Below are 72,089 nucleotides of genomic sequence, written 5' to 3' on the forward strand. Positions count from 1 at the left end.
CTACAAGCTCTTATTCTCGTCAATGTAGAAAGAAAATATATCAGCCCCCCCCCCCATCTGCTCCTCATCTTATTTCATCTCCATGGCTAGGCCTACAAGTTCTTATTTTAATCAATGCAGACAAAAAATGATCAGACCACCCCCCCCCCTCCATCTCATTCTCATCTTATTTCATCTCCATGACTAGGCCTACAAGTTCTTATCTTAATCAATGCAGACAAAAAATGATCAGACCACCCCCCCCCCCTCCATCTCATTCTCATCTTATTTCATTTCCATGGCTATGCCTACACGTTCTTATTTTAATCAATGCAGAGAAAAAATGATCAGACCACCCCCGCCCCTCCATCTCATTCTCATCTTCTTTCATCTCCATGGCTAGGCCTACAAGTTCTTATTTAATCAATGCAGGGAAAAAAATGATCAGACCCCCTGCCCCATCTCCATATCTTCTTTCATATATATGACTGGAACTACAAGCTCTTTCTCGTCAGTGCGAACAAATGATCAGACCCCCCATCTCATTATCTTATTTTTTTAAATGCAGAAAAAAATGAACACCAGAACCCCCCCCCCCCCCGATCTACATCCTACCATGTTTCTTACTATTTCTTTATAAAAGTGGGAGTGTATGGATTAATTGTTTTCCCCTAAAGTGGGATTAGGCCTCCTAGCAATTTTGACAATTTCACTTGAGCCGTTAATGTTTTCAAGTACTGAAAGAGAAGCCACATTTTTGGAGAGTGAAACAAATAGTATGAGTAATGCCTGGCGCTTGGCTTGTTTTGATACTAAAAATCATATATTTTCAACATTTGTGCTCATGGTGATATTGCTCAATTGTATGGAATTTCTTGGTAATGTTATTGAATTGAATGGTATGTTTTTAATTTGTAAGTCTGTTAGTCTGTTTTTGTTTATTTTTCATAAGTCTGTAACCAAAATATGTTGGTTAACTTTTGTTCATTTATTATTTTTATTTATTCAGAATGACTTTCCTGCATTTAACTCCTTTTTCTATCTAATGAAGGAATAAAGAATATAATTGGAATTTTTTGATTGGCAGAAAAATTATGTTGCTTAATTCATTTAATTTTGCAGACATATTTTCTAATTATAAGTCCTAGAGATATTACTGTTACTAATGGGCCTTATGGTGGATGGAAAAAATTGTCAAATAATCATATTTTAAAGAAAAAAAACAAGATTGCCTCCAAAGTTTTGTAGCTCCATTAATCAAATCAAGAGCTAATTGAGGTATTTTGAATGGAGGCATTTTGTCTGGGGTTTGGTGGCGGCACAGTCTGGTTCAAAAGGACAAGGCTTACGGATACACATGTTTCTAATCTGTAGCGGGTATGGGAGGGCTTCCACGTACCGGTAGTATTCATTTGTTGTGTAAACCAGAGTGGATGCGTCACAAATTACCAATAATTATGCATTTAGTTCAATAAATGAAATATGATAGGCAGAAGTAGTGTGTGGGTTTTTTAAGGGGCGGAGCAGGGGTAATGAGGGTATTGGTGCGTAAAGGGGAGGCCTATATTGTGAAATTGACAATATAGGAGGGGTATAGCAGAGAATTGGGTCAAATATGCCGTCCACAGAAGGTGAAAATGCTCCAGGAGATAAGTCAGGATTAGATGCTCTTATTAGTATGTGACGGGTGGTGGTGGTGGAGGGAGGGGAGAAACGGGGGAGGGGTAATGATACAGTAGGCAATGATGGGTAATTATGTGAAAAGTCACCATGTTGCAATGTCAGGATTCAATGGGGAGGGGTATTGGTATGTAAACTACAATTTGGTAGATTAATGATATAGGTTTTGGGCAACTGGGGCAAATGCATTACTCAGATGATGGGGAACTATGCACTAGCTGTAGCAAGTTGAATGAAAGAAAATCTGGATTGTGAGTAAGTACTTAAAAATGTTATGGTTGTAGGGGGTTACTGGAATAGGGGAGTGAATGGGATGGGTGGTGGGTGGATGATAAACTGTTGATAGGATTGGGGGTTGTTAACTCAATCAATGAAATAGTAGATGTTGGTCAATTGTGCTGAATGCTTTGCATCGATACAGGGGTAGATGATCATAGTCTAGTTCCCTTGCCCAGGGGATTTTTCTCTTTTTTTCTCAGTCTGTGCTCCTTTAAAGGTCAAGTCCACCTCAGAAAAATGTTGATTTTAATAAATAGAGAAAAATCAAACTAGAATAATGCTGAAAACTTCATCAAAATCGGATGTAAAATAAGGAAGTTATGACATTTTAAAATTTCGCTTATTTTTCACAAAACAATTATATGCACAACTCAATGACATGCAAATGAGAGAGTTGATGATGTCCCTTACTCACTTTTTCTTTTGTTTTTTATTGTTTGAAATATAGAATATTTCAATTTTTACAGATTTGACAATAAGGACCAACTTGACTGAACCATAAAATGTTAAGGCGATGGTAATTCCACATATCAGGGAGGAATGAAACTTTGTTTCAAGGACAATGAGGAGAAAATGGGAATAAACCATTTTTCAGATAATGAAATACAAAAGAAATAGTGAGTGAGTGATGTCATCAGTCCCCTCATTTGCATACCGACCAGGATGTGCATAGAACTGTTTTGTGAAATTAAGCAAAACTTTAAATGTCATATCTTTCTTATTTTACATCTGATTTTGATGAAATTTTCAGTGTTATGCTCGTTGGATTTTTCTCTTTTTATTCAAATCAACTTTTTGTTGGGGATGGACTTGTCCTTTAAAGATCACCTATCAATGATTCTCCTAAAACTCCACTCTGAAGAGAGTGTTGAAATTTAGCTTTTTATGGTATTAGTTAGAAGTCAGTTTAGGAGTGGCATTGTTTTCGCTACCAAAAACTGATAGAACTTTAAAAATGAAATCAAAAGAGAAATTACTTAATTTAATAAAAAATGAAAAATATATGTCCACGTAGCCATAGAAAATAAATGTATGGCTGAATAGTTTAAAGAAAAAAGGCAGAATTTATGAGTTATTGAAGGTCAAGTAGACGTTGGATGTGAATGAATCTTTTAAAGCCCAACGATTCCTTTCTTCTTTTACAAAAAAAAATATTCAATTTCTTTCAAATCTGGCATCAAAACGAAGAAGAGAACTCGAAACCCTGTTCTCTGTGTCTCTACAGACTTGGGGTGTCCTTGGATTGGGTTTAATTTTATTGGATGAGATAATTAAAGGTGGAGACACTCATCTTCGAGTCACATCCTGACCGACCCACTTGTCCACCGGCTAACCCTGCCCCCAAAGAACCCAGAACTGACAGCTACGTCAAACTACGCTCACGCTAATTTGTCCGATAGCATAAACAGGTTCACTATGAGATGCGCCTGCCAAATGGGGAGGAATGAAAAAAGATGGAGAGAGAGAGAGAAAAAAACAAATAAGATGAATTTCATTACAAGGATTTGATGATTGTATTTTTATGAAAAGACAGTTAGGTATAAAAATAACAGAGAAATGTTTTTTGTGTATGTCTTTAGTGAATTGGATGTGGTGAAGAAGAACCATGAATCGGTCCTGTGCTCCATCATGGATTTCTTATCTAGGACTGGCTTGCTATTTTTGATCACAGGTGCACCTATAATATTTGCAAAGAAAAACAATCTTTAAGAGGGGAAAATAAGATGATATGAAATCATAGACAGAAAATTCTTTGAAGTAGGGATAGATATTTTAAAAAAAATTAATCAATCTTTTGGAGTTTTTTAAGGAAGGGGTTGTTGTATACTTATTATGAGAATTGCTTTTTATGGACAGGTTTTTTTTTTTTCATTTTACTAAGAATGCACTTTCTAAAACAGCAATAACCAGATAATCTAGAATTAAGTTCACCTTTATTCAATATTTCTTAAAAATATATTCTATAAAGACTGAAAATGATAATCCATCAACATAACCCTTTTTTTAGGAAGGGGTTGTAGTATACTTTTCAACTGTTCAATAATAAGGTTTTATTCAATCTTTTTTCAAGATATATTTTTTTCAGAAACTAAAAAAAGAAAGATACTTCATCATCATAGGCCCTATATTAAGTCGTCAAACAAGGTTTCGGCCAGGGGTCTTTGTTTTTCCATATTTGATACCCATATACATGACAAGTCCATCTTATGGGCAATATAAGAAATTTTCATCATGCCACAGTTTTTTTAAATACAAAGATCTAAGAGATTAAAATTAGATGTCAAATGCATATAGGCCAACATAATTTTATCTATGTATACGGTAAATGCATACTTTTTATACCCCTATAGGTCTGTTTTCTGAAGTCGGGTTTAACCTAGACCACAGTCTAACTCTGTGCTGAAATTGTAGGGAGCCAAAAATTCAAAAAACCTGTTTATATTGTATATTTCTTGTGTTTACTATTTTGTTTCCTTTTGCTTTCATAATGAAGAAAAATACTTCAAATCACTTCTGTTATCATTCCCAAACAATTATGAACAATTTGAGTATCAAAAGAGTTAATAAATTGGGTGTGTACTGTTAGGGATTTGTACCCCAATTGGCTCAGCATAGTTAAACCACAACTTTAAACCAGGGTTTAATTTAAACCCGATTTCAGAGTACGGGCCTAAAATGAGCTAAACTTAGATCTTTACTTTTTGAATGAATGTGCTAACAATGACAGAGAAACAAACATTACTTGATCATGGGTTTAAAACTAGATATTCTGATTTGGAAACGTGGCTAAAAGAAACACATCCCTCCCATCAGATACAATGTTGTTTTGCATTCACATCTTAAATCTCCTTGAGAAAGGAGCCTGGCATCCTGAACCTTGGTAATGTTTAGAAGGGTCATCTTAGGTCATGTAGGGTCATTTGAGGTCATGTCAAGGGGTCACTGAGATAGTGCCTTTCTCTGCAAGAAAATGGGTGCTCTGATTATTTTTCGAAGGCAATGCTGAAAATATTTGGAGAATCCCCTTTGGGTATAAACATTTGACTCTCTTTCTCTCTCTCTCTCTATTACCCTCCCACAGCTTTCTCTTGCTCTTATCCTCTCTCTCTCTCTCTCTCTGTATCTCCATCTAAGTATCTTCCCATTTCTGCCCCCCCCCTCTCTCTCTCTCTCTCTCTCTCTGTCTTTTCATCTCTGTATCTTCCCCTTTCTGCTCATCTCTTATCTCTTGTGCTATAATGTGTGAATCCAGGATTTCATAATGAGGGGGGGGGGGGAGGGGGTAGCAGCCCAGAAAATTGATCAATTGTTTGTTTGGCAACAATCTTTTTAGAAGGAGAGAGGGATAAGAAACATAAAAAACATATTCGACCTAGTGGATAAGATTATTTAGTTATTTAATTCTTACCCCTTCTATAAAGTGTAATGTAGGCCTATTTCTGATATCTTGAATGGAACTTAAAAGCCTACTGCGATTTTTTTTTCAATCCCATTCTGTAAAATTAACTTTTGTTACATACTTCTAACTACTCTATATATTGATTCTGCCAGAAAGAGAAGAGTTGCTATTTTTTTTCCACAAAGGAGGGTGTAATCATAATTGCTAGAGGTCAGTTGAGGTCATCTCAGATGGAGAATTAAGCTCCAGTGAGGAATGTTTCTGTTGAACTTCAACTTGTCTTACTCCCATTTTGCAGGGTGTGCCCATTCTGCCCCAGTCCAAGGGCATCTGGATTATGTTTGGTTGGAAATGAAATTTGAGAGTTGTTTACATAGAGACCCAATATTACTTGAGAGTAGAGCAGAAAAAAAAGGATAACTCTTGGTCCATTAAATATGGAATATTTCCAATACCAACCATATCAAGAAATTGAGCATGTATTCTCTTGTTGTTTCACTCAGTTCTTCTCTCATGTCTCTGTATTTTACTTGTATCTAACTTCCCTTTGGGCCTTTTCTCTCTCAGTCTCTATCTACTTGTCTGTCTATCTATCTGTCTGTCTGTCTGTCTGTCTGTCCGTCCGTCCGTCCATCCAACTATCTATCTATCAATATATATGTCTGTCTGCCTGTCTATCTAACTGTCCATCCATCCATCCATCTGTATTTCTATCTACCTCTCTATCTCACATGCCTTTTTTTTCTTGCCTTTTCTCCTTTTTTTTCTCCACTCACTCTACATGTTCTTTCCTCTTTCTCTTATTCACAAATACACTCTTCATTATTGGATTTCATCCAAAAAAGTCTGCCTTTCTCCTTTTCAAATCAGACTATAGTGACAAATATTGACCTCCAGATGGCGCTCAATAACAAATTGGGCTCTTTGGAACAAGTGAATGGCTCCCTAACAAATTGGGCTCTTTGGAACAAGTGAATGTCTCAAAGGATTTCATTTGATCCCTGATCTGCTTTTTGAAGCAAGGAGTGTAAAATGATTTTCTACAGCTAAATTTGATCTATCAATTGTATAATTGTAAGAGAAATTTGCTATTGATTGCAAATGTTTTCTTACCACACCCCCTTAGACAATTGCTCAAGATAATCTGAATGAAAGAAAAAGAATTGTGATATCAACACATGGTCTAGTTGTTCTGACACTCTCCTTCCAAACAGAGGGTCGTGGATTCAAATCCTAGCCATGGCATGTTTTCCTTCAGTAAGAAATTTATCCACACTGTGCTGCACTCGACCCAGGTGAGGTGAATGGGTACCCGGCAGGATTAATTCCTTGAATGCACGAGCGCTGAAAGGCCGGGGTAATAATGATAACAACGCGCCTCGGAATAGATGTTTCTAGATAGATGGCGCTATACAAATGCCTATTATTATTAAATTCATTTTGCATCTTGAAAACTCATTGTTTAAATTTATGATGATATTTTGTTGTTGTCCAGTTCCAGGGATGTCAGGTGGCATGGCATACAGTCCTGACGGTCAGCCTATGGGTGGATTCATGATGGACGGTCAACCAGGACCCCCCATGCACCATCACCTTCGACCTCCGGGGTCAAACGATTGTGACCCCAGACAGCATCTTTACTGAGTAGATGTAGATAGAGATAGATGATGCACACGCCTCATAGCTATGGTAAGTTACTCAATTCAATTAAAAGGGAAGGTCACCCTGACGAAAAGTTTGTTGTAAAAATAGCAGGAAAAAAGTGATAGAAAATACGACATTTCATTGATTTTTTACCATATGATATGTAGCAATGCTGCTTGCATATGATGTCACAAATCAAATGATCAAAACTCTAATAACTTTTTTATTCTTTGATGGATTTTTCTCAAACTTTCGCCAATATTTTTTATTATTGTTTCTGCTATTTTTACCATAAACCTTTTTGTCAGGGATAACTTCCCCTTTAATTGATATTCAATTCAAATTCAGCTGTATTTAGTCACACGCAAAATATAAAGATGGTAAATTAATAATGCTGACCTATGACAAAAGGAAGCAACTCTATAGAATGAGTTTCTTAGTAAATGAGGAACCTGTGTCACAATTTTATGTAGAAATAACCCAGGGGAGGGGGGGGGCACTTACATTGACGAGTGGATACCATGCGCGACCAAAAAAAACACGTAAAGAGGATGTCTTTTTCAAGATGGGCACGTTACGTACTTAACATAATAAGGGTGTCAAAAACACAAAAATAATGAAAAATGGTATCTATTTTTGCTAGGAAGGCTACGTGTTTAGGGTCAAATTTGCGAGGGTTTAAAAAATTAAGACTAAATGTTTTATAAAGGATGTACTCTTTGCCCCAAGAGTCAACACTACGTGTTAAAAGTACGATTTGCGCGAGGTGTGGCTGTACTAAATCTAATGATGTAGGTATCGGTAAAACCGACGACCGACGACCGTGACATAACAATTGAAATATTGTTGTACTTGTTTAGGGGTTTGATTCATGGAATACTTGCCAATAGTATCGTTTTGTTTCTAATAATTGTTAAGGGTGGGGTTCACACGCCAATACTTGTTAAGAGGTGCATTTTCAGAATATGGAAAATATGTGTTTAGGGTGCTTTTCGAGACCCCATGGTCGCGCTCATCAATGGAAGTGGCCCCTTCGGGAAAAATATATAACATTTATTTGGTTTTTTATCACATTATATAAGAAATCAAAATATCAACATATTGAGCGATTGTATTGGAAATCGTCAAAGAACATCAAATTCCATGCATTATGATTGATTGTTTTATACACAAAACAAGATATTGTACTCTATAAAACTTGAAAGGAAATACATATAATCCAAGACTGGAAGCTATTCCACAGTGCTGTTTGTCATATTGGCTTGATGGGGAAGCCCACGTTCCATTCATTCACCTGTCAACCCAATGTCAAGGTTACCCCCAGTCCCACATACTGGCATTTCCTGTTGGATCAGTTGCTTAGCTGCTGTACCAGGGGGGGCTAACCTGTAGTCCCACACATTACCGTTTCCTGTACCATGTTATATCTTACTTAGCGTGTCTGCGGTTGCCGGTTGTTGCCTCGCGGAGTTCCGTTTGTTTACATGAAGTGAGGCTATAGCTGTTGGGTCCCATCATGCTTCTGTTACATGGCAAATAAGATAAACTGTTTTTGTGTCGTTTGTGATAGAGATTGCCCTCAACTGCCCATTTCCTGCCCATCGAGGTTACTAATAGTGGTTTGACCCCGACCTCTATGTCATTGTCAGAAATATGAATCTGGTATGACTCTGCAATATTGAAAGAACTAGTGTGAAAGTTTGGAATGGTTATCTTTATACTAGCATTTAACATCAGATCCCTCATTTTTGTCTCACCTGCATAGCAGAGTGGAGCCTCTTGTCGAGGCCCTGGCGGCTGCTTCCCGAGCGAAGCGAGCGATATAGCGAAGTGCAGCGAGCCAGGGCCTCTTGACATCTGAGCCGAATTTCACCGACTTCCATTTGTTTTTACCAATATTCCGACCAAAAACTGGTCGGTGAAAATCATTCAATGAGAACGCGGGATGCTATGACGTCATATTGAATATTCATGAGCTCATCTTGAATGGCGACCCGTTCTTGGCGAAGAGTGATGACGAAATATCAAAGAGCATTGAATATGCCTCTAAAACGCTGAATATATTGACCGATTTAAGGATTTGCAAGTCGATGAAATTAAATCTGCACTGAAAGGACAAGATTTTTTTGTAAATCTACCCACAGGAAATGGAAAAAATGTAATCTGTCATGCGATTCCACTATGCGTCGATAATCGATCTCTGCGGTGCAGTGAGGGAATGCTGGAGTCGAGTTGTTCGGCCTTGGTGCTTCCCCTTGACTCGAGTCTGACCAGGCCGATCTCCCGGGAAGTTTTGGGGTGGTGATGGGTCTGTTACGGCTAGTAGTAGTAGTAGTAATACCACTACTTGTAGCATTTTGCTGGTTATATCCCCTTTAGTGTCCCGCAATTAAATGAATCCCCTGCAGAATAGTGGACTACTAGTATTCCGAACCCCGGACGAAACAACTTCAAGTTTGACATTTCATTAATTTACTAGGTGACCGGTAATATAGTCATGACTCATGTATATTCATTAGGAAGACGCTTCTCATGAATATATAATTCGGCTCAGATGTCAAGAGGCCCTGGCTCGCTGTGCTCGCTAGGCCTAATTCGCTTTGCGAATTAGGACATCCCTCGCTTCGCTCGGGAAGCAGCCGCCAGGGCCTCGACAAGAGGCTAAGCAGAGTGAGACTATAGGCGCCGCTTTTCCGACGGCGGCGGCTGCTGCGTCAACACCAAATTTTAACCGAAGGTTAAGTTTTTGAAATGACAGCATAATCTAGAAAGTAAATGGACCTAGTTCATGAAACTTGGCCATAAGGTTATAATCAAGTATTACTGAACATCCTGCCTGAGTTTTAGGTCACATGACCAAGGTCAAAGGTTATTCAGGGTCAATGAACTTAGACCATGTTGGGGGAATCAACATCAAAATCTTAACCTAAGGTTAAGTTTTTGAAATGTCATCATAACTGTACATCCTGCCTGAGTTTCAAGTCACATGACCAAGGTCAAAGGTCATTTAGGGTCAATGAACTTTGGCCAAATTTGGGTATCTGCTGAATTACCATCATAACTTTGAAAGTTTATGGATCTGATTCATGAAACTTGGACATAAGAGTAATCAAGTATCACTGAACATCCTGTGTGAGTTTCAGGTCACATGACCAAGGTCAAAGGTCATTTAAGGTCAATGAACAGTGACCATGTTGGGGGTATGTGTTGAATTACCATCATACATGTATCTCTGTAGGTGTGTGTATTGGTCTAGTTCATAAAACGTGGACATAAGAATAACCAAGTATCACTGAACATCTTGTGCGAGTTTCAGGTCACATGACCAAGGTCAAAGGTCAATGGACTTTGGCCATGTTGGGGGTATTTGTTGAATTACCATCATAACTCTGTAAGTATATTGGTCTAGTTCATAAAACTTGGACATAAAACTAAGAGTCATCAAGTATCACTGAACATCTCATGTGAGTTTCAGGTTGCAAGGTCATTTAAGGTATTGAACTTTGGCCATTTTAGAGGTAATTATTAGATTGCTGTCATAACTTTCAAAGTTTATAGATATAGTGTATAAAATGTGGATATAGGGTTAATCAAGTTTTAGGTCACATGATCAAGGTCAAATGTCAATGAACGTAGTATTGTATCATTATATGAAAGGTGTGTTTTGTGAATAATTATTTTAAAGTAGTTTTCAAAGTCAGCACTGCTGCTATATTGAATCCTGTGGTGCAGGTGAGACAGCCAGAGGCATTCCACTTGTTTTTCATTCTATTCCAATGTGCTTCTGAATTCAAGGTTATGTTCATGCCATTAAGATTTGGCATGCAGAACATGGTTTTAAGTTTGCAAAGGAGAAAACAGGAAAGTGCTTATTAATATCAAAATTCATTATCATTCCTGGAGTTTATATGGCTATGAAGCTTCTCTAGAACAAGATTGTAAATTTTACTTCATATTCATGCTTTTCCTTAACATTTTCCTCGTTCTCTCTTTCCCTTTCTCATGCAGAATATAAAACAAGCAGCTCTCTATGATTGGACGCAGAGGGCCGTCATGTGATTTGGATGGCCTTCACTGATTGGCTGAGCTGCACTTCATTTCAACTCTACCTCTCTACTGCATATCTCCCCCATCCCCTCTACATACACTGTGATAGTCTAACGCACTGTCATATTCTTGGTCGCTACTGGCAGTGGTAATCACCCTCAGCACCCTTTCTTCGTTGTCAATAAAAGGAGATAGACTTCCTCTTGATGATATCTTCAAAGACTCCTAGAATTCCAGATGATACCTATTCCTAGATGCAACTGCAATCATGACCTGATGACCTCAAAGTCACAATAGGTGTCAGGAAAATGGCCATCATTGAAGATGAAACTGACCCTCTTTGGTGCTCGGAATTGGACTCACAGAGCAAGAGCCATGAGCAAAAGATGTCAGCTGCGGTTATTGCAGATGTTCCGGCATCAGGAGACCAGCCATCGACATGTGTTTTGTTAGAGTTTTAACAAGGACACTCTGGAAGTGGTCTTTGGTCAGGGTATCAGTCTCATGTTAATGATGTCAACCAGAAGATGCAGAAACAACAGTTTCAGAAAACATATCATCCTTTGGACGTTCTTGCAGTGGTCTTTTGGTCAAGGTATCTTTCTGATGTTGATGACAAACAGAGAAGGCAGAGACTGCAGCTTCTTTCACAAAATAGATCATGTGGACGTTCTGACAGCAGCCTCATGGTCAGGGTATCTCTCAGACCTGGATACCAACCAGAAGAGGCAGAGACAGCAGTTTATTTCAGAAAATGATCTCTCCCATGGTACAAAGAAATGTCTGAGATTCACTCAGACTCCTCACTGGTTGTAATGGTCCTTCTTCTCTCCAGAAACCTCTCTTGAAGACATTGGCATATCTATTATGGCCATGCCAAATCTGTCTGTTTCCAGCAACATAAATCACTAATTGACCGTTATGGATGTGTACCAGTATTTGTGTTACAGTGTAGCATGTTACAGAAGCAAATCATTCAAAGAAAAATTCCAACATCCCAAAAGAGGTTTCCAAGAAAACAGAGCTTGATCTATCCCCCTAATCCACCAGTTGTATTGTACATATGTAAATCAGACTGGATTGAATTTGAACTTTAAAAAAATCCTTAATTACATTGATAGCCGATTAAGTATGAAAAGGAGGTTTTAAAATGAAATCACTGTGCCAAATACTTGTGGAATGCAAAAGAAAATACCAAAATTATATATTTGTGAAATCTGTGGAGTAGTATGAAAATCTCATTACAGAGATAAACAGGAAAAGCATAGGTCTAACTGCCACTAGTTATATATTATACATAGAATTGTATAGTGCAAACGTGGGCACACCGATTTCAAGTTAGACTGAATCCTTGGTAGATTTAATAGAAAAATGGTCAACATTTTGTCATAGTTTGTCTCAAAGTGTCTTGAAATTATGATCAACACTGAATTTTGTTTATTCCTTCTGGTTTTTAAGTATTACTTTGAATTTTCAAAACACTGTTGATTCTTCATAATGTGCTGCATTCTCTAGCTACTTTCAATGTGATGTTCCATTGCCAGTGAGTGCTTCAGATATTGATTTTAAAATGAGTGCTTAAGTAATTGATTTAAAATCATAAAAATAGGCAAAGAACCTTTGTTTTATAGATAGAAACAATATAGCTGACATACAGCAATGATACAAAGCCTGAAATTAATTCCAGGGTCCAGTACTGGCACAAAGGTTTGCCATGGATTGCAAAATATGAAAGAGGAATTCTGATTGGTTCCTGGTCACTGTCATGATATAAATGTGTTCCCAACAGTGATCCTGATTGGCTATTGTTGTTAGACTATTCATTGCATACCTTTATGTTATTACATGGAGCCCAGATACTTTTGTCCAGTGATGTTGTGTTCTTTGTTAACTGTAGTCAGGTTCTTTGTGGGGATAGGGATGGAGACTTGGGGAGTGTTTCAAGAAGCAAATAGTCACTGACTACCGTTATAAGCTACTGAAATCCTTGCATCTGATTGGCTGAGTGCAAATTAGTCAGTGGAAATCACTGGCGAAATCTCTTCATGAAATACTCCCTTGGGGAGTATTCCTTGAAGCATCTTTTCATTAATTTTTCACTAACTTGCTCTGAGCCAATCAGATGCAAGGATATCAGTAGCTTATAACAAAAAATCAGTGAATATCACTGACTATATGTTTAATGAAAATGCTCTCCAAATTAAAGGTCACTGGTATCCATTTTTGTGTGTGTGTGCTTCTTTTTTTATGAGATATTGGTAAAGCCACTCTTGGCTATATGCGATGTTGTAATGCAACAATACGTTATTTAAGTGACAGGTTTTTATAATTAAAGGTTTGTTGAAAATGTAATCAATTATCTTGGGATTAAGGATGATTTGGTCTTGAGTTTCTAATAGTCCCCCACCTCCACACTTTTATTAAAAATTTTCTTTTAGTGGCCAGTGATATTATCAGGCAGGTCTTATTCTCTCTCATTTATATTCAATTTTTTTTCTTCAAATTTTACTGCTCTGTTTCCATTCAGTTTTATTTTTCATAGGGCATGAAAATGTATTTCCCAATCTTTATATTACATTTTATGAGTGTCCTAGTTGTTTTGCGGTATAGCTATCTTTCCCATCCCTATTTATGTATTTTGTTTGAAAAATACAAAGGCTGAAACCGTAATACTCAGAGAAAAGATTGAGGAATTCACTGTCACACTTCTATTTATTAATTTTCTCATCATTGTGTACCTAGCACGTGAAAATGTTTATATTTTAGTCTTTGATATTTAAGTTAAGTTGGGTTTTTCCAAGTTCTTTGAGTATTTCATTAATTTTCCAATTTATAAGCAATCATTTCTTTCTCTCTATATCATGTCTCATCTCTTACGTACACCAAGCACAATTGGGCCTCTTTCATGAAATGTGTTGTAAAATTCTAAAAAAAAGTCCTAAAATTTGTCTCAAAAAATATTTTTCTGGTACCTGTGTTAAGTTGTATAATCAATCTAATGTGGCCTTGCAAGAAAGCTGTGATAAATTACAAATCTTTTTGGGGTTCTAAGTAATTTTGTATGTTTTGCGATTAATTAAACAGTTGCAATCGATTGTTGCAACAAGGAATGTAAATTAATTTTATTCCAACAATAACTGATCTGTCACTTTTAAAATTGTAGTAAAAATTTATTAATAAATATTTCATTTCAACATCCTTTTTGTTGGCTTGGCTTTGGTTCAATGGTTTGACATAAGATGGGTGCTTATGGGTACCTAACGTGTCAAATCTACCAATACACTCAAATTAGGAGTACTTGTCACTTATAACACATATCGTGAAACAGGCTTCACGCATGTTAATGCCCTGTGCTTCTTTCTTGCCACATTTTCAAATTTTTAAATTTTTTGAATTAATTTTTAAAAATTTAATCCTTGAACCTTTTTCTCTTTTAAAAAGAGCTAGTGTATGTTTTTATGAAAAATTTATCTAGATTTCAAATCTGCTTTCTTTCTGTAACTTCATCTCTATAAGAACTGATTGTGCTTAATACTAATTGTGGAAGGTGACTCTTTAAAGTATTTATATGTTGGCAGCTTAATTTGGTATTTTATGATGAACTTATCAAATAAAACATGCATGCAAGGGCAAGAAAAAGTAGGTACTTATACGATGGAGTTAATAAATGTCCTTTGGTCCTCATTCAGCCTTATTGCACTCACATACATAGCAATGCTGGTAATTCTACCAAAGTTGATTTTGCATGAAGTTGGACTATTCTGCTTGATTCAGAGTTGTAATACCTCATATGAGATGATTTGTTCTTGATTGTAAGCTGTTTCTTTATTCCATACTGATTCAAACATAGTCTTCGTTTGACAGTTTCTTGGAATCAGAGTTGCTTAATATTTCCTTCACGCAGAAAAAACAGCAGCTCGTGCTAAATCTTGGGGATAATAATACTTGCACTTTACATCCCCCGGAAAAAAGTGGTAAATGAATCCACTTAATATTATTTTAGGATAAATTACAAAACGCTCTGTTCTTTTCAAGATTTGTGTTTCGTATTTTGAATTTTCTTTCTTTCCGTTTTTTGAAGGATAGTGTATGGAGGCTTGGGTTTGTTTTTATATTAAGGAAATGAAGTTGGTGAAAAAAGGAGATGCCATTCCACTGGAAAACTGTGAAACTAGTATCGCGATGCTGGTTGACCACCTTCCACCCTTCAAAAAGATTTCTTGCCAAATGACTTTCATTTTGCTTCATTCTTTGTTGTATTTCATCACTGTCATCTTAGTTTTAACTTTCTTTCTAAATTGCATTCTGTTTGTAAAACAGATCCGTGCTTGTACAAAATTTGACATTTCTATTTATTCCAACAATCACATTTTTTAATACTACTATCTAAAATAGATCAATGTATTAGATTGTTGAAAATGTATTACCTCCTGATGGATAGATGTAGACTAGATAAGCTGTTTTTATTTGAATAGAACAAGTCTTGTCCGTCACCTGTTATGAGTGTAATACAGTCATTTATTGAAATGAGCTCTGGCTTTAGAAATAAAAGAAAGTCATTTCTTTTTTCTATTGCATGTGTGTATTTTGTGTCTCTAAAATTCTAAAAAAAATATTACTTATGCATCCGTCTATCTTGTCTGTCCATGTGTATGTATGTAAAATATAAATGTCTTTTAAATTTTTTCTTTGCCTTTATTTGTGTGTGAGTGTTACAATAACAGCACAGAAGATGGGAAGAATTGAATGCTTAAAGTCCTATTGAAAATTGCAGAAATGGTGATTATAAAAGAATCTATTTCACTTTAAACAACGGATATAGTAAAACAATGTACCGTCCACTGATTTAAGAAGTCCACTTATGTCTAGAAAATTAATTTTTATCTTAGAAAAGATAAGTTTTTAATTGAGAAGAAATTTCCTACTCGGGTGGGGGTGTATGATAATCTCTTTTTTTGTAATCACATATGAATATATTAAGAATTTGTGTTGTGTGAGTTAGTTTCATGTATTTATGTTGTGTAACTATTTTGCCAAAGTTTCACATAGCCCAGGGGCAACACATGTGCTATGTGCAAAAGAATTATTTTTGAGAAAAATAATATGTTTAGAATGGGCGATGAAATCATGTTATTGATATGTCATTTCAAATAAAATAATTGGTCTTATGAATTTGAATATTCCAACAAAAGTGAAAGGATTTTAGAATCGAGATAATTTAAATCGATGAATAACACTGTGAATATGTCTATTAACACCGTCTGTGTATTAACTATTATTATTATTATATTTCAAATGACTGTTATTTTGTTGAAGATATATTATGCTTCATGACAGAGAGAAATTGTCCAGTTCATAATGAATTTTTAACATTTTGATTGCTATCTCTCTCACAAGAAGAACTCTTAATTTTTGTAAACTATGTGATAAATAATGTAATAGATGCACAGACCACAAAGAAATATTTTAATGGACACATTATCTGAAGTAACCCTCCTTTTAATGATAATTATTACGTGAGGACTGTTCAATTTTTTTAGTCACATAATTGAGAGGGGAGACATTTGTGTGGGAAATTCTTATATATTTGGCTAACTCTACATTCTTTATGCCTGTATTTTTATTTATTTCATATCTGAACAATGAAACAATGTTTGCTGAGCACAAACGGTAAGCTTTAAGAGTCCCAGCGATCAGAAGGCTTAGCATTAACATCTGTTTGAATTTTCAATCACTTATGGGTCTACATGTGCCCTTTTTGCAGCAAATAGACAATTTTCTTAGTCCTTTTTTTCAGATTTTGTGAAATTACATTGGATGTACATGTAGAAAATATAAGCTTTCATTTTCAATTTGAGACTTTTGATTGTCTCATTTTGTCTTTCTTTTTCATGAGATTGTAAGATTTAACCTCCGAAATTGCTTTTGCTTTTGTGTCGGTAGGACTGTTTTTTTTTTATAATGGCAATCTTTTTGTTCTGTGTTTTATCATTATATTATGATTTTCTCTTATTCTATTACAAGAGATATATGTACAGAGATGAATGTGAGTAATTGTGAATAATCACAGATTAAAAAAGATGAGCAGTGTTGTTAATGATTGTACAGATTTTTTTGTCAAAATAATGAAGGTATGAAAAAATACAAAATCAAACTTTCTGTTCACAAAGTTAAGTGTAAAGATGTTATGAATGATGGAGAAATTGATAATTTTAAAAGTGCTAAGTAAAGATGAAACTTATAAGCTGTAATCTTTGTTTAATTATTTTTGTTTCTTTGAGTTTGTGTTTTTTTCTTCAAAATCTCAAATGGGACTGGGTCCTTTCTATGTGTTAATCTGCATGTGAAGCATGTGGAGAATAGTTTTGTGTCAAGAAGTAATGGAATAAATTATTCCAAACTAAAAAAACACCAATCACATATGCTATTGGATTTGAGTTTTACTTGTCTCTAAGTTTGATAACTGAATGCTCAGCTGGTCAGCAGTGGACACTGAGAGATCGAATGATGTTATTTTGATTCATTGGACAAAGATAATGTGAATGCCATCATGAGGAGAAAAAATATGCACTGTTGTAAAATTAGATCCAAGTAGTGTCACAGAGGAGACTGAGATATTATTGAAAGTAAGAATTGAACAGAAATTAAAGTGCCCCCATAAAAGAAAATGGTCGAAATACCTAAAAGAAAGTTTGAATTTTAATTTCTTGAGTATTGTGATAATACAATTGATTATTATTATTGTACTTGTTTAGTAAAAGATTGTACGATTCAATCCTTGGCTACAAATGAATTTTCAATAAACCATTACCATTATCATTACCAGGGAAGGGGGAGGGGGGTCATTAATGAACCTCATTACCTTTGTGGATTTGGTTTTAAAGAGGATAAGTTTGAACAATTTCAAATAATCCACATTTAATGAAAATGCCCTTTTGAATAATAATGAGGAGAAGGAGTAGGGTGAGGAGGAAGTGAAGGAAAGGTATGGTGATTGTGATGGTGGTGATCATGATGATAACATATTATACTATTATTAGGTTTCCTAATGAAAGGGAATGATTATTTCTTGCATGTGTATTCAAATCAATTATGCACACTGAAGGAAAAAGGAAATCAGAATTACAGATTTTGACATTTTTACTTCATTGACTAAAAAGAAATTCAAGATGAGAGCCGGGAATGGGTGGTTGTATTGCTTACCTGCAATATGGTTGTATTGCTCACCTGCAATATGGTTGTATTGCTCACCTGCAATATGGTTGTATTGCTTACCTGCAATATGGTTGTATTGCTCACCTGCAATATGGTTGTATTGCTTACCTACAATATGGTTGTATTGCTTACCTGCAATATGGTTGTATTGCTTACCTACAATATGGTTGTATTGCTTACCTGCAATATGGTTGTATTGCTTACCTTTAATATGGTTGCATTGCTTACCTGCAATATGGCTGCATTGCTTACCTGTAATATGGTTGTATTGCTTACCTGCAATATATACCTGGCTTTTTTTTAACGAATAGTCTCAAGATTACTCTTATTTATGTTGCTTTCATCCTTTTGAAAAGCTGTGCACTCTGAAGATGTATAAATCTGAATGCAGTAGATAAGTTTGGTCTTTTTTTTGGGCTCATTCTGTATGCTTGTGGGGACATTCCTCTCTCTCTTCTCTGATAAAAACATCAATCAATTAATTTTACATTATCCTCCCCTGTCTCTTTCACTACCTTCCTTTCAACCCCCCCCCCCCCATCTCCTCTTTTCTGTCTCTATAGCCTCTTTCTCTCTATTACCCTCATTGATTTTTGTTTACTTTCCCTTCTCTCCTCCACCTCTCTTCAATATTTATCTGTCTTCTAACTGTTCATTTCACCTATCTTTATTTTCAAATGAAATTTTAGCTCTTAGAAACCACAAACCCAACCTCCCATCTTCCTTCTCCCCTCCATCTCCCAGATCTCCCCCATTCATCCAGATATCAGTCAATTACTTTCCATCTAATACAGCCCATCTATTTGTCCCCCGCCCCCTAATGAAATTCTTAGATGATGCTGGGAGTCTTCCAGAGGTCATTCTCCCTGCTTCCGTGCATCCCTTCACCTCTCAAGAAATTAGCCTGGTCCTGCCGACTGGAGACTCCCTAATCACCGCCAAATGAAACCCCCTAACGATAATGATGAATGTCATATTAAGGGCCCATAACTGTCCGAGAATATTTTGAAATCTTTAATAAGAATTCCCCCAAAAGTTACAGATGCCTGATTATGGGGACGGGTAGTATTAAAATGCATGGCGTATAGCTAGTTTACTGTATAAACCGCAAGAAGATGATTAACTCAAATTTTGTGGTGCATACTTTTAGTTTCATCACGCTAAGAGTGTTTCCCAAGAGAATAGAGATATAGATACAGATATACAGTATAAGCCATATTCAGTAGGTTATTATTTGGAAAACAAACGGTATATGATATAGAACATTTCATTAAAAAAGAAAATTAGTGGCAGATTTCGATGAGGTTCTATTATTCTTTTTGCTTGCTTAAATTCTGAATTTCAAGGATTTGAAATAAACCTAGATGGATGGGAACAGGGTTCAGCTGAATATTGGATTTAGTTTTTAATCTTAAGGATTAACTTTTAAATGTCAAGAGATTTTAATTCAAATCTTTAAGATCTATATTTGAATCCAAAAGGTTTAAATCTAAATCTAATGTGCGACTGGTCCCTATTCAAACACAGTCTAGATTTACTTTGAGTGTAGTATTCTCTTTTTTACCACTCTTGAATCTCTTTCAAACAGTACGTCTACCATTACAACAACATTCCTCCATTCGTTCGTTCGTTCGTTCGTTCGTTCGTTCGTTCGTTCGTTCGTTCATTCATTCATTCATTCGTTCGTTCGTTCATTCATTCATGATTGTAAACAGTTTAGTTATGTGGAGGAAGACAGCTATACTCCACCCCCTATTCTTCCCCCCCCCCTCTTTCTCTCTCTCTCTGAGTCCTCCAATATAAGCATGGTTGACAGTTTCAAAACACTACTGATTTAGGACTTTATACATGCCAAGTACAATTCTTTACATTTTGGAAATTCAGAGTTTACAACTGATTTTTTTTCAGGACCAGTTTGGTCACGGTGAATGAAAATCAATCACAAAAGCTGTGGACATAAAGAGACAGAAGATTAAATTTATTTCAAGTTGAACCTGGTACACAAAAAACTACCTTCAGAAGTTAACATAGTATATGGTTGTTGATTTTTGAATAACGAAAGGGTCCAATTTTATTTCAATCTTTGCTTATGAACGTAGGTCTGTATTTATTATGGATAAACTTTGGTCAAAATGGCAATAGCATGTGAACAAAATCGAGACTGATCAAGGTAAAGTAATCTTAATAGATTGATAGGGGTAAACAAACCTGAACAGTTGGTATATAAAATCCTTTATACCCAAGCACTGACATCTCAATCACAATCAACGCTGCTTGCCAATCCAAAATAGGTCAATTGATTTAAATTTGGGACTAGATTTGGTTGACCCACTTTCATTAGGGAAAATAGGAGGGAGCGGGACAATATTGACACATCAAAGGCTGTGATCGCATCAGAGAGAGTGATTTAGAGGACATTTGCTGCTTCGATAAAGACAGAGTGGAAGGATTTAACGTGTCACAAAAACTTGATGAATTTATTCTTTATGGAAGTAGACGGTCTCTTTACCTCAGGAATAAAGACTGGTATTGTTTGCCTTTTTTATATTTCAAGCTTTTAAAAAGTGATTTTTGTTTTTTCTTCTAAACTCCCTTATTAACCTAAACCAAACAAGAGCCAATGTGTAAATCTTTCCAATTTTTCAAAAAATTTAAATGGAGATGAAATTTCAAATCTACTCAATGCCATGCACCTGAATGACACAATGTGAATATGGTAAAAACTTGTTGTAGGAAGGATTTTAAGAAAATATGGGGGAAACAGCTAAGAAATGGAGAAAAAAATGACTGACCAAATGTGTATTCATTAACATCTTTTAAATGAGATAAGTTTCAAGAAAAATATGAAGAAAACAAGTTAGAAAAGCAATGTACTTTTTTTTTCTTTTGTTACATTTGAAGCTTCTTTATATAGTTTGGAAGAAAAACTGTCAAGATTATTATTTCCATTTGATCCATCGTGAGACAACTGATTATTTTTTCTACTCGTATTCCCATATAATTTTTTTTATACTGATTTTCTTTAAAAGATCAATCCATTAATGACTTATATTGCTTTTTATTACTTTGTATTATATTTGAATGGAAATGAAATAAAGAATTGAATTGAAGTTTTGAAAGTATTGTTTTCCTTTAATACACAGGTCATCACCCTTTTGTGATGTTTCAGATTCTGACAGGTGATATTGCAAGCTTTGGTTTTATTAAATTAAGCAATCGTGAATAGACTTCTGGGAGAACAACATTTCCACGTATAATAGAATGCCCATACAAACAACATTCACAAATCATGACTTCATATTGAGTTGGTTGATGTGACACTCTGACAAAGGTTGAAAAATGTTTCCACCATGTGTGCTAATGTATGTTTAAAGATACATTGTAAGTTGAATGTTGTGATCATCAGTTACGTTCATGTATCAGTGCAAAACTGGTAACAACGTTTGAAAACAATCAGTTAAGCATAGAATATATATTTCTCTGAAATAAAACAAGCAACAATCATTGTAATTACTACACAATGAAAATATAAATAATCAATCAGTCCATTAATCAGTAAAGAATTAAAAATAAATCAATAGTATTTAGTCACTAATTAACAGAAAACTAAACCAAGACAACAAAATAATTTAGAGTTGAAGGACAAATGAAAACTAAATTAATATATTTAATATTATCAATAAATGTCAAATACCAAGCTTCAAACTTGATGCTGTTGATTAATGAATGGTTATTTTCACTTAGTAAGCATTAACATGATTTTTCTTCATGAATAACGGCCCTAATAGCATTGGTCATTAAATTCAAGTTTCACTCTTCCATTTTAGGACAGCCATTTAATAAAAAGAATAAAGGATCTTTTCTGTAAAAAAGTACATCATGAATTATAAGTAAAATCATAAAATCAGATGATTATGAAGCTATATAATTCCTTTCATAACTCCAAAATTGTATCTGCATGAAAATTCACTGAATATCCCTTTGAATTTAAATAATAACGAAAAAATAGTTCAACATCAAGGAACAAAATGCATTTTATTGCCTGAAAACACACTTTAATATACAAGTATACTAGTATATGAAAACACAGGCATTACAACCAGAATATTTGGCACTGAATGTTAGTTCTCTGAGCATCTTTTTAAATGAAAATATGTAGTTCTGTCATAGAAATTACAGATAAAGACAGTGTACCTTTTATATCTTTTAGATATTTATCTTTCTTCTAAATATTCATTTCTTTGTGTTACTACATATTTGCGTATCAGGACACCCCCTGGACATGTACCCCCGAACATGTACCCCCCGGACATCTACCCCAGGGTAGAAGTCCAGGGGGTAAATGTCCAGGGGTAGATGTCCATAGGGTAGATGTCCGGGGGTAGATGTATAGGGAGTACTTGTCCTAGGGGGTACTTGTCCAAGGGGGCGGATGTCCTAGAGGTTGGATGTCTGGGGGGGGGGTGGATGTCCAGGGGGGTAGGTGTCCTAGAATCCATATTTGTCATAATGGAAACAAAGTAATATTGTAGAGCTGTAGTGTGAACAGGGATTTTAAGAATAGTTAATGTTATTTATAGATGTCTTCTTCATTATTCTTGATCATCCTCTCTTCTCTTGTTAGTCATCAAAATTCCATCTTTTCTTCCATCACCTTCTTTACATTCTTTTCAACATGCCAGATTCACTCTTCCATACCTCTCTTTTGTTCATGCTCACATTCACACATACTTGACTCTTGCTAAGTTCTTATTCTCTGATTGGTTCTCTCCCTCTGACTTAAGTTCATTAATATTCAATAGCAGCTTTTCATATGCCATGTATATTCATGTATTTCTTTTATTTTCTATCTTTGCTATTTGAATATTCATTATTTATCTTTGTTGTATATAAATCAAGCATGTAAATATCTTATGCCAAATAAACCCCTGAGGTTCAAAGTTGTTCAGCTCAGGGCAATGCATCACAGGCAATCATCGAGTAAGGTTGTCCACTTCATGTCTCTGTAAGTTAGAACCACGCCCTTTGCCTACTGCTCTGGCCACTCTTCAATATCATTTACTGCATTTTGTAATAACTAACAAATAATTTATAGATTGATAGCCGATCTCTTGCAGTCTTGCGTATGTCTGACCAAAACTGTCAGTCGGTTCTGGCAAGCAGTTCCAATACTTCCATCCAATTCTATTCCTCCAGCTCGCATTAACCGCTGTCACTCTTCGTAAATTTGGAGAAAATTTCATCAGACTGCAGCGCACAAATTGTCGCACAGAATAGGAGCTTGTCATTGAGGGGAGCGGCTCAAGGAAACAGATTGGACAAATTGTTATCTCTTTATAGGGGCCAGTAATTCGGTTCAACAGAGAGAACCTGAGTCACGGTTGACAATTTGTGGATTTTGATTGACAAACGACACACTTTATCCGTTCAAGGACATTCAATGAAATCAATTTGACATTTAATTCAAAGGATTTTGTCATCATTAATACCAATCAAATTTAATAATTGCATATAAAATAAAAATGCAGACAACTGATTATTTCATAAGTGAGACTGAGGATGCTGTTTTCGTGAATGAGATCTGCTTGGAGAAATTTGCAGCGATATTCCACGGATCCATCCATCTTTTAATGTAGAAATAAAACTTTCAGGCAAAAGGTCCGTGACTAGATAACCCCACAATGTCCCTTTACCCTTTGCTGCTTTATTCCTTTTTGGCATGCCAAAAGTGATGTGCAGATGAAGTCAGAAGCCCAAACACAGGTAAATATATTTTGTTCATAGTGGAAAAATTGTTTTGAATGTATGAGGATGTGAAAGTACTCAGATTGTTCTTCATATAGGGGTCATATTTTTCTTGTAAAAAGAAATAACAGTATCACAGCAAAAAATGCGGTGTTAACCGGTGTACATAGAGGACCACACCAGTTATTTTACACCGTGTGTTAAATTGACAGTGTTAGTTTAGCACCTATAGGTGTTATTGCAACACCTTTGGTTTTTACATGTACACTCTTTGGTGTTATATTCAATCTGTAGGGTGTACACCACAGTTTTCACAGGTATGTTAATCTATTTTAAACACAACATGGTTTAATTACTCAAAATGGAACTAACAAGAGGTGTATTTTTATGTGTATCCTTTCATATTTAATCACTTGTAGATATCTTTATGTTTATGAACACTAAATCACGATACAGCGTGTATCAATAACAAGTTTACACTTTGAAAAGGTCCTGGGAATAAAAAAATATGCAATATGGGGATAATTTTTTCACATATATTCTTGGGTTTGGGTCTCATCTATCAAATGAAAGAAAAAAATTGACAGAATGTTATACTTGAGTGAGCATTTTTGTAAAGCTCGCAGAAATCGGTTTGCGCAGAAATGCTCATTTTAACACCGTGTCAAGGAAAAAGGGCGAAAACAAACTGACCGTGTGGTACATTTCTCATACATTTCTTTTGCATTTTTTAAAAATTTGAATACATTTAAATATTTTTGTAACAACTTTGCCACCCAAATTAACATTTTATCCCTGGGTAAGCAGATTGAACCTTTACCTTTTTTGTGCCAGCTGGATCTGAGGACACAACTGAATATAAACAAAAGTTTATTTTAGATATCTCCAGTATTCTTTCACTAAGTTTTTATCATTTAAAGTGGGACCATATTTCATGTTTCATTCAATACTTGTTTCTCCACACTTTTCCCAAGCTTGGCAATGATTAACAAACCAAACATCAAGCTTAAGCCATTTCATGTGAAGCACAGCTCAGTGTAAAGCAAATATCATCACGATTGCCTCGGTGTGTGGGGAGAGAGAGGGAGGGGGGGCGCAATGGTGCTCTATGAAGTGTTTTGGGCAAGGAAACAAGCTATAAAAGGTAAAAGATATCTCAAATTCAATTCAATTCAATTCGTATTTTTTTTTCAATTATAAAAAGAGATCAACAAAGTTCAAACATATAAACAGATTAGATAGATGACACGAGTATACAATAAAATCCAGTTAACATGAGTGAGGGCAGTGGCAAGTAAGGACGAGCCTTATAAACGCCAACCCAAGATACTTAATGAAATAAATTGAAATAACACAATTATACTAAAAATTAGGAAAACAAAAATACCATACAGACCCTAGACAAAAACAAAACTACGATACAAGAGCCTACAATCCATCTTCTAACCTAAAGTCCATGTGTTCTTCATGATTAACCTCTACTTTTATTCACATAACTATTTCATAGTTCTGCGTAAATCATTTTAAACAAATTTTTTCAAAAGTAAATGATGCTCACTCAAGTGGAAAGATTTTTTGACAGTTATATCGTCATTTGCTTAAAGAGATTTGTACCAATGTTTGAATGTGGAAAAAGCTTCAGGATATTACAAATATAAAATTTTACAGCATTATTTCTAAGTGTAAACATTTTTTTGATATGTACTGTAGAGGTTAAAGTGATCAAGCTATTTATGATTCACATCACAATTGGTGTCATAGTATTGTCCTCACAATTAACAGCATTACAACCATCGTCATCATTGTCACCATCATCACCACCATAACCATCATCACTACTACCACCATCACCACCACAACCACAACTTTCATCACCACTACTGTCATCAGCACCACCACCAATACAATCACCATCACCTTATTCACCACTACCATCATCACCACCATCACCGATACCACCAACACAATCACCATCAACGCTACCAACAATCTCTACCATCACCATCAATCATCATCATCCTCCTCATTATCATCATCACCACCATCACCACTACCACAATCACCATCACCTTATTCACCACTACCATCATCACCACTACCACCAGCACAATCACCATCAACGCTACCAACAATGAACAACCTCCACCATCACCATCAATCATCATCATCATCATCCTCCTCCTCCTTATTATCATCATCACCATCATAACCACCACCATCATAATCAAACACATTTCGATAACTACCTGCACATTTATCAACAATCTTTAAAAGAAAAAAAAACATGAAAGCGATTGATGAATATCATTTGCTCAGCTTTTATATATAATTCCACAATTTGATAAAACTAATGTGTACATTTCTGGTATACTTAGAAATTTTCAGAGTACAAAATCACAAGAATCAAGGTGTTTTAGCTAGTGTACGCCCCTGCAAGGAACTTTCTTAACGTGTGTACAATAGCAAAAGATTAAGTTTAAACAATTATTCTACATTGAGAGTTTGAGATATTTTCATGTGTACATGTGCGATTCTTGTCAGCGCATGGGGGCGCCTTCGTGTAAAAAAAAGAAGTGTCAAGGTAATTTTATGAATTATTGTCTCTATTTCCGTTCTTTTCTGTTTTATATTGTTGATGGAGTTGTTGTGATAGTCATACCAGGAAGGGTATTTTCTTAAGCTTCACTCCCTGTTATGACAATGGGTGTATCGTAACAATCATGATTAACTATGATTTTCCCTTAATTTTCTTTGAATATTTCCAATATTTCCGCGGTCTAGCGTCCTTTGGCAAGGCGTTAATCCACACTTTGCCACTCTCGACCCAGGTGCTAAATGGGTACCCGGTAGGATGCGAAAGATATTGTATGTTTGATTTTGCCAGCACCATAATGAGGCTGCGATGAATGCAAGGAATGCTCCCCAGGGAGTGGAAATTGTGCACTTTTCGTGCGGGATTGAAATGAATCCAATGACCGGGGTAATAATATGCTGTAACGCGCTTTGAGCCATTCTGGGAAAAGCGCTTTATAAAAATTGGCTATTATTATTATTATTATTATTATTAATACATTTTGGGGGATATTTCACAAAGAGTTGAGAATAGTCCTGGGGAGCATTTCATCAAAATTTTTGTCTGACAAGTCGTCAGATCTGATAAGTATGATTGGCTGAGAGGCACTGTTACAATGGCAACTGAATTTCACGATGAAAATAATATGATTTGAACAGATAAAGAAAAATCAAACAAAACAAAGATTTTATCAAAATCAGACAAGGAAAAACAAAGTTATGACATTTTTAAGATTTGCATTATTACGGTGAAACAGGCATGTCTTCATGAATATTCAATGAGCAAACTGATGATGTCATGTCCCCACTTCTCTTGTATTTTATTACATGAAATTATGTTTATTCAATATTTTTTCCTCCAGGAACAAAAAAAGTTTGATTGACAACTGATTTTATGCATTAGATATTCATTGCTGCAACTTATTTGATTAAAAGGGAAACACATTGACACATGAAACTACCTAATGAATATTCATGGCAACATGCATATAACTGTTTTCACAGAATATTCCTGATCTTTAAAATTCAATAATTTCTTTCTTTTTATCAGATTTTGACGAAATTTTCAGCAATTTTACTCTATTCATATCGATGTAATTATTTTCAGTCCAGAGTACTCCTTGAAGAACTTATACAAAGTAATAATAAGGTGGGTGTTTCATAAAGCTGTTCGTAAGTTACGAGCGACTTTATGAACTGGTGATCTTCTTTGGGGAGCTACATCCACACCAAAGCAAATTTTTAGTGTGCATCATATACCTTAAAGGAGAATGAAACCCTTGAAACCAGCTGAATCCATATCAAAGAGAAAAATCAAATAAACATATTGTTGAAAGTTTGAGGAAGATTGAATGAATAATAAGAAAGTTATGAGCATTTGAATATTGAGATCACTAATGCCATGTAGATCCTCCCAATGGCAATGCGACCAAGATCTGTGATGTCACACACGTACAACTCCCTCATTACTTTAGTACTGATTTCACTTATATTCTCACTTTTATAGAGTCTATCACAAGGTGAGGTGTTCTCTTTATGAGAGGACAAGTACAGAGGTTTCACAACATTATATCATTGATGAATTGTTTGTCATATGATTAGAATGAGCAAAAAGAGATGTTTTGGGGTATATTTTCAGTGTCCAAAAGGGGAGAGTTGTTCATCTGTGACATCATAGATCTTGGTCGCATTGCCAATGGGAGGATCTCCATAGCATTAGTGATCTCGACATTCAAATGCTCATAACTCTTCTATTGCTAGTCCTATTTTGCTGAAACTTTTGTTGATCTTATTCTTTGATTTTTCTGCTTTCACAAAAGCTAACTTGCTCCAAGAGTTTCATTCTCCTTTAAGCAAGGATCACCAGTTTTGTGTAAGGTCGCTTGTAAAGCAAAGCTTTATGAAACACCCACCAGGTTATAACATAAGCATTTCCACACAACTATTGTGTTAATTACAAACATGATAAGCTTATACCCTCTAGAAAATAACATGTATATAACATCGAGTTGAACTTCTCACTGCAAAGTAATCTAAGTAACATATTGCGGTAAAGCAGGACGGAGTGACACTTACACCTACAATATTGCGTTAGGCCTACAGTATCCATAATGAAACAGTAACATAGGTGTAAGACAGTATTATTCTGATAATGAAACAGTAACATGGGCATAAGGCAGTATCATTCTGATAATGAAACAGTAACATAGGTGTAAGACAGTATTATTTTTATAATGAAACAGTAACATGGGCGTAAGACAGTATTATTTTGATAATGAAACAGTAACATAGGTGTAAGACAGTATTATTCTGATAATGAAAAAGTAACTTGGGTGTAAGACAGTATTATTCTTAATATCAAGAAATCACTTCATGTTTTAACAAATTAGTCTTTAACAAATTGAACAAATCACTCCGAGACTAGCACAGATATAACTTGCTGTTTCAATTCAGAATGAGAGGGCCTTCTTTACACAAGTCATTGTAGGCTTTGCATTCAGACCCCTTAACTTGAGTGAAGGGTCTGCACAGCAGACTAAAAGGCAATTCATGGTATCAATCAAGAATATTTGAGAAGAAAAATATCAAACTACAGTGCGTATCAAAAAGAAAAGTTTGCACTTAGAAATAATCCTGTAAAATTATATATTTGTAATATTCTGAAGATTTTTTTATGTTTAAACATTGATACAGATCTTTGTAAGAGAATGACGATATAACTGTCGAAAAATCTTTCCGCTAGAGTGAGCACCACTTACTTTTGAAAAGTTCGTGAAAAATGATTTGCGTAGAACTTAGAAATAGTTATATGACTAAAAGTAAAGGTTAATCATAAAGAACACATGGATTTTAGCTAGGAAGATTTGAAGATATCTTTTACTTTTTTAACTTGTTTCCTTGCCCAAAACACTTCTTAGAGCGCCATTGTGCCCCCCACCCCTCCACATAACGAGGCCAACGTGATATCTGCTTTACGCGGAACTGTGATTCACGTGGAATAGCTTAGGCATGATTTTTGTTTTGTTAATCATTGTCAAGCTTGAGAAGAGTGTGGAGAAACAAGTATTAAATAAAATATGAAATGTGGCCCCAATTTAAATGATAACAAGTGGAATGCCTCTGGCCGTCTCACCTGCATCACGCGATTCAATATAGCAGCAGTGCTGATTTTGAAAACTACTATAACTCGCACAAGATGTTCAGTGATACTTGGTTACTCTTATTTCCACGTTTTATGAACTAGACCAATACACTTATAGAGATATGATGGCAATTCAACAAATACCCCCAACGTGGCCAAAGTTCTTTGACCTTACATGACCTTTGACCTTGATCATGTGACCTGAAACTTGCACAGGATGTTCAGTAATACTTGATTACTATTATGTCCAAGTTTCATGAATCAGATCCATAAACTTTCAAAGTTATGATGGAATTCAACAGATACCCCCAATTCGGCCAAAGTTCATTGACCCTAAATGACCTTTGACCTTGGTCATGTGACGTGAAACTCATGCAGGATGTTCAGTGATACTTGATTAACCTTATGTATAAGTTTCATGAACTAGGTCCATATATTTTCTAAGTTATGATGACATTTCAAAAACTTAACCTTAGGTTAAGATTTTGATGTTGATTCCCCCAACATGGTCTAAGTTCATTGACCCTAAATGACCTTTGACCTTGGTCATGTGACATGAAACTCAGGCAGGATGTTAAGTAATACTTGATCAACCTTATGGCCAAGTTTCATGAACTAGGTCCATATACTTTCTAAGTTATGCTGTCATTTCAAAAACTTAACCTCAGGTTAAGATTTGGTGTTGACGCCGCCGTCGGAAAAGCGGCGCCTATAGTCTCACTCTGCTATGCAGGTGAGACAAAAACTTTTTGAAAGAATGCTGGAGATGTCTGAAATAAATTTTTGCTTAAATTCAATTACATCCTCAGATCCAGTTTCCACAAAAAAGTAAAGGTTATGCTTACCTCGGGTTAAAATATTAATTTGGGTGGCAAAGTTGTTACAAAATGTTTGAATTTATCTTTTTTTTATTTCATTTTGCTAACAATGCAAAAGAAATGTAAGAGAAATGTACTGCTTGTTCAGTTTGTTTTCACCTTTTGTTACTTACAGTGTGAAAATGAGCATTTCTGCGCAAAATGATTCACGAGAGCTTTACAAAAATGGACAGTGCTCACTCGAGTGTAACATTCTGTCAACATTTTTACATTCATTGGATAGATGAGACCCAAACCAAAGAATATATGTGAAAAAAGAGTCCCTACGTTGTACATTTTTTTTAATTCCCAGGACTTTTTCAAAGTGTTAACTTTTTATTGATATGCACTGTATATGTGGATGTACAACTAATGTAAGTTTCTGTTTATAATTCATCTTTAAAGTTTATACCTCTTCCTTCAAATTTCTGTCATTAAATGTACATGTAAATAACAAAATAGGTAGCTAGATAGAATGATACAATTTGACCACCCCCCTCCATGCATTCTTCTTAACATAAATAGGACTTTGTAGAATGTGCTATTTTCTAAAATGTTTTTAACTCATTCGGTCAAACTGTAAGGAAATACAGCACTCTGTCTGGTGAGGCCATCTCCAATTCCATTTTAAACTTTTGTTGTCACACTAAAATAATTATAATAACTTCAAAATGTCAAGAAAAAATGATCCACACCATTTGTTTCTTATACAATCCTCTTATATTTCACATTATAAACAGTTAGTAATATGTTTTACTTTATATAGATTGGGCTCTTTTAGGGTTAATTTCCAAAAGTGAAACTTATATTACTGTATCACTTGAGGGTAACAGGCTTATGGCAGATCAATTCATAATTTTACAAAGTTAATTAGGATTTCTGATAGCAGAAGGCAAAGATCAAACTTTACATTTCAATACTATTTTTCCTATTGCCGAACAGGACGTAAAAGCACAATCCACGACACCATACTAAAACTATATACACTACTGGAAAAATTCTGCCATAGTAGTGCTTCATTTGCATTTTTAATGATCTATATACTATTAAATCATACAATTCATTGATTTCTAGGTATATGAGTCTGAAAAAATGATAACATTTTGGGAAATTATTTCAGGAAAGAAGTTGGAATGAATTTGAATTGTGTCATTAATCTAAACATCAACAGGTCACATATAAATCAAACTAAAATAGCTGCAACATTTGACCTAAAAATGTAAATATCATTTATCTACATATATTTTGCTCATTAAATATACTCTTGTACACAGTACGTAACTCATAACATACAAACCTCACATTCATTGATGAAAGACAAAGGTACATGGGAGGCACATGAATTCAGGTTTGTTTGCACAACTGCTATAATCATCTTAAACACAATATTAAGATCTTACGATATATTCAATTTAAGAGGCTAACGAACCTGGATGATTTTTAGCCAGCATATAGGCTGATGTACATATGGCAAGCCTACATCTTGAAATGAATATTTCATTTTATACTTTTAACAAATGGCAATTCTTGATATCGAGAAAGAGGATTAAATGTTAAAATGGCTTGCCATATGCTGGCTAAAGCGTCCAATTCTAATAGCAATTCTAATGCCTCGATATTGATAAATAGAAGTTAATAATCATGGCTTTCCATACATGCATCAGCATACACTAGCTTAATTGTTCTGGGGGCCGTTTCATAAAGCTGTTCGTAAGTTAAGAGTGACTTTAAGAACGACCGGTGATCCTTTCTTTACGCGCTAAACCATCGCCAACGAACATTTCGGTGTGTACCATTAAGCATAAGAAAGGATCACCAGTCGTTCTTAAAGTCGCTCTTATCTTACGAACAGCTTTATGAAATACCCACCAGGTGTAATAGCCCCTTTACAAATTGTTTGAAATAACACATTTTTTTTGTCAGTGTAAGTACTCTGTCCCATTAAATCTATTCTAGATAATAATATTGATATCCAGACTGAAATATAATTCATAGGTATATCCCATGATCACGGACAGATGATTATGAATAAGAAATTAGTATTGCAAGATATTTTGTTGGGGGTTCAAAGGTCACAGGGTCACGTCCCATCACCGATATCATCTGCAGATGGAATTGCTAGGTCTTCTTTGAGTTGAGTCATCAAATGCCTCATTCTTCCCTGGAAAATTTAAAAGTTAAAAAGTAAAAGAGATAATTGTATTCACTTGGTTGATGTATACTACAGAAATATAGTCATGAGATGTATTAAACTTCTACTTTGTTTTTTGTTTTATTTCATTATCATTATTTTAAGTTTCAAGGCCTCCCCCCCCAAAAAAAAAAGAAGAGACAATTCATTTTTATTCCTTTTCAATCTTGATGGATGAATATGAGGAACATATGCTATTACCAAGGCAGTGCAGTTCCAAAAACATTTTAAAATTGATGACTACTACTACTACTACTACTACTATACTACTACTACTATACTACTACTACTACTACTACTACTACTAAATCTACTACTACTACTAAATCACCTTGAAAATATCCCTCACTCCTCCTCATAACGTGCGTCCAAGTCTAATTTCATCTTCGAGATAGGCTGCAGAGCCCTTTGAAGATTACAGCAGATGATGATGATGACTACTACTACTACTACTACTACCACTACCACTACTATTATTCTGTCAACTACTTCTTTTACTATCATGGCCGAATCCCCTACTATAATCTTTTTCACCATCATAATGATTAAACTGTACCATGACATCAAATGTATTTACAGCTACATATGTATATGAACTAAAAAAAAGTTTGCAAATCTGAGTTTGGCCATTAATATCTCCAAACTCCCAATTTCACGCAATTTGATATCATTCAAAAGATCAATTAATTGTCTTTAAAATGATACCCTACATGATATGATTATGGTTCACATGGAGGTGCAGGGCCTTGAAATGTGGGGCAAGGTCAAAACTCAAAAGTTGCAAAATGACACAATATTGAAAGTCACCGTGGTGATGAAAGAGTTTCTCAGCAGTTTCTTTTGTTTTCATGCACATTAACATCGACATTAACATGAAATCAAACACACCTCTGCACAGGCAAACACATAAAAACAAACAAACATGCATGGGTATTTCAAACCACGATTCAAATCATGTTATCTCACAGATCTCCATGTTAATGTTGATGTTAAGGTGCATGAAAACAAAAGAAACCGCTGAGAAAATCACTTATCAACACAGAAAAAAGAACAGTAACTTTCAATATTGTGTCATTTTGCAAATTTTGACCTTGCCCACATTTCAAGGCACTACACCTCCATGTGAACCATAATCATATTATGTAGGGTATCATTTTATAGAGAATTAAAGGATCTATTCATTGGTATCAATCACACATCAATATTCACTAAAACCAAGGAGGGATTATCGATCAAAATCAGATTTCCAAACTTTTTTTGAGGGGTTTATATACTCACCTCATCTAGTCTGCCTTTATTCTTGTCTATATGTGATTCAAAGACTTGCTTCAGGACTGTGTTTGTATAGATGCCTCTGTTCAAAACATCATTGGTTACATCAGTAACAAACTCCAGGTATCTCAATTCTTCCTCCCTGAAGAGAAAATTAGGAAATACATTTTCAATATCATAAAAGTGAATTTTTTACACTACAGGCAAAAAGTTTGGGGTGACCCTCAGATTTAAAAGATGATCACACATAACACTGCATTCTGCATTTATGCAACTGTATCAATGGGCTATGACAATTCCTTTACATCATACAAGCATGTTTCAAAACCAGTTTTGACTGCACTTCTGTCAAACCCCTGTCGGATTTCATAATACATTCAACTTTATGCACACCTTTAAACTTTTATAAAGGTATGCATACAATTTGAATATATTTAAAGCAAAGGTTGTTTTTGACAAACTAAAAGTGTGTCTAAGGTTTGTCTGACATAGGAACATGTAATATATGCAAACTGGATTCTATCAAAATCTGTTTGAAGGTTTGCATGGTGGCATAAACAATCGCTGAAGTGGTTTATACTTTACACCATATGTTAAGTCCTGAAAAGAACTTAGATAAAAGTGGGTAGAAAAGAGACGGAGAGGTGAGAAAGTGAAGGTTAGAAAGTAGACTATCTTTTGGAAATGATTGTAGTCTTAAAGAGGACTGTAAACCAGAGGGAGTTGAAAGTAAGCAGGATGAAAGGCACGATTAGAAGGCTGGTTGAGTTAGTAAGGTGAGAGAGAGATGACTGAATAGATGAGAGAAGGCTGGCTTGAGTTAGTGGGGTGAGAGAGATGACTAAATAGATGAGAGAAGGCTGGCTTGAGTTTGTGGGGTGAGAGAAATGACTGAATAGATGAGAGAAGGCTGGCTTGAGTTTGTGGGGTGAGAGAGATGACTGAAAAGATGAGAGAAGGCTGGCTTGAGTTAGTGGGGTAAGAGAGTTGACTGAATAGATGAGAGAAGGCTGGCTTGAGTTTATGGGGTGAGAGAGATGACTGAATAGATGAGAGAAAGCTGGCTTGAGTTAGTGGGGTAAGAGAGAGATGATTGAATAGATTAGAGAAAGCTGACTTGAGTTAGCGGGGTGAGAGAGTTGACTGAATAGATGAGAGAAAGCTGGCTTGAGTTAGTGGGGTAAGAGAGTTGACTGAATAGATGAGAGAAAGCTGGCTTGAGTTAGTGGGGTAAGAGAGATGATTGAATAGATGAGAGAAAGCTGGCTTGAGTTAGTGGGGTAAGAGAGTTGACTGAATAGATGAAAGAAAGCTGGCTTGAGTTAGTGGGGTGAGAGAGATGACTGAATAGATGAGAGAAAGCTGGCTTGAGTTAGTGGGGTGAGAGAGATGACTGAATAGATGAGAGAAAGCTGGCTTGAGTTAGTGGGGTAAGAGAGAGATGATTGAATAGATTAGAGAAAGCTGACTTGAGTTAGCGGGGTGAGAGAGTTGACTGAATAGATGAGAGAAAGCTGGCTTGAGTTAGTGGGGTAAGAGAGATGACTGAATAGATGAGAGAAAGCTGGCTTGAGTTAGTGGGGTGAGAGAGTTGACTGAATAGATGAGAGAAAGCTGGCTTGAGTTAGTGGGGTAAGAGAGATAATTGAATATATGAGAGAAAGCTGGCTTGAGTTAGTGGGGTAAGAGAGATGATTGAATAGATGAGAGAAAGCTGGCTTGAGTTAGTGGGGTAAGAGAGATAACTGAATAGATGAGAGAAAGCTGGCTTGAGTTAGTGGGGTAAGAGAGATAACTGAATAGATGAGAGAAAGCTGGCTTGAGTTAGTGGGGTAAGAGAGATGATTGAATAGATGAGAGAAAGCTGGCTTGAGTTAGTGGGGTAAGAGAGATAACTGAATAGATGAGAGAAAGCTGGCTTGAGTTAGTGGGGTAAGAGAGATAACTGAATAGATGAGAGAAAGCTGGCTTGAGTTAGTGGGGTGAGAGAGTTGACTGAATAGATGAGAGAAAGCTGGCTTGAGTTAGTGGGGTAAGAGAGATGACTGAATAGATGAGAGAAAGCTGGCTTGAGTTAGTGGGGTGAGAGAGATGACTGAATAGATGAGAGAAAGCTGGCTTGAGTTAGTGGGGTAAGAGAGAGATGATTGAATAGATTAGAGAAAGCTGACTTGAGTTAGCGGGGTGAGAGAGTTGACTGAATAGATGAGAGAAAGCTGGCTTGAGTTAGTGGGGTAAGAGAGATGACTGGATAGATGAGAGAAAGCTGGCTTGAGTTAGTGGGGTGAGAGAGTTGACTGAATAGATGAGAGAAAGCTGGCTTGAGTTAGTGGGGTAAGAGAGATAACTGAATATATGAGAGAAAGCTGGCTTGAGTTAGTGGGGTAAGAGAGATGATTGAATAGATGAGAGAAAGCTGGCTTGAGTTAGTGGGGTAAGAGAGATAACTGAATAGATGAGAGAAAGCTGGCTTGAGTTAGTGGGGTAAGAGAGATAACTGAATAGATGAGAGAAAGCTGGCTTGAGTTAGTGGGGTAAGAGAGATGATTGAATAGATGAGAGAAAGCTGGCTTGAGTTAGTGGGGTAAGAGAGATAACTGAATAGATGAGAGAAAGCTGGCTTGAGTTAGTGGGGTAAGAGAGATAACTGAATAGATGAGAGAAAGCTGGCTTGAGTTAGTGGGGTGAGAGAGTTGACTAAATAGATGAGAGAAAGCTGGCTTGAGTTAGTGGGGTAAGAGAGATAACTGAATAGATGAGAGAAAGCTGGCTTGAGTTAGTGGGGTAAGAGAGATGACTGAATAGATGAGAGAAAGCTGGCTTGAGTTAGTGGGGTGAGAGAGTTGACTGAATAGATGAGAGAAAGCTGGCTTGAGTTAGTGGGGTAAGAGAGATAACTGAATAGATGAGAGAAAGCTGGCTTGAGTTAGTGGGGTAAGAGAGATGATTGAATAGATGAGAGAAAGCTGGCTTGAGTTAGGGGGGTAAGAGAGATAACTGAATAGATGAGAGAAAGCTGGCTTGAGTTAGTGGGGTAAGAGAGATAACTGAATAGATGAGAGAAAGCTGGCTTGAGTTAGTGGGGTAAGAGAGATGACTGAATAGATGAGAGAAGGCTGGCTTGAGTAAGTGGGGTGAGAGAGATGACTGAATAGATGAGAGAAGGCTGGCTTGAGTTAGTGGGGTGAGAGAGATGACTGAATAGATGAGAGAAGGCTGGCTTGAGTTAGTGGGGTGAGAGAGATGACTGAATAGATGAGAGAAGGCTGGCTTGAGTTAGTGGGGTAAGAGAGATGACTGAATAGATGAGAGAAAGCTGGCTTGAGTTAGTGGGGTGAGAGAGTTGACTGAATAGATGAGAGAAAGCTAACTTAGTTAGTGGGGTAAGAGAGATGACTGAGTAGATGAGAGAAAGCTGGCTTGAGTTAGTGGGGTGAGAGAGTTGACTGAATAGATGAGAGAAAGCTAGCTTGAGTTAGTGGGGTAAGAGAGATGACTGAGTAGATGAGCGAAAGCTGGCTTGAGTTAGTGGGGTGAGAGAGTTGACTGAATGGATGAGAGAAAGCTAGCTTGAGTTAGTGGGGTGAGAGATTTGACTGAATAGATGAGAGAAAGCTGGCTTGAGTTAGTGGGGTAAGAGAGATAACTGAATAGATGAGAGAAAGCTGGCTTGAGTTAGTGGGGTAAGAGAGATGACTGAATAGATGAGAGAAGGCTGGCTTGAGTAAGTGGGGTGAGAGAGATGACTGAATAGATGAGAGAAGGCTGGCTTGAGTTAGTGGGGTGAGAGAGATGACTGAATAGATGAGAGAAGGCTGGCTTGAGTTAGTGGGGTGAGAGAGATGACTGAATAGATGAGAGAAGGCTGGCTTGAGTTAGTGGGGTAAGAGAGATGACTGAATAGATGAGAGAAAGCTGGCTTGAGTTAGTGGGGTGAGAGAGTTGACTGAATAGATGAGAGAAAGCTAACTTAGTTAGTGGGGTAAGAGAGATGACTGAGTAGATGAGAGAAAGCTGGCTTGAGTTAGTGGGGTGAGAGAGTTGACTGAATAGATGAGAGAAAGCTAGCTTGAGTTAGTGGGGTAAGAGAGATGACTGAGTAGATGAGCGAAAGCTGGCTTGAGTTAGTGGGGTGAGAGAGTTGACTGAATGGATGAGAGAAAGCTAGCTTGAGTTAGTGGGGTGAGAGATTTGACTGAATAGATGAGAGAAAGCTGGCTTGAGTTAGTGGGGTGAGAGAGTTGACTGAATGGATGAGAGAAAGCTAGCTTGAGTTAGTGGGTGAGAGATTTGACTGAATAGATGAGAGAAAGCTGGCTTGAGTTAGTGGGGTAAGAGAGATGACTGAATAGATGAGAGAAAGTTGGCTTGAGTTGGCTAGTGGAGTTGTAGAGCAGGAGCTGAAGAGAAGACTTTAGGCAGGTTGACTGTCTGATTGACAGGTTGAATGTTTGCTGGTTTACATATATTATTTGCTGCTATGTCAGACAAACTGCTTACAAGCTTTCAGGTTGTCAAAAAAATTTGCTTTAAATATTAATTTTATGCATACCTTCAATGTATAAAGGTATGCATAAAATATGAATATATTATGAAAACCAACTGCGATTTTACAAAAGTGCAATCAAAACCGCTTGGAAACTATTTGTGTAATGAGATTGAACTGCCATAGCCCATTCAGTATCAATACATTCAAATGAATGCAGGATGCAGTGTTTTGTATGATTTTCTTTTAAATCTTAGGGTGGCCCTAAACTTTTGGCTTGTACTATACTTGTAGCAGCCTGATGGAATATTATTCTTGAGTTATGTATGCTATAAGTGTATGTGATATTGTACAAAAATTAAGCCTTAACAAGAGTGTTGCTAAGGCGAGCACATATTACGCTTGTCTGTAACGCGGAAAATGAAGCTAATGGTCAAGCAAGAAAAGTGGAAGATGGCAACTTCACCTTTGACCTTCTGACCTAACAATCAATATAATTGCTAGGATCTATGCTAGTATCATACGCACCAAATTATATGAGCCTACATGTAGGTTAAGTTAAACTGAAGTTATCGCGTTTACAATGACTGCAGAAGGGTAAGATGAAAACAATACATGCCAATGTGACCTTGACCTTTGACCTCTTGACCTCAAAATCAATAGGCTTCCTGGGATTCATGCTAGTATCATACACACCAAATTATATGAGCCTAAGTTAAGTTAAACTGAAGTTATCTTGTTTACAAGGACTGCAGAAGGTAAGATGAAAACATGCCAATGTGACCTTGACCTTTGACTTTTTGACCTCAAAATCAATAGGCTTCCTAAGATCCATGCTAGTATCATACACACCAAATCATATGAGCCTAGCCTGCCTAGGTTAAGTTAAACTGAAGTTATCGCGTTTACAAGGAAAAGTTAACAGACGGACAGATAGACAGACAAACGAACGGACGAACACCGGGGTGATACCTAATACGTCTCGTCGAGACGAGCGTATTATAAAAACAATATATTTCAATATAAATATCAATAGTCATTTGATAATTCAAACACATATTTCATTAAGAATATCCAAAATAGTCATTTTGTAATGAGTATATACTAGTTAAGTATATTCTTGGACAAATACCAGATTTTAATGTTTTTAAAATTATTTGTTTTAAAATTTTATCAAGATCTAGGACACATTTTTTTTTTCCAAAAGCTAATTGACATGATTTGAAGTTGCAATGAGAAAAATACAGGCATTCATTTTAATCTTCCTTGACAGGCAAGTAATGTACAGTATGACACATCAAGGGCATTAGAAAGAATTATATGCATAAGGTTCTTAAAACTACATGTAGTTCAAAGGCAATCATTTTAATGGCTTGAGCAAAGTGATGTGTATGCATTATAAGATAGTGATATGGATCCTTGTTTATTAATAAACCATGCTCATCTCAAAACCATGACCGGTCAATAGAGCTGGTCATTAGTATACACATACTGACTGATGTGCTGTGTCATATAAACATTCTTGGACCGCCGGATTTATATTTTGCCAGAGGGGATATATTTTCCAGAGGCACGCAGTGCTGAGAAAAAAAATGTTCTCCAGGGAAAATATAAATCTTTTAGGCGGTCCAAAGAATGTTTTTTACACACCCCATCAGTCAATATCTGTTATTAGATAGCCTTGAATGATGAAGATAGATCTAAAGTTAGGTCTACGATGTATGCAGTAGATCAAGACTTGTTTGTGATATTTACAGTGACTGATGGAACTGGTATGAGTAACGTTAGGTAAGGTACACTGAATGACCTTTTTTTATAAAAATCAAGTTTGTTTAGGCCTAGACCTAACTTAGAGTCGGGTCCAGGTCCAGAACCCAGGGCAGACCGAGCATGTTGAGCTATGATCAGGTGCACATTCTGATCTAACTTTAGGATGAGATAAAAACATGACTAGAGTCTCTCTAGATCTAGATCTCTTTAATTTCATTCATTCATATGCATTTATTTCGTTCATATATTGAAAAATAACATTTACAAATATATTGTAATATACAAGAAATAGAAATTATTTATGAAACTTCAAACTTCACTCTCTATCTACTATTAAAGGACAAGTCCACCCCAACAAAAAGTTGATTCAAATAAAAAAGAGAAAAATCCAACAAGCATAACCCTGAAAATTTCATCAAAAATCGGATGTGAAATAAGAAAGTTACGACATTTTTAATAGAGTTTCACTTAATTTTACAAATCAGTTATATTCACATCCGTGGCGGTATGCAAATGAGGAGACTGATGACATCACTCACTCACTATTTCTTTTGTATTTTGTTATATGAAATATTCAAATTTTCTCCCTGTTGTCGTGTAAAACAACGATTAATTCCTCCCTGAACATGTGCAATTAGCATAGTTTAATAGTATATGGTTCAATCAAGTTGGTCCATATTGTCAAATCTGTGAAAAATAAAATATTGTATAATTCAAACAATAAAAAACAAAAGAAATAGTGAGGGACATCATTGACTGCCTCATTTGCATGTCACTGAGTTGTACATATCACTGTTTTGTGAAAAATAAGCAAAACTTTAAAATGTCATAACTTTCTTATTTTACATCCGATTTTGATGAAATTTTCAGCATAATGCTTGTTTGATTTTTTCTCTATTTAATCAAATCAACATTTTTCTGGGTGGACTTGTCCTTTAAACTACGTTGGCTCCACTCACCAATACATATCCAGAAATTGTTTAAGAAATCCCAAGAACCTTAAAAACGACGGTTATTCCTGTGTACATAAATCTAGGCTCCATTTTAGTAACTAAAGAAGGCCCAACGTTAAACCTAACTCGTAGGCTCCTAGTCCTACGTCGTCGTCGGACTCACTTAAATTCCACAGTCCAGTTGAGTGTTGACAATTGCAAACGATCGCTACTTTTAATAGTCCCACATGCCATTTCCGTGAAACTGGTAACATCTAATCCACAGGAGGCCCCCATACACATAGAAAAAATATATTCGTGGACCAGCTGGTCAATATATTCATCGAAGGTGGACCGGCTGGGAAAATACACCAATTTCGATCATATCATGTGACGCGCTATGAACCAATCGCGCTTGGGTATCTGTCTTGGCTATCTAATATTAGCAGTTATTAGCCATTAGTTCCTGTTGGCTAAAATAAATGACTGGTCATGTGATAGACTTGAGCCAATCATTTGGTTTGGAACCAAAACACCATATTATGATTTATTATATAATAACTTACTCTTCTTGCATCCGCTTTGATACTTGTTCTGGTGTTCTGTATGTCATGGAAGCAAGTTCTGACCTGAAAATGCCAAAAGTATAATTGGTAATGTGAGAGATTATTGTAAAAGATATAGAGTGTAGCGCCCAACAATTCTTGCCCTAGGGGGCGCATTAAATAAAAGAAGCACAAAAAAGAGAACAAGCTTAAAATACAGAGAAGATCAAATCACAGATAGCTGGCAAAAATCCAGATTAATCTGTAAATTGATACATATCCGCAATTGTTCTTATTCACCATTTGAATACATAATTGTTGAATAAAGTGTGTTAACTTTGAAGTAATGAAAACAATTGAGAAGGATTGCTATTTAGCGAGAATTAATTGTGCATGCATGTAGCGTGTGAGCACACGGCGAGGTTTGGTGGGTACGAGATTGAGCAAACGCTGAGATTTGGCGTGCATGAGATTGGAAAGGGTGGGAGCATTACAAGAGCATGGAATACTAATATATTTCTATCTGATAATTCTGTTGCAGGCATTGCTCACAGTATGTGTCCAGCTTCCATCATTGTGTGATCTTATTCTTAATGAAATAATTACACTTGTGTGTCTATATTTAGCAGGACTAGGAGCACTGTTGATGCATTAACAGCAAAGTATATATTTATATAGAAGCTGCCATTTATCTTATCATTATTATTTAATTCATCCTAATCAATTAAGGATAAGTCAGACCATGACTTATCTGGTAAACCTTTTTTTTCTGACAAGCAAAAAAAAAAAAAAGATTTTAATTCCTTCCCAAGGCACTGATATTTTGTCTGACATATTCCAAAATATGTCAGTAGGGGCACTTTATACACCTCCTCCTCCCCCCTAATTAAGTTTCATGATTGCTGAATAATTAGAATTATCATAATTTCTGTTTCAGACATAAATAATAGCTTAAACTTTACAAAATTCAGATGATAGTGTTACCTGAGTGACTGATTTCCGTAGCTAACATTCAAATCTTGAGTTCCACCAGGAGGCTGTCGAGGCCCTTTTCTGGACGGCTTGAGACTCGACGTCATCGGTCCCATCTCATCCTCCTCCCCTTCGAGTTCTAGAGACTGGATCCTCATAGCTTGTTCTTCCACCCATCTTAGATGATCCTCGGCCCTCTGGAGACGGGCGTTCTCTCGTCGATCTCGCTCTTCTAGCTCCTCAAGCTGCTCTCTGGAATGTAGGGTTCTGATTTATAGGGGAGAAGAGAAAGATATAAAGTTGTTTTTCTTGTAAAGTCATATATGACTTTAAATTGACAGGAACATGTTGTTTTTAGGTGCTAAGTCAGCTACATAGAACGATATCATTTAGCACATGAAAGTGTCACCGTTCATACATAAAGTCATTTGTAACTTATGTACAGCTCTATTAAAATACCCACCACAAAATCCCCTTGGCTGCTTGTTTTTAACAACTACAATTCTTTGATCCTTTCCCCAAGAAAGTGCTAACTCTAGTGGAGTAATTGGAAGTTGCAAACAAACGGAACCAATAAAGCCACACCCGTTAAAAAAAAAAAGTAAAAAATCTATGTTTTGAAGCTTCCAAGGACGATTGTTACTTTCACCAACCCTCTATTTCTTTACCTTGTATTGCTTTCATTCCACTGTAGTTCTCTCTCTGACCTTCCAGTTTCATTAAGTTCCTTAGCACCTCCTTTCCTCTTCGGTGCATTATAGTTCTTAGATTGAGCAAGTCTTGAAGTGGCACCCGTCTTTAAAGTTCTTGGAGTGAACAGCTTCCGCGACTCTGTAAACTTATCTGCTCGCTTGTCTAGAATGTCCGCTGATTCCTTTCTTGGTGTTCGGCTTTGGTAGTCCAGAGTCATTGAGCCTTGCATGTCGGCGTTCTTATTGTTCCTGTATTGGTTTGAATTGTAGTTGTGTGATTGGCTGGTGTGTGGCCTGTTCACGTCTGAGTATGCACTGCGGGGGCGGTACGGTTGAGGGGTCATAGAAGCGTTCCGAGGACCTCGCGGATCAGAGATTCCATACTTGGCAAGGTCTTCATCCAAGTCCTGATATAACAAAAATATGATCCTGAATTAGTCTAACACAATTTCTTACCTGATTTCAATAATTAAATGAAAAGAAAAGGTATCCTATACCAAGTATGGAAGGATCATCCCCTTGAATAATTTTCAGCATTGAAACATGTGAAACCTATCTATAAAGACCACCTGCTTATACAGACTGCTTTGTCAACCAAGTGGTCTTTACAGAGGTTTGACTGTATCATAAAAAAGGTCACCTCAGAATACATAAAATTTCAAATATTTTTCACAGTAAACAAATAAGTTTCCAAGGACACCATATAAGAGACTACCTGGTAGATCTATGTTTCCATAAAAGATACAACATAGAAATTGGAGGAGTATTTCCATGAAATAAAATAGACAATGCTTTCACTGACTATTTTGCTCTGAGCCAATCAGATGCAAGTAATTCAGTAGCTTATAACAAATAGTGAAACTGAAAGCCACTGACATGAATGCCCCCCTGATTCATGAATGATAATCACTACCATTTTCAGCCAACCACAAAAATAAAAATATGATGTTGAGAAGAAAGAAAAATATAAATATTTGGAGAGAAAAGGAAGGGTCCCCTTTTGACCCAGGATACAATAGCTGTACCATCACGGCAATAAGATAACTTGAAACTATTCCATTAAAAAATATATATGTTCACCAATTTTTGTGCACTGCAGAAGAAAAGGCTGACAAATGGCAACACTCACCTTGCGAATCAGTACTGTTGCTCCAAATTTGATTTTACGTAATTTCTCAATAGAAAAAAAATGGCAAAACTAATATGTTAAAGTGAAAATTAGTCTCGTCTTACATTTCCTGAATGGAATATCAAAGTCAAGCCCCATCAACCATATTTCGCATGCATAAGTATCAAATAACTACAGAAAAATGATTTGAAAATGCCAACATGAATGAAAGAAATTAATGATAATAAAAAAAAAATCGAAACTTCTGACTAGAATTTAAGTTGTTTGTTGACAACCATTGGAATTACCCGAGGCATTTTCAGTATAGCAAGTAATGTCTGCATATGGAATTCAAGGTTTACCAAGTGCTTTTCAATCCAAAGTATTTCTAATGAACTGACTACAATACTAGGAATCCAATTTGCATTCATTTTAATGTTATGTCTGGCAAACCCTTGAATGCCCTCAGGTTGTGAATATGTAAGGAAACCGGTCTATTATAATAACAGAAAGGCATTATATTGCTGTGTCTGGCAACCTTCAAGCATTGAAAAAAATGTTTGCTTGGAAAGGTTCAAGAGGGTGATTACAATAGCTTAGTGACCAGTTAAACATGATCAGCAGAAATGAATGGTGGAGTTTCCCAATCTTTCCTGACAAAACAAATACATGCATCTTGTCCTTTGATTGCGATATGAGAATTAATCGTATCGGAATACATTAAATTATTCAATCGATATATAAAGCGGCTCTGTATCATTCACACATGCTGTTTTTAATACTCCCACTGCAAACGGTTATGAAATAAAGTGGAGACAATATTTTAGATATTTTCACCAAAAAATGGTTTAGTGGATTTCATAATTTATTCTTACATTCGAGATGAAAACTGCGAAGGTGTCAGTTAACTGAAAAAGAACCAGCAAATAATGGTGAGTTTTCGAATAAAAAAAATATATACTTTTCATCTTCTCTTAATTGTTTTGTATGTCCATGCACATGCTCTTTAAAACAAGTATTGTTTGAAAGCAATGATTTACTTTTATTTTGAGGTTTCATTTTTGTTTCTACTATGCCATTTCATTTGCTATTTCTATATATTTGGGGAAAATGGTGTGAGTTATAGTGCTACTTTTTTGAAAATATGCTTATAAAATGTCTTCTATACATCTAGGTAGCATTGCTCAGTCCATGACTTGTTTTTTTTTTTTGGGGGGGGGAGGAGCCAACCTCGAAATGTAATTGCAAAGGGGATGGTTTCTACACTTCATTGAAGGGAGTTTAATCTTCTGTACACTTCATTGAAGGGAGTTAAATCTTCTGTACACTTCATTGAAGGGAGTTTAATCCTCTGTACACTTCATTGAAGGGAGTTTAATCCTCTGTACACTTAATTGAGGGGAGTTTAATCCTCTGTACACTACACTGAAGGGAGTTTAATCTTCTATACACTCATTGCAGAACTACTACTAGCTGGTGGTGAATCAGCAGTAACTTTGATGCTCAAGCTCTGTGTGAAGATATGGCAGACAGGTGAAAGGCCTATAGACTGGTGTCGTGCTCGGTTTGTTTCTATACCTAAGAAAGGAGATCTACAACTTTGCGAAAACTACAGAACAATTTCCCTCATCTGTCATGCGAGCAAGATCATGCTTCAAGTACTTCTAAGTAGAATGACTCATCAACTGGTGACAGAAATGGATGAAGCACAAGCACCCGGGCACCAGAGACCACATCTTTAATCTTCAATTGCTTATTCAGAAATGTCACAAAATGAACCAGGATTTATTCATCTGTTTTGTGGACTACTCCAAAGCCTTTGATGATGCTAGATATAGCCATCTTTGGAATGTGATGCTGAAAATGGACTTCCCACATCATGTGATCAGGCTGATTAGATCTCTGTACGCGGACCAACAGTCAGCTGTTAAATTGGAATGTGGCACTACAGACTGGTTCGATATCAAGAAAGGAGTTCGACAGGGATGTATACTCTCTCCTGCATTTTTTAACATTTACACAGAGAAAATAATGAGGGAAGTTATGGTGTCCAAGCAGAAGACTTTGACTTATTGCATGTAGGAGGAGTAGAGCTAGGAAATCTGCGATATGCAGATGAGGCAGCTATGATTTCCAAATCAAGACCTGGCCTGAGAAGTATTGTATCATCTCTGAATGAAAGAAGCAAATCATACGGTTTCAAAATGAATGCGTCAAAAACGAAAGTTATGTCTGTGGTTAAAGAAGAGGATGGAAATGATGAAGGAGTTAGTATTGATAACTCAATACTGGAGGAAGTTGATCATTTCAAGTACCTTGGGGTGAGAATTCAGAAAGATGGTGACAATAGCAGGGAAATTAAAAACCCGACTAGCTATGGGTTTGAAGGCACTAAACAACATGAAGAAACTATGGCAATGACAGGACAAGCAGACGAAAGTTCTCAGAGCCTGCATCTTCCCCATTGCAACCTACGCCTGCGAAGCTTGGGTACTACGTAAGGCAGATGAGCTAAGAATCACTGCTTTTGAAAGCAAGTGTTATCGCAGGATTTTGAGAGTCCCCTGGGTGGAACGACGGACAAATGAAGACATCAGGAATGAGCTCAATGTGCCTAGTGACTGGCTACTGCAATATGTGAGGAGACAAAAGCTGGGATATTTTGGTCATATCATGAGACATAATGGTCTGGAGAAGAGGGTCCTTGGGGCACACATTCCTGGTAAACGTAGTAGAGGAAGACCAAGATGTAAATGGGACAAAACAGCGAGGGAGGCATTTGGTACCATGGAGAAAGCAACTAGAATGGCTCAAAACAGATGGTTGTACCAAGCTGCCGTAAGGGAAGCTACGCTCTGATTAGAGTATGCTGTGACGACGACTCTTCATTGAAGGGAGTTAAATCTTCTGTCAATTTATTTAGGTTAATTGTTCTATTTTGAGTTTGATGTGACAGAAATGTGAGAGTCTGATGTGTTTTTTTTCCATGCTTCTGGTTAACTCAGTCCCATAAATGAAAAAAAAAAGGTCTAGGACCTATGGGACACAGAACTTACTAAATCAGGGTCATTTGTTGTATTCCTTGAAGCAGGCCTAGATGAAGAAGTTTTCTTGGCACTTTGTAACTTCTTTCTCTGCTTTTCCATGGCTTGTCGCTTTAACTGGTCCCGCTCTGATTTGATGAGAAAATATCTTGTTAACAATGAAGAGAAAATGCCTTTCAGACAATGGCATGTTATATTATTTATTTACTAAATTATATTTTGGAAACGATTAGGCCTACTTGCTTTTTTAATTGTTCTCTATTTCTTTGCTCTTTCCGTCCCCAGCCTTATGTTTTACACTCTGGGAATTGCTTTATTTATTTATTTCTAATGGTTAATTGATAATCTCTCAACATTGTACTATGAATGTATTTTTGTTATGATATTTGCAAAAAAATAATGACATTCTTTCCACCTCTTTCAGTCAATAAAAGGAAATGTCCAAATCATTTTGTTAAAAGAAGTATTCAGTAAAATATACTTACTTATTGTACTTGATGTCCATGATTTTGGAACTCCTGCATCAATACGTGCTGTAGAATGAAAATGAAGTTAAGAAGTTTAATACCTCAAATACATTGATTCATTATTCCCATTCTTGGATAATTATTCAATTAAAAATACAATCACAATCTTTGGGCATTTAAAAAAGGTTTGTGCTATTTTCCTATTGCTACTTTGATGGAAGACACACTGCAGTGATTAAACCTAAGGAATTTGTAACATCTCTAGATTCTCCCCCCTTCAAAAGAAAAGCCAAACATAAGTAATAGAGACATTAAATAGTTCAGATTGAAAAATGACTATTTTTTCAAGAGGAGAAGATTAAGACTGAACCAATCACAAAATATCAATATCGATCAATTGACTGGTTATGGTATAAACAAGAGATGATATGAATTTCTATAGTTCTCAATCAAAGCAAATCATAATTAACATTATGAATGCACAATTTCTGTTTTGTAGAAGAAGCATACCGGGTACTTACATTTAGCTGAGCCTAGCTTTTTATAGTGGATGTTAAGACCATTGATCACATCACTCTGGTTGAGTGCTCTCTTGTTGTTTGATGAGTACGCTAAAAAAAAAGGTCATTATAACATTAATATTGCTATCAGGGCCCAGAAACACAAAGGTAGATGATCATGTGCTTAATTTTCATGATTGATTGTGCATTGTAGTCTATGCAAACTATTGTCAAAATATCTTCTGCGATCATTGCTAAGCTTTGTGTTACCGGCTCCAGGAAAGGAAACTTCAATGAAATCCAGAAATGACTGCATTGGCCTCCATGTTGATTCAGCACGCAGAGTGTAAATTCCATATTTACCCCAAACTTAAAAAAAATGGTTCTACTTTATATTCGAGTTTGGGTATTTAACACTTAATAAAGTAATACATATTAAGGGCTCTACTATATTGAGTTTGGGTATTTAGTTCCGTACTAAATAAAATAATAAAATTCAACAAATAGGCTATGAAAGGTGCATGGATATTATTTTGGCTTAAATCGGCTCCCTTTCTCGATTTTAACACGCCATTGACCCCAAAACATGCCACTTATTATTGAGTCGAGAATAAACTCTGCAAGTAATAAAGAGTTATTACCTCCATTAAATTAACTCCTACTTTGTCCATTCAATCTTGTAGGCCATATAAGACAAACTACACGCGCACTCCGCCATGGATGCCGTTTTTGCATCGCTTCCAGTCATTGATGGGAACATAGAAGGCGGGATAGCCACCGGTATAGATGAAAGTCTATCCAAGGACCTTCGAATCCCAGTCCTCAGAAGAGGCGAAGAAGCGCTAGACAGGATCAAGTCCAAGGCCGTAGCTATACGCTGGGCACATACAAAATTCAAGAAGAACAAAACCCTCCAGAAGTTAGCAGTATGCGCAGTTGTGATAACCTACGATTTGGGGTTGCTAGTGGATGGAGACTCAGACATAACATACATCGGTCCAGACCATGAGCTCTGTGCTGAAGACAGTCACGATGATGATATCAGGAAAATGACCAATTCTACAGGTTTCAGTCAAGCTGCAACTGTAGTACTGGCAACCAAACCATCCTATTGGTTAACAAACCATCACATAGGACAGGGGAGAATGGCAAGTTGTCCACGTAAAGTCGCCGAGGTCCTCTTTGAATACACAGATATAGAAGAACTGTCTTCAATTTTCCACACCATTGGTCACTGGGCTAGTACTCGCAAAGTCCTGGAGGCAGCAGGCATTGAGGCATCGCCAAGTCTAACCCTATCTTTGATACTAGACACACTTTGACCTTATCAGAGGACGCCAAGTTGCGTTTCGGAGGATTTCCAGTCAGAACGCATAAAGTAGCCAACGCCTACTAGGGAGCGGAATGCCTAGTCGCCTCAATGTACTACGCGATAACCCTTGACGCAATTACCATACGCGACATATTTCGCCAATACAACAAGATTAGGCAAAACAGGTCAGCCTACCACGTAGGAGCCAAGTTTCTGACGGGAAAGCCTAGGGCGGAAGCTGAGGAACCAGTAGCTAAATCTATGCTGTGCCGAGTAGGCACTTTCCTACGAATCGTTATGCCCCGATCTACTTTGACTGCCTCTCCGCACTTCGAAGTGTCAAGAGTTCAAAGCTATTCGGACTATGACGGCGACTATGAGTCTCGCATCACTGCGTCAAGATCTCGCCAAGCAACAATGTCAAGTAAACCCATGGGGAGGATTATAGAAGTCTTCACCTTCATGTCATCGCGAATCGCCCAAGACATCGCGCCTTCGGCGTATCCGTCGCATTTAAGTTGCAGGGAGAGTCTTCCTCTGACCATGAGCCTGAACCAGTTGCATCTGAGGAGTCATATGTAGAAGAGGAGACGGCCACAACTTCTAAGTCTAAAAGGAAGACCAAGCAGCAGTCTGGCACGGCTAAGTGAAGCAGGAGGAAGTAGATCTTCTACGGAACTTGCCCCATAAGATTGGAGTCTCATCTCACCTTGATCTTTTACCATATGTTGGATGTGTTACTGTAATGCTGAGATGCAGATCACATGTTAGCTGTAGCTTATATGGCATATATTACTTATTGTTGATGTTACTTTGTTAGTATTTAATAGTCCAGTTCAAGGGACTACTTGAGGTTTTATGAGATAGTCTTAGATTTTCAAAGTTTGCATTTGGACTCTGGTCTAATCAGATATCAATGCTGTGATATATAAAGCATAGAATACATTATTCAGAAGAAACTGCATACACAGCACAGTAGGAAAAACATCTGACCTAGAGTAAGGTTTCCTCAACCTTTAGATCACACTTTGATGATTGACAACCAATACCAGAATTAAGATTAGGTCTGTTCATCAATGAACCCACGTGTATGATAACCTATGGAATTGTAGGCCACCCAATGTTAATGTTAATGTCAAACACACCCTGTTCTTGGACACATAGGCAAGTCCTAACTGCAGAGGCCAAGAGATTACAGATGATCTTTAAGAAAAAAAAAACTGGGCTTCCTTTCTAGTACTTATACTGTGTGTACAGTGATTCAGTACCCTTTTCACATTAACACCTGGGTGGTGAGTGGCAAATACAGATTAATGATTTGCAGAGCTCAAAACCAAGATTGAAGGAATGGATAGGATATTTACTTTTATCATCTTTCTACCAAAATAAACTGAATCATGGATAATATTTGGTTTCACTTAAATGATTTTGTAATTTTGTATATTAACACTTGATGTTATCTTTATATGTGAGACAGTAAGAAAGGATATTTAACTGTAGACATCATTATCAATGAAGTTGTTATTGTTGTTTTTATTCATAATGCAGCCCTATTCAGCATGTTGATACCCGATTTCCCATCATATTGAAACAAAAATACAGATCAGAGAAAAAAAAAATCTCTTCACAATCACATTTTGGTGCCAAATACAGGGAAACATTAATGCAATATATATTTGTGATTTCACTAACAATAACGCGTTGAACTAATCAGATGCAAAGATTTATGTAGCTTAGAACAAAAAGCTAGTGAAAATTATCAACTATTCTTTTAATGAAACAAATATAGGAAAGGAAGACTTACGGCTACTCTTCAAGGATAGCTGTCCTTTATCAAGCCCTTTGACAGACACAGGGCTAGGTGGAATGGCAGGTGTTGGGGTAGCTGAGAAAAAAAGGACAAAAATATTAGCTGATCATCACAAAAACACAATGTTACATGTAAAGATTGCTCATCACTTAGGCAAAAATAAGATTAACCTAAGGTCAGGGAAGCCGCCTCTGTTTTGGTTTTTTTTTAAGTATGAAAATATGAAAGCTCCTAGATTTATTTCTTTTCTTGTGTGTGTGGTGTGGTGTAGTGGGGATAGGACTCTTTGCATGTCAAAAAGCCATACTCATGAATGCTCATAACAAAGGTGAAATAGAAATGGAACCTTTAAGGGTTCGTCAAAATGAGTGTCTTTGGACATGTTTGTCCTCACTGTCCATATCATTAAATTGTAAATGGAAGAGCTTGAACCTGAAAAAAAAAGAAATACATTGCCGTCCGTTCTCTACAATCCAAAATTGCACACAAAATGGCGATATGCGCGAGGTACCAGGTCCCGTCCGAGCAAAAAAAGCATTTTTGCTTGAATTTCACGTAGATGCCTGATCAGCATGGATATAAATTTTTGCCTAAAGAGGGCGCGCGATATTATTATTCATATGCCGGTTTGTAGCGTTTGTCTGCAGCTTGTACTGCTATCTGCATTCTAAGCGTTCAGCATTATTTTCTTGCTCGTTCACTCCACTTTCATCATCATCTGTCAAAAGATGGCATACTTTACCTATAAGTATATACATGTACATGAAATGCAACCTGTTTATTTTTTTTCTACAATTTCTTATGCGCTGACGACTTAAATCGAGACTGTTCGATAGGAAAAATCGCATTTCAATTGTTGTTTGCGTGATTTCCACCGCAGTACTTGGACGGACAGACGGAGTATCATATCGTCTTTCGGATGGTGACGTTAAAGGTCGGTCCCAGACATAAATAATCATATCTGATTGATACACGTCTGACAAAACTCAAATACACACATGGCCGAAATTTTGAGGTAAGCATTAAACATAAAAAAATCATTTACAAATAATTTCGAATAAATTTAAAAAATAAAGCTAGGCCTAGATGATTGTTGTAAATTACGTATAGCCTAGGAAATATGTTGAACTTTTTGGCGTGTTTCATTCCCTGACATTCGTGTGATGAATGAAAACGTCAAAATGCACTATGAAATCACATGCGTTGTGCGAGGTTAGTATACTAACCTCGCATGTTGTGTGAGTGGGGCCAGGCATATCGAGAAAAAAAATAACAAACATCATATTTGGTAGATGGGACCACAGTCGTCATTCCGCCTCAAATAACATGCAAATTATCCATTGAAAGCATCCTTACCCCGCGGAAAATCTGGTTTCGCCATCTCAGAAAAGTCTATCTCTCACAACCTTCCAAATCCATTGAGTCATTGAGATTTTAGATGAGAGTAATGAAAAAGCCCCGATTATGGAAATTTCACCTTTCACTTCCCAATTTTGGCCAAAACTATGCAGAGGGCGTTTCACGAAATAAAATAGACAATTTGCGCATGCGCAAGCGACACGTAGCTATGGAAACATTTTCCTTTTCGTGAACCCAAGATCCGATCGACTACGAGAGTATACGAGTACGAATATGATAATGTCCATCATCAGTGTATTGCCCGACCTTTGATTTCATCATGAATAGGACAATCGAGCCTGAAATTACACCCAGAATTCCTAAAAATCACGTTAAAGGGATGGTCCGGACTGAAAATATTTATATCTAAATAGAGTAAAATTCACAGAGCAAAATGCTGAAAAATTTCATAAAAATCGGATAACAACGAAGTCATTGAATTTTAAAGTTCATCAATATTTTGTGAAAAAAAGTTGCATGCACATGACATGGTCATGAATATTCATTAGGTGGGCTGATGATGTCACATCCCCACTTTCCTTTTTCTTATGCTATTACATGCATCATAATTCTAAATGTTTCATTTTTTTCATACTGTGTATAAATGATTGTGTTTCCTTTATTAGGGGTGGGAAAATAACCCCAAAAAATTAAACGGGTAGATTTTACGGCGATTTTGGCTGCTGAACACAAATCCGACAACCATTTTGACCTACGATGCAGTTTTATATTGGTTCCATGCGATTTTTCAAAATGGCCGCCAAATTCCTTCCAAATCAGTGTTTTAACAGGAAAATCCTTAAAATAAAATATATATACAAATAAGGCTGGCAATATGTCTAACTATTTATTTATTTATTTCTGATATTTTGACAGGGTAGCCCATTCACCAATAAGTAGTGGTCTTCCATGGGGCCCTGAATAACAATAAACATATTTACAAAATGCATAACGTATGTACAGAATGTTACAGCATTAAGATTCACATTAGGATTTGAATGTAAAACGAAACATTAACAAACTTAGCAGCAAACGAAACGCAGACGGGCACTCGATCGTTTGACGTATAATAAAATATCAATAAATCAAATTAATTAAGAAGGACATCTTGAAAATACTGATAACATACACCAAATCATCAAGGTCATGCTAACACAAAATAAGCACGTTATTTATAAATTACAAGTTCTTTTAAACATTCTCTTAAATGAAATGACAGAAGGAGCTGTTCTAATTGAATTATCAAGCTTATTCCATTCAAATATTGAAGATACGATTGGACTACACTTATAACAATCAGTGCGAAACTTGGGCACGCGTAAATATCCACTGTCTCTCTGTCTGGTATGATGTTCATGTACATCATTTGGATTGGTTAAGTTTACCTGAAGGTAAGAAGGTGCTAAATTATGAACACATTTAAATATCATCAAAACGCGACTGAGCTCAAATCGTTTGTCTAGTGTCATCCATTTAAGACTTGTGAACAAATCAGCCGACGGTGTGTCGTATGTCTTGTTCAATATAATTCTTGCAGCCCTCTTCTGAATTTTTGCAGCTTAATTGTATGGGATTGAAATCTATTCGACCATACAGCAGAACAGTAATCAAATCTTGGCAACACTAAACTGTTATAAAGCAACTTTAAGGACTGCGCAGGCAAATAACTTTTCGCTCTCTTTATTATGCCAATGCTTTTCTGAGTAAGTTTACATACATTTTCCTAACTATATGTTTTCATGGTCACTGAGCACAAAAGTACATGAATCAGATAAGTTGAGTCACTTGAAATGACGATATTTGGTGAAAAACAGCATTTTGGTGTCATTTTTGGTAAAAAATTGCCTCCAAATCACAATACATAAAACCTTAGCTGTCTATTCATCTGTAGTTTGTTATCTAAATATTTGTTCTCATGGCCATTGAGTCCAAAAATAGATATTCAATTCAATTCAATTCTTTATTCCATTTCCATTCAAAACATAATACAGTCTCTATATTTATTCAGAATGAATGTTTCACATGCTATTTTTATACTATCTACATAATGATGGGTTATCTTGTCATATTCCCAATGATAATGATGATGATGGAACTGCTGGGCATCAATAAAAATGAAGATTTTGTAGACAAAACCTGAATAAGAATGAAAAATTCCCTTTATCCTTCATAAGTTGTAAGTTGAGTTTAAGAAGATATAGTCATAATGTATGCAGGCTGATTATAATTATGTAAGACCATGGACCTACTAGAGTAGGTCCATGGTAAGACATAGACTTGCTAAGAGTCAGATGCCCAAGACTGACTATTTCAGAAAATCAGACAATAATCAGGATAATCATGATAATGGCAACAATGCTAATTGTCTGTGTATTATAACTTGGGGTACGATTTGTAATTTTCACAAGCTGAACCAACATAGTTACTGATGAAAATCTTTCCAGGAATAATCTACTTGCAAGCATAGGCGGTGGAAGCGGGGGGGGGGGGGGTGGGGTCCTGTCCCCCTCTAAATTTGAGGTGGGGGACGGACCCCCCCCTAAAATTTTTGTTGATAACCTTTTTTTTGTACAATTTTTTGCCTGTGTCCATCACAACATTTCAGGTGGACCCCCCTAAATTTGTTGGCTTCCGCCGCCAATGCTTGCAAGTGGTGAATTAAAAAGCAAGGAGATATGGGATCTCTAAATGCTTGGCTCACTGTTCTGTAGAGGACAAAAAAACCGTGTACAAAAACGTAAAAATTACCATATGATTGTGATTTTTAGCATGGTCAGCCCCCCCCCCCCACTTTGAAAACCGTTCCGCGGCCCCTGGACAATACAGTCGAATCAGTCTTTGACTTTCTTGCAACTGTATTGTTAGCACTGCATGTACAAGAAGAAGGAAAATCTATACGTATGGCCCACTGACAAAAATATTAATATTAGCAATTCTCACAAAAAACTGCTCCTGGATGAAATTGTTAATCTTTGGTCCATAATACACTGTAGCTCCAGTTATTCTACACTACCAAACGTATAGTGTAAATAATGCACATTAAATTCTAAGAAAGCCTTCATGTAGATTGCATGAAAAACCCTAATTTCTAAAGCAATTTGACAATGTTTACATGCAGAAATGTAAATTGTTTTCCCTTAAATTTGACAACATAAAATCAGGGGCGGATCCAGCCTTCGCCAATAGGGGGGGGGGGGGCGGAATTGTTTTTCAGCCACATTTTCCCCGATCGGCCGCTCGAAGTTGATTTTTTTTTGTTCGAAGGGGTCGTCCTAATAATCACTTCTAAGCTTTATTCTTATAAATAAAAATCAATATCTCATAAGCCTTAATTAAATAGTGCGAGCGCGAGCAATTTTTTGTCTCGCCTGCATAGCAGAGCGAGACTATAGGCGCCGCTTTTCCGACGGCGACGGCGGCAGCGGCGTCAACATCAAATCTTAACCTAAGGTTAAGTTTTTGAAATGACATCATAACTTAAGAAGTATATGGACCTAGTTCATGAAACTTGGACATAAGGTTAATCAAGTATAACTGAACATCCTGCCTGAGTTTCAGGTCACGTGATCAAGGTCAAAGGTCATTTAGGGTCAATGAACTTTGGTCAAGTTGGGGGTATTTGTTGAATTACTATCATAACTTTGAAAATTTATGGATCTAGTCCATGAAACTTGGACATAAGGTTAATCAAGTATAAGTGAACATCCTGCTCGAGTTTCAGGTCACGTGACCAAGGTCAAAGGTCATTTAGGGTCAATGAACTTTGGCCAAGTTGGGGGTATTTGTTGAATTACCATCATAACTTTGAAAGTTTATGGATCTAGTTCATAAAACTTGGACATAAGAGTAATCAAGCATCACTGAACATCCCCTGTGAGTTTCAGGTCACAAAACCAAGTCAAAGGTCAGTTAAGGTCAATAAACTTAGGCCATGTTGGGGTAATTGTTGAAGTGCCATCATAACTTTGAAAGTTTATGGATAGAGTGAATGAAATGTGGACATGGGTGTAGTTGACAGTCTTAAGTCTCCGTTCAAATGTCATTTATGGTCAATGAACGTGGTATTATGTCATTATATGAATGATGTTTTTGTGAATGATTATTTTTAAAGTAGTTTTCAAAGTTAGCACTGCTACTATATTAAATTGCGTAATGCAGGCGAGACTGCCAGAGGCGTTCCACTTGTTTCTATTTCTTGTACTTTGTCCTAAAATTTAAACATTCTGGGCAATGTTTGAGATCCTAAACGAGATGTGTATCCAACTGAATTATTACTGCGAGCGCGAAGCGCGAGCAGAAATTTTTAGTATACCTTTTGATCTGATCAAAAAGGATCTGTTAACGGCTCCTTGCGGTTAGCCATGAAGACGATACATATTTCAACAATCAAACAATGCGAGCGCGAAGCGCGAGCTGAAAATATATATATAATTGTGATGAGCAAGGACCTAAACATTGCGTGGGTGCTTCAGTGAGTAGTATATTGGCGAAGAAGCTCAAAAAGCATTGAAGCTTGAAGTTGAAGCTTCAATATATATATATATATATATATATATATATATATATATATATATATATATACATATTGGCGAAGAAGCTTAAAAAGCATTGAAACTAGAGACGTAGCCTGGATTTCTTCAACTTTTATTAGTACAAGCTTTCGGCCATTTAGTTCGGCCTTCTTCAGGTATCTGAAGATGTAAAATACATAATGGCTTTACATGTACCATATATATATATATATATATATATATATATATATATATATATATATATATATATATATATATATATATATATATTCACATTCACTTTAATACTTTTGTTATTGCTCTGCATTTCTTTCTCCTTTATCCCTAGCCCTTTAAGCGTTCCAAATCCCTAACTGTTATTTCTGTGAAATTGTATTAAAAATACCGATATAGTAGGATGGGGGGGGGGGGGGGTCGGATGTCCGGACACTTTATATTTTATTTATAAGTAAATAAGTTGTGAATAAAATGAATAGCTAGAAAGTAATAACAAATATTCGACATCACCTCTGTTGCTTATTGAATTTCAAGATAAAAAGAAACAACTGAAACTACTTTCCTCCAGAATACATATAATGTTTTTAATTATAGCTGGCGATATACAACATTTGGTATTAAAACTACAAAAGGCTTATTTAAAAAAAAAATATGTTGTACATACGAGCTGAATACATCACAGTTTAAACATTAAGAAATAATTAAGTTTTTAATTCAAATAAATTCAAAATAATCTACCTTCTCCTCTTTATCATCATTATCACCGGCATTATCATCATCATCCGCGTCATCATCTTCCTGGTTGTTCTCTATGCAACTCAACGAATGCAAAATTGCATAGCGCCACCTTTTGTTTGAAACATTATATCGTTGGTTTTAACTTTCTTCAAATACTAGTAGCTGTTTTTCGGTAATACTAACAAATAACTGAACTTCTTTATATCAATTATATTCAGCATGTACGTATAATTGATTTGTTTAACCCTAAAAGGACTGGGGGCCATGATGCCCCCTCAACGTTTCGCCCGATATTTTCGAAACTCAAAAAGATAGCACGAGCTGCACTAGCGTACCTAAGGGGGACAGACTGCCCCCCCTGACGAGTCACAACTCATGCAAAGGACGTATCCCTGCCCCCCTGAAGAGCCACAAGTGTCCCCCTCCTTTGAACTTGAAGACCTTTTTTTTTTTTTTTCTTGTCAATTTTTTTTCTGGTGCGAAATTTGCCCCCCCCCCCTTTGGAAAATCCTAGGTACGCCACTGACTGCAAAGACTTCTTTCCTTGAAGTCTCGCGCAACTTTTGAGACCAAATTCGCGACATACGGGTATAGCATCGCCACGTCACGTGACTTTTTACGCGACAATGTCATGCCGAACATGGCTCATTTGTATACTGTGTGTACAAAGTCTATGGGAGATGAAATTCATAAAAGGGTTTATTTTATATTCTAAGTGGTCTGCTTAATTAATTTAGAGTTTTATTAAGTTATGAAAGTGTCTATGATAATTTCCATTGAAAAAAACCCCAATAAAAAACAAAAGATGAAAAAAAAGATAAATACAAAAGAAATTCTAAAGACAAAGAAATACATAAGGAAAAATTGGCTTTCACAAATTTTCTTTGTGGAAACCTATAAATTAGATTGCAAAGATGACATCTGGAAAAAAAAGAAGTAAATATGCAGTGAAACTGGGTGTTAAATATGCAAATCATGTTTTTTACGAATAAATTTGCATAACTTCATACTAAATAAAAAATAATCATTTTCAGATTTTTTTTATACTGGCTTGTAGTTTATGTAGTATAGAATGTGCGTGTCGAATCGCGCGAACGGCAGCCGAGATCAGAAGTCCCATCTCATATAGCCCAGTCCTTTTAGGGTTAAGATTGTCTCTATCATGTCTAAATTTATTCAATAACAGAGATACGATCTTACGTATTCAATGTAGTATAGCGCCAGCTATAGTTCAAATTATAATGTGGTCTAAAGTAAAATAGTTTTTTTAGTCTACTTGTTATGCAGTGGACAGGTTATTGTTTGAAATTAAACAATTTGTTTTAAAATTTCCATGTTCATTGATAATACAACGTCCTTTTATCTGCATTTCATTGGGCAGGGTCTTCGTCTTCTTCATTATTGAACTACCCTTATCTATTCACCAGTTGTTGCCGTGGCAGTATCAATATGAATTCCATTGTAGTTTTGGAATGAAGGGATGATCAGAATTAAGTATCATGATGTTTAATATGATTTACCGGAATTAAATAATTTGCATTTACGTGTTATTGGAGTAGATCATTCCTAGTTGATGAGTTTCGAGGATATTTAGCGATTTTTTTTTATCATGGCTAAAATAGATATAAAGTATATTCCTCATTTGTCTCCTCCTCTTCTTCTCATCTCATCTCCACAGAGTTCTCATCATCATTGTTGCTAATGTGATCGTTGCCAAATGCTGACCGATGTGGACAAACTTCACGAACGAAAGTCGCATAGCGCCATCTCTTGTTGGAAACATTATATCGCTGTATTTAAACAATAAAAAACAAAAGAAATAGTGAGTAATGGACATCATCGACTGACTCACCTTGTGAATATGACTGTTTTGTGAAAAATAAGCGAAACTTTAAAATGTCATAACTTTCCGCATACATTCGTAATTCCGAAGCTTCGTTATTCCGAAGGTTTGGATATTCCGAAGGTTCGTTATTCCGAAGGTTCGTTATTCCGAAGGTTCGTATTTCCGAAGGTTCGTAATTCCGAAGGTTCGTTAGTCCGAAAACGAAAAGATGTTTGTAATTCCGAAGGTTCGTTAGTTCGAAAACGAAGTGAGGTTCGTAATTCCGAAGGTTCGTTAGTCCGAAAACGAAATGATGTTCGTAATTCCGAAGGTTCGTTAGTTCGAAAACGAAGTGAGGTTCGTAATTCCGAAGGTTCGTTAATCCGAAAAAGAAACATCAAACCTTATTTTGTTTTCGGATTATCGAACCTTCGGAATAACGCCACAAATGTTTGGATTAACGAACCCTTTTACGTTTTCGGATTAACGAACATCGAGGTATAGGCAATTTACGTGTTTCGGAATTACGAACCTTCGGAATAAAGAACCATCGGAATTACGAACCTTCAGAATTACGAAGTGTAACCATAACTTTCTTATTTTACATCCGATTTTTCAGCACTATGCCAGTTTGATTTTTCCCTATTTATTAAAGTCAGCATTTTCCTGGGGTGGACTTGACCCTTAACTTTGTTGAAATCGCCCTGATCTGAATGTTTTATAATAAATATAGTATGCGTGAATTACCTTTATGTTTTTGATTATTTCTATCAACTTATCTATGTTTTATTCTAGGAACATTAAAATGTAGTATAGCGCCATCTATACTTTATGGTCCGTATTCTGAAGGTGTCACGCGCGTAAAACATTCCCCATAGACTTGTGTGTTAAAATGGCACTTAAGAAAAATTCATACTAAAATAAATGTGAAATTAGAGGGTCGAATGTTTACTACCTTTGGATAGGATATATATCTGACATTCCATATCTGACCAGAGAAGGGTATCGTAGCCAGCTCATTTTAAAAATAAATCGCCATTTATGAAGATAACTATGATGGGATCAAATTCATCACCTGGGGGCCGTTTCATAAAGTTGTTCGTAAGTTAAGAGCGACTTTAAGAACGACTGGTGATCCTTTCTTAGGCGCTTAACCATCGCCAATGAATATATCATTTACCACACGAAAGGATCACCAGTCGTTCTTAAAGTCGCTCTTAACTTACGAACAGCTTTAAGAAACGGACCCCAGAAACAGTAAAATAGCCCCAATTCTTCCGCCAGTCAAAAAATAGTTCCAAATCATTTATATATCTTCCCAATTTGGGCAAAGGAAGTTCAGTGGTTACCATTTTTAGAATCAGTGTTAGATTTTGAATCATATTCATACACTTTTGTCAATCAGCAATATCAAATTGAAAAAAATCGAATGGGTTGGGTCGAACGAATATCTTTAGCCTTCCTGATGTAATTAGGCTCATGGCACCTGAAGTCAGGTTTAAAGTTGTGGTTTAAGTATGGGAAGCCAAAAGTGTCACAATTTTTATAAAGTTGTAATGTTTCTTATGTTTACTGTGCTTTTTCCCTATTCATCGATGGTGAAGACAATCATCTATTTATACTATCTAGACAATTATGAATGATTTGAGAGCCAAATGAGCTGAAATATGATATCTCTATTGTTAGTGATTTATGTAACAATTGGCTATCCATACTTAAACCACAACTTTAAACCTGAGTTTAGTTAAACCAGAATACGGGCCTATATGTTTGCATATTCAAAAATGTACTCTATACGCTATTTTTTTTTCATCGAAAAAGAACTTGAGATCGTCGGTGGAAATACTCAAGTGATATAAAATAGATTTGAATTATCATTATGTCCACCAAGAATGAAAAATGCTTTTGCAACTGATTTAATGTGTAGATTATCATTGCTCCAACTTTTTTACAAGTGTGCATGGCACAATCATACACACCAGTCATGAATGAAAATATGAAATGATTAACATTAAAGTGAGGACATCCAGCCAACCTAATGAAAATTCATGACTGCGTGCATATAACTGTTTTCACAAAATATTGCTGAAGTTTAGAATTCAGTAACTGTGTTCCTATCACATTTTGATGAAATTGCGTTCTCGGTGAATTTTACTCTATTAATTTTATTCAGATATAATTATTTTTTTCTGCCTGGAGTAAGGATTCGGGTTTTAAATGTTTCAAATTTTCATGATATGTTTTGATATTCTGGAGATAAATTTGTCACTTCTATATTCCTTACATTAATTTATCATATTTGTGCAATTAAATGATAATGATAAAAAAAACCTCTCCAGATTTTCAATTAGGTTTAGGACATCTGAACATCAACAAAGAGGTGGAAAACAGAAAAAAAGGGAGTGGATTTAAGGCATAAAGGTTCGCATTGTGATTCGATACTGAATGTTGATGGAAATTGTATATATCATCTTTACTGCACTTTTCTTTTCGCCCTCTTCTTTCCACTTGCTTTTAATTTTTTTGTATTTTTACGATTGATGTGTAATTCTTTTCTTTGAATCACAAAAAAACGGGGGAGGGGGGTGTTTCTGGAAAACTCATGAACGAGTGCATGCCATATGGTCTTTCGAAGATGCTACACTAAACAAAGACCCTTCATGAAATAATAGGCCCAATATTATCATCTACCCTATCTTCAGATCAGTGATCCCACCACACCCTCCGATCGGTTGCCCAGGGATCCCAGTCTGCATGACCGATAAATGGATGCCTTTACCTCGATCCCTGCTTTGATTGACCCTTTGTTGTTTACAAACTGGAACGAGGTTTCACGTGAAAATGGCTTCACGTTTACAAGCAGTAGTCTATTAAAAAACAAACCTAAAAAAATCATATAAGAAGAGATATCAAACAAATTACATAGGAAAAATAAGTTTATGAATGAAAATATTTGATTTGATTGAATGTAGTCTTATCATTCTGTTTGCTTTTCTGAATACTAGTATGTTATTTGTGAATTATGAATTCATCACATTTCCTACTTCGATTCGATCTTATATACTTAGACTACTAGTACGTTATCTGACCCCAAATCAACACAACAACAAATACATGCGCCCCGCCCTCAAGCTCTCGCGAGTCGCGACTATACGTTTCGTATACTATTTTTGTTGGGATCGTCGTGCTGATGTCTTCTGATGAAAACGCCCGGTGAAAAACGTCATCTATTTTCTTAATCTAACGTTGGATTTTTCCTGCTCAATTTGGATGGTCTTTCCTGTTACTCTGCCTGTGATACCGATGTCAACGACAACGTTTATCTAGATGCTGATTGAATCCGTCGAAGAAGTGACTCGAGTCTGCATGACTCTCTGAGACTGAGCCTCGGCTGAGCTCTGCCTCGCCTTCAGCTGCCGCTATGCTCGCGTAGAGGTTGGACATGTTAGACTAAGACAGTTGGTTGTTTCATCTTGCTGTTCTGCATGTAGCCCTTAAAATTTCAATTGAAGAGGACCTCTTTCCCTAAGTTGGTACTAAACTGTAGGCAGCCTTAGCCCTTGGCCTTAGCTTAACCAGACTGAGTGTTTATTTGAAGCAACAGAACTGGCTCAATTGTTCATCATCATAATTCATACTCATTTTTAGCCCAGCCCAGGCATTCATTCTATTCTATATACCAACTATTGAAATCAAGGATTTATGCAAAATGGAGAAAGCAGAAAATGCAGATATTCAGAACTTGCAGAACGCAGCGGGAAATAGCGTTGCCAGTCCAAACACAAGGCGCCGTCTCCTCAAGATGAAAGCCCCAAACTTGCCAAAGCTTCATATCAAAATACCATTCCTGAAGCGAGGATTTCATGTTGATGATGGCCGCGGCTGCCACAGTGCCGATGTAGTCAGCAACTCCCTTCCAAGTGAGTCGTTCATGCCTAGTAAAATATATGATGTCGAGTTGTATCATGATTGCGAAGAATGTGGTGAGGAAGATTCAGAGAACCTACCAGAAGGCGATCACGATTCTTCCATCGTCGCCAAGGCAGTGGAACCGGAAGATGAAGCTGACTCAGACAAGCATCAAAGCGACCTTGATGAGAATGAAAAGGACAATGAGAAAGAGATGACAGAAAATGGACAGGAGAACTCCCAAGAAAATACAGCTACGGAAGAGGTTGAGAAAGTATCAACAGAAGGAGCTGCGGCACCAAGTACCAAAGAGGGTTGTCTAAAACCTTGCTTAAAGGTTAATTACCATGGTCGACGCAGGGCTAGCACTTACCCAGGACCTCACGACTGCCTGGAGGCTAGCTTCAAGAGATGCGTCACGTTTTCACCGGACACGGTAGAACCTGCCACCAGGAACTGCAAGTACCGGGAATGGATCGAGAAGAAGTGCATTCACCCGAGGAGCCCCCAGATCAACGTCAAGCATGAGAAGAGAAAATGCCAACTGGTAAGCATTATTAAAATTAATCATTCAAGTAATCAAGTTTTATGACAAAAGACCTGGGGCCTGTTGCATAAAACTTTTTACCTGAGAAAACTCTGGTAAAAACTGAAAACTAAGGTTAGTCCGATTTCTGCCATTGACTTTAACACAGGGCAAAAACTCCGGTAAAAACAACCTGAGTTTTCTCAGGTAAAAAGTTTTATGCAACGGGCCCCAGGGGCCCGTTTCTCAACACCGTCATAAGTCTTAACTTCTTGACTAAATCGGATATAGTGAGCTACTTGTCCGCTAACCGTTTCACAAAGCCCTCTTTGCCAAAATCGGGGACAACAACCTGACTAAATTTTTATGACTCCGAAGAACCTGTCATAACTTCTTAATGACGTAGTGGCTAGTGGCATCACGTGGGTAGACTATGACATGCAAAAGTGCCTCGAAATTTGAAAATTATAATCTAACGTAATCAATCATAGGAGTTGAAATTAGATGTATATATATAGCAAAACAAGTGAAATAGGTCATTCAGTAATTATTGTATTGCATAGAAACCATAAAAACTGTTGGTAAAACGCCTCAAAACCATTCATTTTGAAAAAGTAAATTAATTGAATTAATAAAGATTCTACCATGTCAGGCCATCCATAACTGGACATGTATTTGCTGTTTTCAGACCCTTATCAACATTTTTATAAATTTTTATCTCTAATTTATGCATAGAATTTGTTGAATTTATGTTTCAGTATCAAAGACTTAAACAATTTATAGAAAACTATTATTTTGATGTTTGGATTGTAGGATGGTTATTTGGTCATTTTCTTTAACTTGTGCTTTCTTCAGCTGTTTTACATAAAATTTCTGTTCCGTCATAGGGGTGACATGTTTCGCGCGAAATTCGAAACCGCAGCATATATAGGCATTCTACACCTGTCGTGTGGAGTAGCGCGCTCAAAATGTGTGAAGATCGCTTCCCGAAGAACGGTTGTGTCCTCACTTATGCTAAAACCAGTTTAACGAGGCAAAGCGATCTTGAAAACTACATCGCGAGGTGGTTTTCCAAACTGGTTTGCAAGATCGCTTCCAAGACCGCTTCGACCGTTCTCACTACGCGTTAAACTAGTTTCCACTAAACTAGTTTCCAGTAAACTAGTTTTAGGAACGTAGTGAGAACAGCCTCAAAGAATCCTCTGTCAATTCTTTTGTGACCAAGTACTACTAATTCTAATTGGGTAATCCCGGAGGGGGGGGGGGCACTCACATATATTGGTGTTACGGGAACATGCCGCTTTGATGACCCCCTTTTTCAGACCTAATTTTCAGTTCTCTAGATACTCCGAATGACAAAAGTTCCTTTCAGAAGCCGCCCTGCCCCGCTGGCAAGACCCTCATTAGGAAACATCTCAGTTCCTAGCCCTGCCAAATTTGACCAGCGCAAACTCCGCATGCGAGAGCTGCACGCAGGTCTTCACAACTCTCCGCTAGCAGCTCTATGCATTGCTAGCACGGGAGGTCACTTCCATTGACGAGTGGATACCATGCGCGACCATGGGGTCTCGAAAAGCACCCTAAACATGTATTTTCCATATTCTGAAAATGCACCCCATAATAAGTATTGGCATGTGAAACCCTACCCTTAATAAGTATTGGAAACAAAACGATACTATTGGCAAGTATTCCCTGAAATGAACCCCTAAACACAGTAAATCTACATTTCAACATGATGAAGTTGTTTGGTTGAGTCAGTGCTAAGTTCCAAAACCCCAAAATTAAAATTTTCTTAATTGCTATTAACCCTTTTATTGAAGGGCAAATTTGATCAGATTTTGAGTTTTGCACATTTGTAACACTGGAATTTTCTTTCTTTGCTGCGCACGTTCAACAAAATTAATGTTTCTAAAATTCATTTACAAATATATTAACTATATTTAGTATTAGGTTCGCCAATTCATATGTTAAACTTTATTTATTTCTTTGTGATTAACAAAACACAAATGTAGTATGACTGCTTACTGAATCATCGTGTTCTAAAATGTTTCCATTTGATAGTTAGATTTGGATTTCACTCTGTAATGATAATTGAAGTTCTTCCTTCAGTTCAACCCAAGATGCTTAACTTAATTGAACCGCTATCTATATTAATTGAAAGAGAAGTCTGCTATGAATGAATTGTTTAAATACATTTAATCAATAAACTGCTTGGCTTTCAGTGTGAATAGGCAGTCTAGCTGTACATACATGTCACCCCCCCCCACACACGCCTTGATAAAGAAAAGTGATATACCCCCTGTGCTGCCACGGGTGATTGCTGCTAGTGTGGTTATAATTAGGAAATGGCTTAGTAAATGAATGTGGAGTTGTTTTTTATAGGCCTATAGTTGAAGGCAGGCTCAAGGTAATGATTTGGATGCTGGTATATTTTCAATGCACATCATTGTGTATACAATGTATACTATAAAGGCCCATCCATGTACATGTCCCGGGGGGAAGGGGTACTCGACCAAAAAAGTAGTAGGTATGTGCCGCGGGCGAGACAAAAGAGGGGGCCTTGGAGCGGGCTTATTGTAAAAAGGAGGGTCCTCTGAACGGGCTTCAGAACTACAAATGTTTGTGAAAACGGGGGGGGGGGGGCCTTGGAACGGGTCGCCTGCGTGTGAGTGCGTATGCATCCCTATGGAACGTGCATGCAGCTAGCCCGGCGGCACGGGCGCCGGGTGCGCTAGCGCAGAGGCGATGGTCGGACAGCGCTCTGCGGACGCTTTTCACCAAAATTGAGGCTCATTGTAGCAGACCAATGTGGCCGGAACGGCGTAATCGAAAATATGCGAAGCTTTGGAGCGGATTTCTTTCTTCTTTTTCCTCGATAAGAATAAAATGCTATGCTTTGGAGCGGCTTTCTTTGCTCTTTTTCTCAATAAAGCAAAAATGCTATGCCTTGGAACGGAAATTTGAGTGTAAAAATGGGGGTCCCCTCCACGGCACATACCCACTATGCATTATATACTGAGTGCCCCCCCCCCTGGGTACATGTCCGGGTACATGTACTTGTAGCATTTGGTAGCAGCATGATACTATTAATAGCTTCGTGGAATAGCAATTGACATATAAATGCATGGGCGAGGGGGGGGGGGGGTAAACTGCCCAATTTGGATGATCCCTTTTACATGAACTTCATGATCAACTCTTGTCACGTGCCATTAGATCATTAAAAGATATATTATATCAACATGTACATGAATATTGTCCCTGAAAGCTTAGGAAGTAATAAAGGGAATCTAACGTGCGAGATTGTAGGGTCAATTGATATGACTATGACCATGACATTGTTTGTTTACCAACCACACTCAATGATTGACCTCAGATAATAATAATAATAATTATAACATTTGTAGGGCGCTTAATACAGGTGTTTCTAAGCGCTCAGTTTTCTGCCTATCAACTAAATTACCGGGAAAAAAAAAAAAAAAAAAACCTTGATATATTCAAAGCAAAATTTTAAACAAACAAATGCAACTAAGATGTGCACCTCAATATATAGACCAACCCACAACTGATACCTATACATTAAAAAGGTGGGTCTTTTAAGGATATAGGCTTGATACTGGTCTGTTAGCGAAATTATGTGGACACGGTGGACAAAAGCATGATTTTTTCTCCAGACCTTTGTTTATGTATAAGAATAAAAAATGGGGTATGCTCCAAAAAATCTGGCTGCAGGAACATAGAAAAAATGGGTGAAAATGTCAGAATTTATGAGTTTAGATTGGTCTGATATATAGACTAGCGGTAGTGCAAAACTCAATAGCAGTGCATTATTTTGCATTGGTTTAGTTCTTGAATTCAGACCCTTTTTGAACAGATGTTCTGTTTGTCCTCACATCTCAATGCACCAAATATCTGAATGCAGATGCTAAACAAGCCGAAGGGTGGCGGTGGAGGGGTTGAATGTTGGTGTGTATGTACATATTTTGGTCTTGGGGTAAAGATGTGCAAGACAAATTTTGTGCATGTGTTGGAAATTGTGTTGCCATGGTAACAGTGTATTATGGCAAAAATAAGGTAAAAGTCTTGCAGTTAGAACTACTTCCTCTGTTTTCATCCGATTCACATGAAATTTGGCACACACATTGGTCTTGAGGTGAGGATGTCTAAGACACATTTTTGTGTGTCTTTCAGAAATCTTGTTGCCATGGTAACAACATATTATATGGTGAAAATTGGGGGGGGGGGGGAAATACTTGCAATTCAAACTGCTTCATCAGTTTTCAATCAATTCTCATGAAATTTGGCACACACATTGGTATTAAAGTAAAGATGTACACGGCACTTTTTGTGTGTGTTTCAGAAATTGTGTTGCCATGGTAACAACATATATGGCAAAATTTAGGTAAAAACGTTGCAATTTGAACTACTTCATCAGTTTTGAACCAATTCTCATGAAATTTGGCTCACACATTTGCCTTGAGGTAAAGATGTGCAAGAACCATTTTTTGTGTGCATTTGTCAGAGAGTGCATTGCCATGGTAACCACATATGATGGCCAGAAATGCAGGAAAACTCATTGTGGATCAAACTTCTTCCCCTGCCAGTGCTCATAAATGTTGAAAGAAATATTCATCTTGGGGTAAAGATTCATATTAAATTTTAAATGTCTTCTAAACTAGTGCTTCTCAACCTTTTTTTTACTCGAAGACCACTTTGACTCTCATATTTGTTTCGAGGCCCATCACCTACCCAAAATTTAAGAAAACGTCAATTTTGATGAAAAAAAACGTTTCATTAAATTTGAACACAAAGCTCTGAAGCACATTCGCAACAAGCTGTTTGAGAACTAACCTGCATTCGGAAATGTCCGGTAAATGGGCGACAATTAACTACATACACAATATGCATGCACTTGAGGTTTACATCAAAGTTGGATCGAAAACATCATATTGTAAAGTGTGCATGTATATGCTTTGCAACATGCATGATACCAAAAAAGTGTGCTTAGATTTTGTTTGACCCAAGTAGACCGATCGGACAAAACATTTTAACATGTTCAGAAAGTATATGTGTATACTATAGTTTTCCCCTATTTTTTTTTCTCTCTCTCTTCAGCTTATCGCGGCCCACCAGTGGGCCGCGAAGCACCGGTTGAGAAGCGCTGTTCTAAACTGCATTAAAATGTTCACGCCAGATTGTGGGGGTATTAATCACCTTCAGTAATATTTCTAGGTTTTGGGCGGAGGGGCGGGACTGGTCCTTAAAATCTGACATCAAAATAAAGAAGGTTAAAGGCGGTAGCCATTAGGAACATAAACATGATAAACACTCTTAAAATAAGCATCCCCTCAAGGGCATAGGCTGGGGGTACACTGGGTAAATGTGAAACCTTTCGCTGAGGCAGAGGAGTTCCAACACTGGCAAGCAAATCGAAATGTGTACCCCTTCTACTTTCAACAGCTGATTTTCCAAACCTTAGTTCCACCTCCCCAAGATGTGCACCCCTCCCCATACCACTTTTAGTTCTACCTCCCATGTTCAAACCAGTCTACGCCTTTGTCCCTCAGGGGTCTTTGCATTTTTAAAGCGAGACATTATTCCTTTTTTTTGGGGGGGAGGGTCTTTAGAAAATGACCTTAAAAAAGTAAAATTTAAAGGATTATGACTAGGAACTTACCCCCCCCCCTGAAAAAAATAGGGGGCTGATATATTTTTTTAGCATAATAATGCCCCCCTTAAAAGGTAAGAAGAGTCCTTTGCACTTTAGACCATTCATTTGAAGTTTAATGCATTCTGCTTTGATTAAAAAAAATTTACGGTACCCAATTAATCATTGTTTATTTATATTCTCCTACTCAGTCTTTTATTCATATTCCGTTGTAACTTTATCACATCACTCTTGATTTTGAGCTTCACCATACCATCTCTTTCTGTTCCTCTCCGTTTTTTACTCTGTTCTCTCTCCAATTATATTTTTTCTGACATATTATAAAGTGTACCTTTAATCATGCAACTAATTATAGAAATATATATATATATACAAAAATCTCTGTACTTGTTTTAGAAATTCACTTGCAAATCCATGACTCAATAACATACCATATCAAAAATAAACATATGTGCACAATAAATTTTAGCCTTCTATTTTCTTTCATTTAATTTTTTTCATTTTAATTCTGTGACAGCCCCTGCTTTCTGCTTTATACATCTTACATCTCCCATTGTCAAAAAATGAATATTATGTTTCAGTAGCAAAATTGTTGGATGCAAACTCTGACTGTCATAAAAAGATGCAAATAATTTTCCATTGGAGTAAAGACAAACGTATTCACTGTTCATTGAGGAAATGATGACTTTTTATTTCTCTACATATAATTATATTCTAGTCATATCCCTTTCAGATGGTGGTACATGTAACTGCAAGAATGGGAAAACTTAGTGACAAAACTAAAATTTTCACAGAGGATTTTCAGAAAATAACTAAATCCATTTTTGTCAAGCAACAGTTATTCCATTCTGAATGCTGCAACCTTGTTAATATGAAATTGATGCACCTTTACCAAAATAGAATATCATGACAGTCATTTTTTCAATTCTTTAAACTAGACATTAAATATTGCTAATAGTAGTATTCAGGACAGAGTGTAGCCAAAATGGAGTTTAAAAGATTATGAAGGGAAAAAATGTCATGGTATTATATTTCGGTGTATGTGTAAGCATTCAAAATGGAATAATTGTTGCTAGATAATAATGAATTAAAATAGCAAAGAAAAATGAGGGAGATAAAGAGGGGGAGAGAGGAAACAAAACAAGAAGAAGGTATGGTAAAGCTCAAAAGTGCAAAAAGTGATGTAAGAAAGTCAGAGTAGGAACTGAAATGAACAAAGACTGAGTAGAAGATAAATAAAACATTGATTATAAATTGGGCACCGGAAATGATCTTTTATCAAAGCAGAATGTTTTAGGCTTTAAATTAATACGCTGAAGTGTAAAGGATTTTTCTTCCCCCCCCTTTTTTTTTTTGGGGGGGGGGTTAAGTTCCTAGTCGTAATAATTTCCTTTTACTCTTTATGTGGCAATTTTCGAAAGCCCCCCCCCCCAAAAAAAAAAAAAAATGGAAGGGGTGCTTTTTTAAAGAGTGTTTCAGTTCCTAATTGTCATAGCCTTTAACCTTCTATATTTTTATGTTGTCAGTTTTTAAGGACCTCCTCCGCCCCCCAAAAAAGAACCTATAAATATTATTGAAGATGGTTAATACCCTGCGCTATTATATGACGTTAAAGGGGAATCCAACCCAAATAGACACTTGTTTTGAGAGGAAAAGGGAAAATCAGACAAGTTTATAGGTCGAAGTTTGAACAATATCGGACAAACCATAAGAAATTTGTGAATATATAAAAATAAAAGTTGTAAACATTGGTAATCACTATACCCATGAAGACTTCAAATTGGCCGCATATGTCATGTCATAGTGATGTAAGGCAAGAACCACTCTTCCATGTACTGG

The 72,089-nt window shown here is 36.5% G+C and overlaps 2 protein-coding genes and 1 long non-coding RNA gene across 8 annotated transcripts in view; 2 read left to right on the forward strand and 1 right to left on the reverse strand.

Annotated features, from left to right (window-relative positions):
• The window catches only part of LOC129264260 (uncharacterized), a 16,456-nt gene extending 2,231 nt beyond the window's left edge, over positions 1-14,225 (forward strand). The window contains exons 2-3 of the long non-coding RNA XR_008584839.2: positions 6,834-7,027; positions 10,991-14,225. This is a non-coding gene — a long non-coding RNA (uncharacterized LOC129264260). The remainder of the gene's footprint in view (positions 1-6,833; positions 7,028-10,990) is intronic.
• A 15,368-nt stretch (positions 14,226-29,593) lies between these two features.
• Positions 29,594-53,181, reverse strand: LOC129264258 (spermatogenesis-associated protein 7 homolog). Of its 4 annotated transcripts, none has more exons than XM_064103004.1 (11): positions 53,017-53,181; positions 51,655-51,735; positions 48,560-48,649; positions 48,057-48,104; positions 47,584-47,699; positions 44,549-44,593; positions 43,396-43,826; positions 42,740-42,994; positions 41,777-41,839; positions 34,029-34,164; positions 29,594-32,720 (listed from the first exon to the last, which is right to left on the reverse strand). In XM_064103004.1, exons 1-11 carry the CDS (start codon positions 53,039-53,041, stop codon positions 32,640-32,642), a joined length of 1,371 nt encoding a protein of 456 aa, XP_063959074.1. In that variant the 5' UTR covers positions 53,042-53,181; the 3' UTR covers positions 29,594-32,639. The 4 variants fall into 4 exon arrangements, with proteins under 4 accessions (XP_063959074.1, XP_063959072.1, XP_063959076.1 ...); XM_064103002.1 differs by lacking the exon at positions 53,017-53,181 and adding an exon at positions 52,887-52,993; XM_064103006.1 differs by lacking the exon at positions 44,549-44,593.
• An 8,882-nt stretch (positions 53,182-62,063) lies between these two features.
• Positions 62,064-68,049, forward strand: LOC129264082 (uncharacterized). Of its 3 annotated transcripts, XR_010294264.1 has the most exons (3): positions 62,064-64,634; positions 64,793-65,829; positions 67,606-68,049. XR_010294264.1 is itself a non-coding variant. In XM_064103007.1 (2 exons), the coding sequence occupies exons 1-2, from the start codon at positions 63,860-63,862 to the stop codon at positions 64,939-64,941; spliced, it is 924 nt and encodes a 307-aa protein (XP_063959077.1). In that variant the 5' UTR covers positions 62,064-63,859; the 3' UTR covers positions 64,942-68,049. The 3 variants fall into 3 exon arrangements, 2 of the variants coding, with proteins under 2 accessions (XP_063959077.1, XP_063959078.1); XM_064103007.1 differs by having other exon boundaries at positions 62,064-64,642; positions 64,801-68,049; XM_064103008.1 differs by having other exon boundaries at positions 64,793-68,046.
• The last annotated feature ends 4,040 nt before the right edge of the window (positions 68,050-72,089 follow it).

This window comes from Lytechinus pictus, chromosome 7 (genome assembly GCF_037042905.1).
Source record: "Lytechinus pictus isolate F3 Inbred chromosome 7, Lp3.0, whole genome shotgun sequence".
Classification (NCBI taxonomy): Eukaryota; Metazoa; Echinodermata; class Echinoidea; order Temnopleuroida; family Toxopneustidae; genus Lytechinus; species Lytechinus pictus.

Coding starts and splice junctions, on each gene's coding strand:
- LOC129264258 (XM_064103002.1), bottom strand. CDS start 52,971: ATGACGACTGTGGTCCCATCTACCAAATATGATGTTTGTTATTTTTTT. Junction 51,736..52,886: donor CCACTCACACAACATGCGAG/GTTAGTATACTA, acceptor TTTTTTTCTCAG/CTACCCCAACACCTGCCATT. Junction 34,165..41,776: donor TCAAAGCGGATGCAAGAAGA/GTAAGTTATTAT, acceptor TTTTCTCTTCAG/GGAGGAAGAATTGAGATACC.
- LOC129264082 (XM_064103007.1), top strand. CDS start 63,860: ATGGAGAAAGCAGAAAATGCAGATATTCAGAACTTGCAGAACGCAGCG. Junction 64,643..64,800: donor TTAATCATTCAAGTAATCAA/GTTTTATGACAA, acceptor TCAGGTAAAAAG/TTTTATGCAACGGGCCCCAG.